Source organism: Pinus tabuliformis, chromosome Q (assembly GCF_031772625.1).
Source record: "Pinus tabuliformis cultivar Carrire ecotype Pingquan chromosome Q, CPIR1, whole genome shotgun sequence".
NCBI classification, from domain to species: Eukaryota; Viridiplantae; Streptophyta; class Pinopsida; order Pinales; family Pinaceae; genus Pinus; species Pinus tabuliformis.
In genome coordinates this window covers 637,732,217-637,804,305 of record NC_142296.1, presented here as the reverse complement: position 1 = coordinate 637,804,305, position 72,089 = coordinate 637,732,217, and the positions used below count along the sequence as shown (strand labels likewise).

General features: G+C 38.1%; 2 protein-coding genes across 2 annotated transcripts; both read right to left on the bottom strand.

Annotated features, from left to right (window-relative positions):
• Nucleotides 1-45,475: 45,475 nt before the first annotated feature.
• Nucleotides 45,476-46,327, bottom strand: LOC149221085 (uncharacterized). Its single transcript, XM_089387317.1, has one exon. The coding sequence runs from the start codon at nucleotides 46,325-46,327 to the stop codon at nucleotides 45,476-45,478; it is 852 nt and encodes a 283-aa protein (XP_089243443.1).
• A 15-nt stretch (nucleotides 46,328-46,342) lies between these two features.
• Nucleotides 46,343-46,849, bottom strand: LOC149221084 (uncharacterized). Its single transcript, XM_089387316.1, has one exon. It carries the CDS (start codon nucleotides 46,847-46,849, stop codon nucleotides 46,343-46,345), a length of 507 nt encoding a protein of 168 aa, XP_089243442.1.
• Between the last annotated feature and the right edge of the window lie 25,240 nt (nucleotides 46,850-72,089).

Sequence of the window (72,089 nt, the reverse complement as noted above, 5' to 3'; positions counted from 1 at the left end):
ATTCCCTCCATTCCTTTTCCTTTACTGCAAGATAAAATAACATTAGTTTCTTCATCACAAATTTGGAAATTAGGACATTACTTAATCTGCAAGTGTGAAATAGATAAATGATGCATGAATTCTTGAGTTGTGAGTTGGTAGAATAATATTATGTTTTCAAGTGAATTTGATAGCTAGATGGTTGATTGAAATTAGTGTAGTTTCCTTTTTGTAGGTAGCATAATTCTTGTGTTCTTTCATGGATTAATTTAGTAACATTTACAAGTTAGAGTTGAAAAGCATATAATTTTTTTGCACTAGGACTAGCTTTTGAATTATGCTTTCAATAGTTAATCTCCCTTAGTTTAGTAGAAGAATGGTCTTGGATCCCTAATGATCAAATGACCTAGTTGAGGGTGGCATGAGTAGAATTCCATCTACTATGTATATAACACTGTCACCTCGAAGTTTGTACGAACCCTGGGTTGATAAATAGAGTTGAGGAGCCTTTGGGAGTTGCAGCACTCTTGGTGCAATACCAGGGCTCACCATCCTCCTCTACAAATATACTCTCATTTTTGTAAATCCTCTATGTGAATCAACCACAACCTTTTTAATATAAATATTTCCATTTTGGGTTAAAATATAATATTATCACTCTCAACTTGATGTTCCTTGTCAATTTGGTGAAACTTCTAGCTATTTCAAACTTCGAATTCCTACACTCCAAAAACTCATGTTATATATACTCTTAAAGAAATTCATTTCTAATTTTTTTATTTAAAATATTTTATTTTTATTTTTTTCAATTAAAAAAAAGAATCATTTTTCTCCTTAGTTTTTTATATTTAGGCCTAGAAACCTATGGGACATAAACCAATCGATAACAAAGTGTTTTGTTAAGGTACTACTTGTGTGAAGGTCATGGCTCGAAACCCCATGCATAAAAAAATATCGCCATGTTACAAGATGGTGTAGCCCAAGTCGAGTGTGATGCTCAGGTGATTTTGATAGCTTAGATTCCCTTGGGTCATAGTTTCTTAGTCAAAGGTTAGTCCTTCAAGTCACAGAAAAACTAGCAAAAAAAAATTAAGCCCAAAACAAAATAAAATGTGTTATAGACAACACCGTGTTTTAATTTGATTATTGATTTTTATGTTTTGTTTCAAAGTGGCCTTGACTGTTAGGCCAATGTATCAATCTAGTTGTAATTTTAACTTCAAAATGAAAAGAGGGTTCTAGTAGCAACACCACTTTCCAATTTGGGGATCACTTTTAAGGTTTTTGTTCATAATGGTACTAGTTTCCAAGACCATTGTTTCAAATGATTTGTAATTTTAACCTCACCAAACGCCCAAAAACAGTGGGGGGTGCTACTGAGAGCACTCCTTTTTGTCTTGGGGCTCAATTTTAAGGTTTTGGTTTGCAACATTACATATCATGATTAAAAAAAAACAATTTTAGCCTTGAAAAGGGTGCTACTAGTAGCACCAATTTTGAAATGAGGGTGACAAATACCACTAATGCAACCTATAAAAAATGATAACTATGGAGAGTTATTATTAAGTTGGTAGCTATTTTTTTGGTATCAAAGCATGAATATTGGCTTTAGTGGGGATGCTACTGAGAGCACTCATTTTTGTCTTGGGGTTCAATTTTAGGGTTTCTGCTTGTAACATTAATATCAATTTTAACCTTGAAAAGGGTGCTACTAGTAGCACCACTTTTTAAATGAAGGAAAAAATAACAACTAATACAACCTATAAAAAAAAGTGAGAACTATGGAGAGTTTTCATTAAGTTGGTAGTTATTTCTTTGGTATAAAAGTGAGGTTATTGGATTTAGGGGGGATGCCATTTTTGGTAGTTTTAGCTCATTTTATTAATAACAAGGACATATAAGGCTTATGATAAACTTGACCTTAAGTGGAAACTTTATACAGTGAATCTTATGTAAAGAAAAAATGGCTAGTGGTTCAAGAATAGAAATAGAGAAGATTAACAACTAGAGTTTTTAGTTGTGGAAGCTAAATGTGGAGTATCTTCTTGTAGATAATTAATGATGGGTTGTTATGGATCAAGTTACAAAACCTATTGGTATGTCAAAAGAAGAACAAGAGAAGTTAGAAATAAAGGGGAGACGTACAATTCAACTATACCTCTCAAATTAAATATTGTTGAATATCTTCAGAGAAGACAACCCCAAAGAACCTACAGGATAGTTTAGGGAACTTGTATCAATCAAATTCCTTGGAAAACAAGTTGTTCCTTTGAAAGAATGTATATCATATCAGGATGGATGATGGTGACTCGATGAAGGAGCATGTAAATTCCTTTGATACTCAGGTATGTCAATTTTTCTACATTGATATCAAGAAGGAAGAGGAAGATAAGTGTATGTTTTTTACTTGATTCATGGGATAATCTTGTTGTAGTAATTTGTAGCATTAAAAATTCCACATTAAAGTTACAGGATATATTTTCATCCTTTTTTAGAGGAAATAAGAAAAAAATTGATGGAGGGTGTGGCCAAATATGTTTTATCTATAAGATCTCATCCCCAAGATAGAAAAAATAAGTGTTTAGGGGAAAGATCTAGATCTCGAGGTAGACATAAATCCTTAAGACAATCTATAAGGAAATGTTTGAAATGTGATAAAGTTGGGGATTATAAGAAATATTACAAATCTAAGCTTTTTCAACTCTACAAGCACAAATTCAAATCATGGTGATTATTTATACACTTGGGTCAATCATCTCATATGATTCCTTACAAGTAGTTTTTTTAATATGAAAAGCACAATGTAAGTGATGTTTTCCTAGGAGACAACTTGACAACCAAGACCACAGGATGTGCAAAGGGTAAAGTTATTACTCAAACATGGAAGAATCAAAACTCTCCCTAGGGTTTTGCAAAGTCCAAATCTACCCAAAAACCAATATTCATAAGTAAGATAAGGCATGCAAGCATGCATACTATATTTGAAAAAAAAACCTGCAAGATGGTTCCAGGATCAATGGTGTTGATGAAAGGAGTTCATAATGGAACTTTGTGCAAGCTATTGGGAAGCACTTTTAATGATAATCTTGACAATTTTGTTGTTCATGAGGGTAGAAATGAAGAGGATAGGACCTCTATAGTTCCTATAGGGAAGAAAATGTTTTGGCATCAAAAAGACTATAACATATTAGAGAGAAGGGCTTTGAGTATTACATGGTAGAAGTGGTTATGATTTTAACCTATTTGGTGGAGTGATCAGTTAGATGAGCAAGAGGTAGGTCATTGTTGCATTATCTACCATAAAAGTGAATCCGTGTGAGCTATTCTTGGAAATAAGGATGTTGTAATGTTGCAAAAATAGTGTTTTGGTATTGGTTTTGTTCACAAAGCAGTGAGGGTGGGTTGGATAACTCAAGAACCTTGCTTATCATTTTAGGATAAGACATATTGATGCATAATACCATTTTGTTAAAAACATCGTTGAACAAAACAAAGTATTATCGTAGAAGGTTAATATCTTGAATAATGTGACAAACTCATTAACAACATCTATTAGTACTGAAAAAATCGCTTGGTGTATAAATCAATGAGTATCACTACCCATAGTAGTTGATTATATGAATTCATTTCCCCTGCCCCGTTTTTAAAAATATTCAACATATTGGAGAATGTTCAATATGTGTTATATCCTTTACAAATAAACTTAGTCACATCAAAGCACAACTCCTAATTTATATTTTTTCCATTATGTATTATTTTAGCTAGTGATTGAAAATTACATAACACAACAAATTATAATTAACATCTTAACCACAAAAAAATTAACAAATTAAACTAAATATTTATTCATTTATATTCATTATTTTACTAAGCTCAAAAAACACACCACAAACTTAATATAATATTTGAAAAAAATGAAATTCTACTTCATTATAGTATCAACTAGTTATTATAAACAAGTGTAATATGGAGCATTGTTGCTTAGTACCTGACTATTATGCGTAATTGATAACAAAACTTATTGTAACTAGGATAAAAATAATACTACCACTATGCAAAAAGTTGTCTATATTTGTAGTGATTTTTTAACTTATTTTTTTTAAGTATATTTCTATTTTTTTACATCTAACATAAGGTGCTAACTGGGATTTTTAAATGACACTAACTTCCATGGTTGAGCATGGTTTGTGATATACTGGAGACAAATTTAAGATATAGCTTTTGGTGATCACAAAGATACATTGAACAAATCCTATCTTATATGATAACCAAAATACTATACTAATTGGGAGTTATAATGACACTAACTTCCATGAGGAAGCATGTTTTATGATATGTTTGAGATAAAAATCCAAGTTATAGTTCTAGTGACCATATGGGCACATATAAATAATCATTTCTTATAGTTATTTGAAAAGACAAAAATAATCCCTCGATCGGGGTGCAAGCTGGATGGCACTCTCATCAATTGAGATTTCATTCGAAGCACATCGAGGTACAAATTGATCACCCCCCACACACTCGAGGCGATAGGTGTGGTGGCTCCTTGCATGCGAGAGGTAAATACCCTCGCGGAAGGTGGCAGGGACAATGTTTTTGTGGCTTGGCTTGGTGTCAAGTGCTCTGCAAGTTTTGTTAATCGGTTTAGTGTTTCGTGGAAAGCAATGTGGAAGGGTGACGACAAGGGCAGAGACACGTAGCAGCTCCAGGAAAGGTGGTGGACTAATCTTCTCTAGGCGAGGGTAACCTGGTATGTTAACTATTTTTTCTCTCTCTCCTTCATGCATCTACTTGTCTAGTCATGGGATTTGGGTTTGCATGGGGTTGAATTGCCTGTATGTGGGAGAAATTAGGGTTGTTGGACGCCGCTAATGTTGGTATCCTTGTTGTAGTATGTTATCCTAACTGGTATGGTCTCGGTGTCGGTTCGTTTTGAAATTATTCTCTCCCAAATGGGGTTATATGGGATGTAGGTATTTGTTGCCTACCCTTGGAACCACCTCAGTCTAGTCTAGTTTGATAATCCTGGGGTTTGGGGTTGGGTTGTCTTCAACTCTGTCTCAAGGTTTCGTATTACTGTAATTCATGTGGTTGAGTGGAAATTTTTCCCTCTACATGACTATTGGTCCCAACACTGTAATGATTCTGATGTCTGTCTTGATAATCCCCATGCTCATGCCCTTTGTGGAAGCCCCCACGAGGTTACATTTGAAGGTCTGAATCAGTTTGTGTCTGGGGATTACTTTAATGTTGTTGGTCATGGTGGTCTGTTTGATTCTTCCTCTCATTATTATGAAAAGTGGGATTACTTTAATTTTGTTGGTCATGGTATTTTGTTCAATTCTTCTGGCTATCAGTCTATTGGTGTGGAAGTTGAGTTCTTATCTGGAATGGCTGGCAACATTGTGGTGTGTGGGATAAGACAGGTGGAGGTTCAATGTTTTTTATTATGGAAATTATTGTTTTGTTCTCCCGTGGTAGGTGTGCGGGGCGGTAGGTTCACATGGAAGTGAAAGGCTTCTGGGCTCAGGCTACCATCTGCTCAGGCAACTCGCCATACCCAAATTTTCACTAGGCACTATGAGCTTGTAACTATGGTGCGGGTTGCGAAAGTAGGGGTCATGGAAGGAGGCCTCAGGTGACTTTGCAAGAGGAACAACCCAGCTCCTTAAATGACAGAGTAAGGGGTTTAAACTGATAAGCAACACCATAAACAATGCGGCCAATGCTTATCGTGAAGGGACCAATGAGGAAATTAGGCATTTAATTGAGGAGTGGGAAGCTGATCTGAACCGCCAGGCAGGCTCGACGAATATTGAGATGGAGGATTAGTGAGCGATGGTGCCGGATCCTGGGAATACCCACGGGCGAGTGACCCAGTTCAAACAGACTTTATATTTATACTGGACCATGAAAAGTCTCTTGGGTAAGGCCCTGAAACATATTTCAGTGGGCATGGTGACAACGGTACAGGATTTCCCCAACTACAAGCAGAACTCCCAAAAACTTCAATTTCAACTGCAAAAATAGGATGGACGCCTACGCCGAATTGAAGATCACCTTCCTTGCCTTATTTCACAAACAATATTGTCGGGTTCCAATGTTAAGGACCCAACCCTGGTCGATTCTGAATCTGCTAAGGGAGATGAGTAGGCTCCTAGATGGTCCCTATTTTTATTAGTATATATGTGGGCAACTTTTAATTTCCATAATGATGTGGGCAACTTTTAATTTCCAGAATGATGTTTTATATGTTCATAGGCAAATAGTATGTGGACAAGGTAAAGATATACAAACTTATATAGCTTGGGTAGAAAGACTTATTATTTTTTGCTATTGGATGGCTTATCATGTTGTTAGGTGGCCAACAGACTTGGTTTCCCTTTAGGCAAGTTGAGGCCACCTAACTATTCATATGTGGATGTAACTTGCTTATATTTTAATGAAAATAGAAGGATCTACCAAGCTTACAAAAAAAGACAAAAATAATAAAATAAAATACAACTTAAATGCTAAAAGTAATTAATTAGAAAGACAAAAATAATAAAATACTTTTTATTAAAAATTATTTTACTTTTAATATAAACAATAAAATATTTTTATAAAAAAATATTATTATTAACATTACACTAATACTATAAGGATATGGTATTCTATTTAAATAAAAAAGAAAAATGACAAAAAATACACATTAATAAGTTATTCTAAATTTGATTCTTAATCTATTTAAATTTCCAATTTAAATATTAAAAAAAAAATAATAAGATATATATCTTTTCAATAAAATATTATGTTGTTATTAATATCACCACTAAATGTGCATTGTGAATAATTTCACACACACACACACATATACAGAATTTAAATTACACCCCATTAATTTTATTAATTAATGTATTAATAATAATAATTATAACCTAAAGTTTAATTATTATACAATAACTATATTTACTTTATTAATTAATATATTAACTTTCGAGTACAAATCCTTATAATATATCTTATTATCAATTTTATTAATTAATATATTAACTTTAGAGTACAAATCCTTTTTATAACAAGTATAATATGCGGCGTTGTTGCTTAGTACTTGCTTATTATGTAAAAAGTAATTGATAGTTACTTTAGATTAATTTAAATGGTTATAGAGTTAAAAAAACTCCAAAACCATCTACATATAAAATATGCTACATAGTAATTATAAACCTCAAATTAAAGTAGTCTTGGATTTATAGCTTTTCTTATAGTTAAATTGTTATACATTAATTGTACAAAATATGTTACAGGGTAATCATAAACCCTAATTTAAGGTATCTACATATAAAGTGAGTAGTCTTTAAGTGCGACTTTTTGGAGTTTCAAACGGATTTTTAGCTGGAATCTAGCGAAATATTTTGTGGCCAAATCTTGATTTGTGTTGTTTAAAGTGGTTTTTTTAACTACATATATGGATTCAACGCCCTCAAAAACCCCTAGGGAACTTCGATTATGAAGATTTCACCTGTCAAAATTGTGATTTCAATGAATCCATGTCAAATTCTAGATAGATTAGATCAGAAAATAAATGGGAAAACTTTCCAAAAAGTCGCACTTAAAAACTACTTGCATATAAAGCAGTGTTTTAAAAACCGGCCGGTTTGAACCGGTAACTGGTTAAACTGGCCGGTTAGCAAGCCCACTGATCCGAATTTAAACAGGAACACAAAAAATTACAGAGATAACCATAAACACAAAGATGCAGCGGAAATAATACTTCATTTCATTAATGTAAAATACTGAAATATGCTTACAAACAGCAATGGAAATAAACCAGCTAGGACAATGGTAGCTTATCTCTGAGAAGAGATGTGGCGGCTACATGCCTCTGAACTGTGTTACAATGAGGATCGAAGGCCTATTTATTGTTGATAAACAATGGAAATCCCTTAACGTCCCAAAACCTAACCCTAGAAGATGAAACGCCAAATTGTGGGCCTCGTTTTGGGTAAGTTGGTACATCAACTTCCTGGGGTCGTAATTTTGGCACCAGATCTTCATTTGACGCATACAATAGCTCGTTAGAAAGATATATCTAAGCACTACAACTTTGGGAAGAGAAACATCAGTTTATGGACCCATGTTGCTCCTAGATTTCCCAAAAAACGTCATTTAGGGCCTCAAAACGGCTCCAGAAGTTCAGGACCCAAAAACTGCTAAAAATAGTAAATTGTGCTACAGTTACGGAAACTGAAAAACTGAAAGAGATAGTTGTGGGGGTCCAAGTGGGATAGGTGGGTGGCCACCAACATCCACCTGGATAATTCTCCCCCCTTAGGAAGCAATGGTCCCCATTGCGTTGAGTTCCTCCATCTGCTGAACTCGGTCCCTATTGAGCTGTTCTACAATCTCGAATGTGTCCAGTAATGGTGGAAGCATGGTCGAGGGCGATACACATTGAACACTCAGTGCAATCGAAGGAATGGGGGAATGCTATGCTCCAAAGCATTGTTTCTCGTAGCCTTGTTGCTGGTGTAAGGACCATGTCAGAGTGGTTTGAGCTTCTGATGGGCTCTTGTAAGGCGTTCTTTCTGCAAATGCAACCAGAATTTGTTGTCCACCTGAGACTTGTGTGGTGCCCCTGTGGGTGAGGAGAAGTTTTTCTTGTGTTCTGTCATGACTGTATCCCTCTGTTGTTGCTACTACATGGAGGAACCGTTCGCGGGGGTCATGGATGTGGCAAATCTTCCCCTTACTTTAGGAGTGAACTAGACAGAAAATGAATTTCCTAGTCTGGGAGATGAGCTTGTTGCCTTTCTTAGCAGTGATCAAAAAGGTGGTGGTAGGTGGGGCCACCTCCGGTATCCTGTATAATGAATAACCCAAAGTAATAATAACAACGCAAGGCCTTGATTCATACACAGCATGTCACCTCCACAAGTATGGCTAGACTAATAATACATCACAAACATCCAGAGGTGTAACATCATACAATACCTTGTCTGTGAAGGGTTTGATGCTGTAAGGAAGGCGGCACTACTGGCGAACTTGGAGATCTCGTCCTTGATGAAGCCACCCGATCCTGTACAACTGCGGGTGTGGTGTAATCGGTAGGCCCAACTGCTTCACGACCTCTACTGAAATGAGGTTCTTTTGGCTACCACTATCGACAATGAATTTTAGTGGAGAACCCTTCACCCACATCTATGAGTGGAAAAGACACTCCCCCTCCTCTGGATCTTCGGGCTCATTATTATAGATCTTGGCGGTGGCAACAATGACACTGGGCTCCGCATCAATGATCTGCTTCCCTTTGCCATTCCCCTTGTCGGGTTTTGTTGGGTAGCGGAGGTCTCACGTAACGGTTTTGGGGCAGAGAGCCCAAGAAGTAGGATTAAAATATTGTAAAAACTCCAAAATATGCAGAGCGCGAAGTATAACAGATTGAGTCAAAGGGTAGTCCGCTCGAAAATAATAAAAAGTAATGTAAATAGAGTCATCTCGCACAGGGATCGCGGGCCAGGGAAGGGTATAAATAGAGCACAGCTTTATGAGGGAAAAGCAGTTCTTTTGGGAGATGAAATGAAATGGGTTCTTGAAGGAGAGAATCTGAAAGCGTCTATAAGTCGTTGAGGGATTGGGGTAGTAGGTAGAGGCTTTGCAGCTGTGTGCGCAGAGGCCTGGAAAGTCTGCAGCTGTGTGCACAGACCCCTGCAGCTGGGTGCGCAGGGTAGATCTGGATGTATTGGTGGAGAATAATAATAAAGATAAGTTTTCTTCTGTAATTCTGTGTTATCGCTCATCTGTCCTTATGGTTTACCTTTCTATATCTAGTTCATACAAATGTGATGAGTATATGCGAATCTGGGTTCATTTTGTGCGCGAATCAATTATCTTGATTAAATGTTTGCTTAAAGACCCTGTTGAATAGTTTTGAATCATAACCGCTTCCTTCAATTAGAATAGCGCATTAATAAGAAAGATATAATCACTCTGGATCTATGCAAGTACCAAGAAGCGTGGAGCTATAAACCAATGCGTGAAACCTCTAGACCACACCAAGACATCCCTAGGGTGCAGAAACCTGGTTCTAGCACCCTCCCTTACTACCTCAGGTGAGACCTCAGTCCGTGCTCCGCGGGCTGTTGCCGAAAGGGCTAGTAACTACGGGATTTGTTTGGCTAAATAACTCTTCCAAACCTAGGTTAGGCCCATATAAGCCAACAAATGGTTCCGTTGCTGGGACCGGGATCTGCATAAGGGGTGTCTGGTGTGAAGCACAGGGACTTGATAGAAAAGAACGTTGAAAAATCAAGAGAATCAGGGATGGGAGTAGAACAAGGGTAACTATGGCAACCACGATTTAGTTACCAATGTTCAAAGGAGCAGGAGGCGAAGACCCGGAACAATTTTGGTTTGTACTAACGTCAGTATGGAACACGCAGCAGGTCGTGGACGATAATATCAAGAAAGCCATCTTAGTCAGTGCACTACAGGATTGAGCACTAACATGGTACACGAAGTATTCAAGCATCAACCCAAGGGCGGGGATAGAGGACATCCATACTGAACTAACAAAGGAGTTTAGTCGGCCTAAGTCAGAGGCACAGTCGGTTGTTGTATTCAAAGAGATTACGATGATGCCTAGTGAGACTCCGTGGGATTTAGATCAAAGGTTGAAATGCACCATTCGTGAGGCCAACATGACCCTGACGGATGCACAGCACTGTGCTGGGTTTATCGCATCACTAACGCCATATTTGAAGTCGACCTTGTCACAACAGAAGATCTCAACCCAAGCAGAAGCACTGGAGGCAACAATATAGCTGCACGAAACCCCGGTACAGGATCCAAGGTTGGGAGTTCAGTAAATCCAAGCGCAGGTCGAAAATTTGTGTTTGGAAATACAGAAGTTAAAACAAGAACAAACACCGCGTCCAGAAGTCCCAGAGGAAGTATGGTGTATAAAGTGCAGGAGCCAGAGACACAATAAAGATCACTGTCCGGTCTCGGTGAATTTTGTGGTAACAGGGGTACCCACCCCATTGCGACCAGAGGTACAGGCAGGGCCAAGCATGACTGCCCCACTCTGGTGCGCAAACTGTCAAGTAGGAAAGAAGCACAACACTGACTACTTCCATCTATTGCGTAAATACAACTAGACCCCCCAGCAGCTCTTTTGCAACTTTTGTAGATCTGTGGATCACGAAGAAAGAGATTGCCGCAGCTATCGAATGTTGATGGACCAGACACCTGCCTATAGAATGCAGACTGAGGTGCGAGGTCAGGATCCAACAGCGGCATTTGCGCGCGGTGGGTTCCCGGGATGCGGTTGAGGATGGGGCAGAATGGGACCAAGAAGGGGTCGCGGGCAGCTAATCTGTTACAACTATAGAGGACTAGGACATTACGCGTGGGATTGTACCAACCCAACCCGAGTATCATGTCCTTATTGTGAGAAATTCAATCATGAGATGCTAGATTGCCCCATGTTGATAGCACAGATTCGCGAAAAGAAGGCAGCGCCTCCTACAACAACACAAAACGTGCAAATGATGAGATCTGAACCCCACGACGACGAACCCACAGTCAACATGATATTGCGACGCGGCGCAGCCACAGGAGAGGTCGATGGGAAGACTAATATGGAAGCTAGGGAAAGCTTCATGGGTGTCTCTACTCGAGGTAGTAGGGATCTGCCTGAGCCAACTAGGGATCCCTCGATGATGACTACCTTCTTAGAGACATGCATAAAACTGCTTCACGACAACCGGGCAATTAGAGGGTTACAGGAAGTGATTAATAGATGCGCAGGGTGGGGTGAACCTTGTGCAGTCCAGGAAATAGGAAGACACGCATCACGGACAGGTTGGGAAATGCGGCTAACGACGCAGATTGGCGACTACAAGATGGATCAGGTCATTCTGGACCTGGGTTCTGATGCAAACATATTACCTAAATAGACTTGGGAGCGCATGGGTAAGCCTACACTACAATGGTATCCTATCTAATTGCGGATGGTCAACCAGCAGAAGATCTTGCCCATGGGACGGCTACAAGGGATTACAGTAGACATTAATGGCATAAGTACTCAGATGGATTTCGAAGTTATTGAAATCATGGACGAAAATAGTCCGTACCCTGTGTTGCTAGGGATACACTGGGCCATTGATATGAATGGGGTTATTAACCTCAAACAGAGGAAGATGATATTTGAGAAGAAGTTTCTCTAGGTCATTGTTCTGCTGGATCCAACAGACAGACTGCGCTACACAAAACCAGCGCGTAGCGAAGAGAGGGGCGATGAATTGGATAGTATCTACAAAATTGCTGCAAAGGAGGAGCAGAGATTCTCGCAGGGCTATGCTAGTGATTCAGATGAGGAGGACGAGCGATGGTGCAACAGGGTGAACGAGGCAACCACATTGCACTGTAATATGATGACGAAATCCCTGTATTGCGTTAAAGTTCAGAACCACGAACTATCGATGTATGATGGGCTGACAGTAGTCGAGGACTTCCTGGTTAAATTCAAAAGCGTGGTACCAGAGTACCAACGGTTCGATGCACTAAAATGGGCATTGCGCGCGACACCGATGCGATGGTGGGATACCCATGAAGGAACCTTCAAAGATTGGCGAAGCTGCAGGTGTATGATGCAGATAAGATTTGGGAAGCCAGCGCTACGAATCACGGAGAAATATGATGGACGAGAGAATCCGTGCATACACCTGAGCAAATGGACCAAAGCTTATGGTACGGGGCCTCAACCAGAATGGTTGCACTTATTTTATCATACCTTGGATGTCATTCCAAGAAACTGGTATACGGAAACAGAGCTCCAGCATGGCACTGGCGAGTGGGATATCCTGTGCGAAGGGTTTTTGTCGACATTTCTCTTTGAAGACCAATGGATGGATACTGTGGATGACGCATTACAGCTAGTAAAGGCTGCCATATTCAGAACACCGCCAGAACTAGAAGAAGTCATGCCATCAGACTGGTCGCGACAGTTGAGCCAGGCCTTAGCATGTTACAATGTACAAGCAGAAGATGATGAGGATGACCTGCGTAACATCAATATAACAAAATTTGAAGGGAGTCATGAGGTGCGCGGCCCTGAGATAGAAGATCCAGATCTCACGGTGCCGCTGAAAACAAAGCAAGTGCATATCGGAACAGAGGAAGAGCCGAAGTATGCTACGCTTGGGGACTACTAAGACGACACCACGTTGAAAAAGGTTGTCGAGCTGCTTTGAGAATACCGTGATTTATTCCCTACAAAAATGATGAAGCTGAAAGGGATTCTAGGAGACCTAGGGATGATGAAGATAACTTTGAAGCCAGATGCGAAGAAAGTGAAGCAACGACCCTATCGATTGAATCCAAAATACAAAACAAAGGTCCACGAAGAATTGGATAAGATGTTGGCAGCAGGAATTATTGAACCGGTTGAGGAATCCGATTGGGTAAGCCTTATGGTCGTACAAGAGAAGAAATAGAAGGGGGAGATCCGCATCTGTGTGCATCTACGAAAGCTTAATGATGCTTATGTTAACGATCCATTTCTAACACCCTTTACAAATGAGGTACTAGAAAATGTGGGCGGCTAGGAAGCATACTCCTTCACAGAGGGGTTCTCCGGGTACCATCAAATCAATATCGCACCAGAGGATCGGAGCAAGACAATGTTCGCTATCGAATGGGGTTGTTTTCAGTATACGGTGATGCCCTTGGGACTAAAGAACGCACCTGCGATATTTTGGGCATACCGAATGACGTGAAAGAAGCTGACAGGCCAAACACCATTTCACTTAGTTTATGGCAAAGAGGTTGTTATGCCCATGGAGTATATTGTGCCTAGTCTGCAGATCATGGCAATCATAGGTATGGCAGACTGCGGGGCCCTAGAAGAGCAGCTTGCACAGCTAGAAGAATTGGAGGAGGAACGATTTTTGGCTGGATTCCATCAGCAGGTACAGAAACAGCGCGAGAAAGCGTGGCACGATCACCATATCAAGGTGTGCACCTTCAAAGAGAATGATCTAGTATTGCTTTATGACAGTAAGTTCGAAAAATTCCCGGGAAAACTCTGCATGCACTGGTTGGGACCCTATGTCGTCAAAGAAGTCACCGATGGGGGCGCGGTTCAGCTGGCTAAACTCAATGGAGACCCCTTCCCGAGAAGAGTGAATGGCAGTCGCCTCAAGCTCTACATGGGCGGGCCGACTGCCTGACTAGCCATTCAGAAGATAGTCTCACCACTCCACCCAGTTGCAAGAGAGCGGGGGATGATAAAGCAGCCTGGGGGACAGATGCGCGCGTACTACGGTATGTGTACATCTGACCACACGCAAGGGTCGCGGTCGCACGAGAAGGCTCATGCGGACGCGCTGATAAAAGGAATGATGACCGTTGATATCACTATTCATGACAAGATGTCTGCATCATGGAAAAAGGGAGTGGCCGACGGGAAATTAAGCGATACAGTACGAACCAGATATGGAACGAACGACCACAGATTCTACACGAGAAGGTTACACAAACAGGAATGAGTGGCAATCACTACATTTGAATTTCCCATGGCTTATAAATTACCGAGGGGAGTCCACTGGGTGGCCTACATTTCGGAAACACAGATGGAGTTGTTCATTATCTATGCACAAGGTATGCGCCCGAAGGTAGTAATCTGGCCGATGGAGAGGCAGGACTCTCTAAGGAGTATGCGGGTGACAGTTGCGGGCATCCCGCAGGCTGCAGCATCACCAGTAGGAGATGTACCGGAAAAGAGGGAACACGAAGCAGAATTGGTCCCAAGGCCGTCACCTCACCCAGGGGTAGGCCGGCGCACTACAATAGAACAACGAAAGGATGGAAAGATGGAAACCACGTGTAAATATGCAGTTAATAAGTCGTCTCTAATGTCCCTCGAAGATTGGGATCTTGTGGACAACAACCAAGGTCTTGCAAAATTGCAACACAAGCTGCAGCGGACAGTGCGAAGGGCAGATACGAAGGTCGGAAGTAGCTGTGGTGGTACCAGGAGGTCCCTTAGGCGGCTCCCCTACACACGCTAGAATCCTCAGAGGGGTTGTTCTGTGTTAACCAAGCAGAGCAGAATGAGCATCGTCAGTTGCAAGATGTGGTAGAAACACTGAAGCAGGAGACCGCTGAAGCGTTGTAGGAGATAAGGAAGGAGCAGCAGGACAACAAGCACCACTCAGAGGGAGGAAAACCGTGACACCAAGGCAGAGCATCTATCTGTGCCGATGAGTGACTCGGGACAAGTCACAATGATTGTGTTGGGGGACTGTTGGGTAGCAGAGGTCCCGCATAACAGTTTTAGGGCAGAGAGCCCAAGAAGTAGGATTAAAATATTATAAAAACTCCGAAATATGTGGAGCGTGAAGTATAATATATTGAGTCAAAGGGTAGTACACCCGAAAATAATAAAAAGTAATGTAAATAGAGTCGGCCTACACATGGATCGCGGGCCAGGGAAGGGTATAAATAAAGCACGGTTTATGAGGGAAAAGCAGTTCTTTTGGGAGATGAAATGAAATGGGTTCTTGAAGGAGAGAATCTGAAAGCGTCTGTAAGTCTGAGTCGAGGGATTGGGGTAGTAGGTAGAGGCTCTGTAGCTGTGTGCGCAGAGGCCTAGAAAGTCCGCAGCTGTGTGCGCAGACCCCTGCAGCTGGGTGCGCAAGGTAGATCTGGATGTATTGGTGGAGAATAATAATAAAGATAAGTTTGCTTCTGTAATTCTGTGTTATTTCTCATCTGTCCTTATGGTTTACCTTTCTATATCTGGTTAATGCAAATGTGATGAGTATATGCGAATCTGGGTTCATTTTGTGCGCGAATCAATTATGTTGGTTAAATGTTTGCTTAAAGACCCTATTGAATAGTTTTGAATCATAACCGCTTCCTTCAAGTAGAATAGTGCATTAATAAGAAAGATATAATCACTCTGGATCTGTGTGAGTACCAAGCAGCGCGGAGCTGTAAACCAGTGCGCAAAACCTCTAGACCACACCAAGACATCCCTAGGGTGCGGAAACCTGGTTCCAGCACCCTCCCCTGCTACCTCGGGTGAGACCTCAGTCCGCACTCCACGGGCTGTTGCCAAAAGGGCCGGTAACTGCGGGATTTGTTTGGCTAAATAACTCTTCCAAACCTAGGTCAGGCCCATATAAGCCAATAGGTTCTGACTCAGGGTCCGAACATGCATCTGATTCGGAAGCCTTCAACTCGGCCACCAGCGACTGCTTGGTCTGACACTCACTTGTGTTATGAGTGGGACTCTTGTGGAACTCACACCACTTTCCTGTGTCCTTCTTTGACTTTGTGGTGTTGTTCTTTTCCTATGGATTTGACAGGTTGTCTTGGGTCACCCTGCCTTGGCTTTGTCCTTTGGTCTTCGGATTTGCAGATCCAAAGTCTCACTTTTTTGTTTAAACTTGTGCTTGATTTTGACAGCGTATCAGTATGTCATGCTCAGCGAGGAGATGTTCACGAACTCCATCTCTTCCTAGATGTATCTGTGTAGGCAGCCGCAGTATTTGAGTACCAAATGTAGCTCAGAATCCTTGATACCCAACTCTGTGCGAAGGGTATGAAAAATGTTTGTGAACTCTGGCACATCTTGGTCTCATCCCTGCCGCAGCGTGGTCCACTTTATGTATTTTTCCTCATAGATTTTGATAGGGTAGTACTGCTCCTTGATGGCATCCTAGAAGGAATTCCAAGTGGGTGTGGCTTACAATAGTGAGCCTGTACTTTCATCCTTTGCAGTAGGTTTCCCACCAGTCCTTGACGTGGGGGGTTGCTTTGAGAAGAGAGAAAATAATCTTTTCCCGACTGGAAAAATCATGAACAAAAAAATAACCCTCTAGCAGATTTAACAATTTATCTACGACATCTGCATCTATTTGACCCTAAAATATGGGGATTTCAAAATTAACTTGTACCTTAAAGGGTGTGGCGTTTCCAGAGTAGCCGTTGGAAGCCAATGAGTCGCCTCTGGGTAGTTGCTGAAGGATTTGCGCAAAGTTGTCCATCATCGCGTTCCTTTGTCACTCGAGGGCTTCTTCGAGCAATATTTTGATAGGATCTCATGCCCCCTCATCTTTCTTTTCAACCGCCATGGGAGGCCATCGAGATTTGCGAGGCTGGTCTTGCAAAGGTTCGACCAGTTCAAGCCCTAACTCCTTATATCCCGACCTCGTTGGGGACATGCAGAGAAAAAGCAGACTGCTCTGATACCACTGATCCAGATTTAAACAGGAACACAACAAATTACAGAGATAACCATAAACACAAAGATGCAGCGGAAATAATACTTCATTTCATTAATGTAAAATACTGAAATATGCTTACAAACAACAATGGAAATAAACTAGCTACGACGATGGTAGCTTATCTCTGAGAAGAGATGTGGCGGCTACATGCCTTTGAACTGTGTTACAATGAGGTTCAAAGGCCTACTTATTGTTGAGAAACAATGGAAATACCTTAACATCCCAAAACCTTACCCTAGAAGATGAAATGCCAAATTGTGGGCCCCGTTTTGGGTAAGTTGGTACATCAACTTCTCGGGGTCGTAACTTTGGCACCAAATCTTTGTTTGACGCGTACAATAGCTCGTTAGAAAGATATATCTAAGCACTACAAATTTGGGAAGAGCAACATCGGTCCATGGTCAGATGTTGCACCCAAATTTCCCAAGAAACGTCGTTTAGGGCCTCAAAAACAGCTCCGGAAGTTCAGGACCCGAAAACTGCTAAAAATAGTAGATTTTGCTACAATTACAGAAACTGTAAAACTAAAAGAGACAGTTGTGGGGGTCCAAGTGGGATAGGTGGGTGGCCACCAACATCCACATAGATCACCCACCAGGTCAAACCGGCTTAAAAACCCGGTTTACCTCCTCATTTCGCCTTTTTTTTGCCCTAACCAGCCGGTTTGTGGTCAAACTGACCGGTTTTGTCCTAAACCGGCCAGTTTATTGCCAGGGAAATTATAACCCCCATAAAATGCATTTTTGTGAGTTTTGAAGCTGTTTTGAGGGAAATTTGGGGTTGTTTTTCTCCAAAAATAGTCCCTCCAAGAAAAACATGCCTACCCTCTCATTTTCGTGACACATATCAACACTAACAATGTTTGCAATTAATGGTAATGTTAAATTCTTAAAGTAAAAGTGACATTTCCTTTCATTTTCATTTTCATCATTTTACTTAAATTTTTAACATTACCATGAAATGACTCAGGATGTTTGAGAGTGGTTTCGACCTCATTGGATTTCATATGGAGAATCTAGAATTTTAGATTTCACTCAAAATTCAGCAGACTTGACGGTTTTCAAGATTTCATGGTTTGGGGGTTTGCAATGTTTCCATTTGATTCTATCATGCGTGATGGTATGAGATTGGCATTTGATCAAGAGCATGAAGCCCTTTAAGAACCTTGATCATGGTGGCATTGATTGTTGAACTTTGTTGATGTTGGTGGTATTGATTGTTGAACTCCTCTACCATGGCCTTAACAGGAATGCACCCTTCACTCAAAGGAAAACAACTGGTTAGGCATGCCAATCCTTTTCTACCACATTATAAGGTTGAGGAGATGAACCCTTCACTCAAACCAAAATCATTGGTTAGGCATTTTAAACCTTTTCAATTTCTATTATGTAATAAGGTTGAGCAATCCAAGTCTAAAGACTTTGAGCTAGATGATGTTTATGTATCTCTTGTTGAGGAGTTTATGTATTTCTAGTAGCATTGAATCAATGATGAGTTTCATGAGTGACCATGTTGATCAGTGATTTGTAGTTTTGATATCAATTTTTGCTACTACTACTAAAGTTGTAGAGGAGTTTTAGGAGTCCTCAAACTCGGAGGCATATTATTTATGTAGCTCATGTTGATGATCTCTTGTCTAGTACTAGTGATGAGTTTGATCATGACAAGGAGTGATCATGTTGTTGATTACTGATATGTAGACTTGTAGTAATTCAGTGACCCCATAGCTTAGAGCATTGTTTTCGGACTCAAGAGGTCATTTAGAGCCTCATTGATTATGTATTTTGTTGAAGATATGTATTGCACTCGATGTAATTTTGATATATTCACCTTTACATGGTATATAGATGAGAAAACCTTGCATATTTTGTTTCTATTGGCTTGGAATCATGGTTTTAAATCTTAAAAATAGTTTTTTCATTAAAAATTAATTATTAATGTATTTTTTTAAACCAATTCATTTAGACCTGACCAGTTCCAGTTCGAAACCTAGTTCATTAGGTGGACTGGTCCGGTCACCAGTTCTGGTTTTTAAAACATTGATATAAAGTATACTACATAGTAATAATAAACCCCAATTTAAGGTAGCTTTGGGATTTATAACTTTTCTTATGGTTAAATTATTATATATTAATTGATATTACATGGTAATCATAAACTCCCGTATAAAGTAGGCTTGGAATTTTTACTTTCCTAATTAATGTTGAATAAAATAAGAAATAAAGTTTTTGATTTATTAACTAAGACTTACATGAATTTAAATTATTATAAAGTTAAGGACCTCAATTCCTAATTAATGTTGAATAAAATAAGAATATGAAGTTTTTGATTTATTGACTAAGACTTAGATGAATTTAAATTGTTATAAAGTTAAAGACCTCCAAAACCATGTAAAAGTGGAAGCCTATTCACATTACCTTTGTATATGTTATGAAAAGTTTAGGTTGAATAATGTGATGTTTGGACTAGCTAAAGTACTATAAGGGTGAGATTGATGTCCTTAACGCATCATGGTACTTTCTTAACCTCTTCAAACCACAAGTAAAGATATGTAGATTTGTATGTTCATGTAAGTAATTTTATGCATTCTTTTCCTAGTGTTTACCTAAAAATATATTAATGATATTTTTCTTTAACATGGTAAATTATTTTATATGAATATTATATCCATTGTGAGAATAAATTGTTGTTAATATTTGGCTTAATAGTAACTTTAAAATTAAATTATTATTGTTATAAAATATAAAAATGTATTAAAAATTATAAATATATAAATATATAAATTTTGAAATAAAACATCAATCTTTTTTATATAAAAACATAAAAAAACTATTCAACAATATTTAAAAATATATATAAATAGTTTATCCAAATAAATTAATTTAAATGAATATTATAATAAAAGATATATTATTATTGGAACATTGATATAATAATTATTTTATTTCATAGTTATTGGAGGGCTCCAAAAATGGAGTGACGGCGGGCGAGGGGTATCGAACCATGGTCTAGTGTTTTCTTGAGTTTTGGCGATGGCGGCCTGCCCATCGACCATGACAATCATGGTTAACTGTGGGACACCACAACCACGGGCTACCTCCTCGCTTTCCGACTGACCTTTCTCCATTTGGAAGACCATCCGGCTTGTTACACGGCTACTGATTTGTGCACTTCACTGACCCGGCATTTATCAGCTGGGGTTCTCCTCAGGATGGTTATATACCTGCTGTCAGTTAACATGGAGGGAAACATTGTCGATTACTCCGAGGATTTGTTCGCATTGGACCCCCACTAGACTGTTTTTCCTCTGCATCTGCCAGTTTCCTCCTCAAATTTCTCGTTGGACATCCTCATGACCCTAGCTGAGGCACCTAGGGTTTTCTCGGTACCAGAATATCCTGCTTTCACCATCTCTTCTTAGCACAATCACCCTTTAGCAGGACCGTCTTCATCTTCATTACCGTTTCCTCCTTTCCCTGAAGCGACAGACTACCCACCAGACTCTGACCTCCCCCCGCTATCCCCGACCTCATTACAGTTTATCTCCTCCTGCCTAAACCCACCTGCTCCCCTGCACCCTTTGAACCCCCATCCATCCCACCACCCGGAATATTCCCTCATTCCTCTTCCTCTAGCTTCGCATACACATCTGACCCCTCCACTGGAACCTACGGTCCCCTTTCCCCCTCCCCCCATCCCCGACCCTCCTACCTCCGACTGTTTTGCAGACTCATCTCCTCCCCATCAGCATTTGTCCAAGAACCCTAGCTCAGAGGCCGCAGTAAACCCATCTTTCTCGCAATAGAATAGAGCGCCCCCTAATCAGCTGAGGGTGTACTGCTAAGCGCTTCAAAGGAGTGAAGGTAGGAAATAAGAATTTATCCCTCACTTTTGGTGTCGACATTCAGATGGGTGAAGTACTGGACACCTCCAACCAGGTTCTGGTTGGTCGTGTTCGGAGTATGGCACACTCAGCCGCGCAACTGAAGCAGTGGGTACTGGAGATATGGGAACAGATTCTCACTAATTTTTCGTCCGTTGTTACCCTATCTCGTAGATGGTTCGCACTGCGATCTCATAGGGTTGAGTTCATTCCCTAGGTTCTATCAAGACACTGGCATATTGAATTGGTATCGGTCTTCCTGAAGCGATGGAGCCCTTTATTTGATCCTAAACATGACCACCTTGGGGATAAACCCGTCTGGGTCAGATTTCCTGGACTCCCACTACATTTCTGGTTAGAGGATATATTCAAGCAGATTTGGAATGCTCTCGGCAGATACATGGATTATGACAAATCATACATGTTGACTGGGAATATGTCCATGGCTCGCATTCTCGTTTTTCTTGATACCAAGGAAGGTCTGGAGGAAAGCATGCAACTGCATTGGAGGGACACATGCAGGATACAAATTTTGGATTATGAAGGAGTACCATACCATTGCAGGAGATGCCACAAAATTGGACATCTTTATAAGGATTGTCCCCTTCTTGCATCTAGCTCTGCCTCGATTGCTTGGCTTGGACCTGCCTCCACTTCTACCCCGGTACTTGATCGTCATGGGAAGGCACATGTTGGCTTCGAGGATGAACCACCATTGGCCACTCAGGCAGCTTGAGGTTCATACACTCGCAAGGAGCAGTTTCGTCCCCCATCCCCACGTATCACCAGATCGCGTGCGACTACCTCTAATGTGGGTACCATCTCTCACCCTCCATCTATCCAATTGTTTTCTTATTACTCTCCTTTCATTTCAAATTGTAATGTTGGTACTGTGCATTGTCCCTATGTTTCTTGTTCATTTAATTCAATTGCACCTATTTTCTCCCCCACTCCTCCTACCATCACAGGGATGTCGAAATCCCTCTCCCCTGCGGAGCCATCTTGCGAATCAATTTTGGGACACTGTTATAACCTTTGGTAATTATCTCGTCTGACCACGGGCGATGGTAGTGCCATTGGCATTACTCCCCACCATCCACAAACTAATTTTGCCCGTGGACAATAATCATTCATCTCTAAATCCATCCTCCATGCTGGATTGGATGTGGAAAAAGGGCGAAAACAACCCATTGATAAGTTTATTAGAGAATTGACCTCCCCTCGGTTCTCCACAAAGTGGCTTTCCTACAATTGTATGGGTTTGGCTATCCCTGCAAAGAAATTAGCCTTCCGTCGTTTGATGCAATTGGAAAATGTGGAAATTGTTTTCTTACAGGAGACCCTTGCGTCTGGCCCTCAAATTACACCTGTTCTTGAGGCTATATTACCTGGATGGCACTTCATTGCACTGGATGCCCATGGGTGATCTGGTGCCTTGTTATTGGGTATTAATCCCAGATCCATTAGACTACTTAACACCTGGGGGGGATGGGTTTCATTGGGGCTGACATTTACTCAACAAAGCTTGGTAAGGAACTAAGGATTATAAATCTCTATGGACCTTGTAACAATAGGCTCACATTCTGGCAACAATTGCTTGAATTTGAATATTTTCAGGCTGAGAACATTATTATTGGGGGGGATCTCAATTTCTCTTTGGAACATGCTGAATCCTGGGGCATGAATGCTCAAGTGGACTTGCTATCGGATGGGATCTTTCCCCTCCTGGAGGATCACCAGCTGATTGATATTCCCATGCCCTGTTTAAAGCCCACCTAGAGGAATCGTCGGACCGGGGATGCAGCACTAGCTAGATGATTGGATCGTTTTCTAGTTAAGGAGACCTTAATGGATCATTTTCCCCTTTATCAACAATGGGTTGGACATGGGGGGTTATCGAATCACCATCGCATATATATGGAGATTGCGGACGGTGTTAGAAAACCCAATACACCCTTCAAGTTCAATTCAACCTGGCTAAAAGATGAAAGCTATCTGCAGATTATCACTCAGAAATGGAAAAAAACATCTGCACAGCAGGATCTAATTGCCACTGAGATTTTTGCTAATAAAATGACAATCCTAAAACAAAAAACTATTATATGGGCAAAGAGTAAGAGGATCAATGATGAGCAAAGCTTGAGAAATACTAAATTGGAAATTGAACAATTGAGTGGAGCAGAAAGTCATGGGTTCATCTCTGCTAATGCAAAAGAAAATTTAATCCGACATGAGATCGAGCGGAATAGGATCCTGAAAGATAGGGAGGAAACTTGGCGACTTCGAAGCAGGGCCATCTGGTTAAAGGAGGGGAATGAGAACACCAAAATCTATCATCGTGTTCCAAACAAGTGCAGAGCCATTAATATCATTTGGCAACTTGCAGATGAGCAAGGAACACCGGCAAAGACCTTCCATGAACTGGCCAATCTTGGTATATCGCATTTTGGGCAATTATTCAAAGCTCCCCAAAAGAAAATCTTGCTGAGATCATTAGGGTTGTTGGTCTCTTCCCCATATATGTGGACCTAGAAACAGGTGAAGCACTACTCTCCCCAATAATGATGGGGGAATTAGAGGCTACTATAAAGTGGTTTGAGAAGGATAAGAGCCCTGGACCAGATGGATGGTTGATCAAATTTTACATTGCATTTTTTGACATGATTGGTCAGGAACTACTTCAGATCATAGAAGAATGTTGGACAAGTGGGCGTATGTATGATGCTTTCAAATCTACATTTATCACTCTCATTCCTAAATCTTATGACCCACAGAGTTTTGAAGAATATAGGCCCACATCCCTCTGTAATTGCATATATAAGATAATTGCCAAGATCATTGCAAATCGCCTCAAGCCCATATTATCTGAGCATATATCTTTGGAGCAATTTGCATTCCTTGACCATAGACAAATTCACGAAGCTGTGGGCATGGCACAAGAAGCTCTTCACTCCACCAAATCAAAGAATCTTAAAGGTATGATACTAAAGATTGATTTGGCAAAAGCTATTGATCGCACCTACTGGCTATACATTCGAATGTTATTAACCCATCCTGGATTTCCACTACCATTCATTCAATGGATTATGTGTTTCATATCAAATGTATCATACAATGTTTTGATCAATGGATCAACATCCTCCTTTTTCCATGCAGAAAGAGGACTAAGACAAGGGTGTCCACTCTCCCCACTACTGTTTCTAATGATCATGGAAGGAATGAGTAGACTCATCTCGGCGGACCGATCACAGGGTAGACAGAGGGGTATCAAGATCACAAACAACTGCATTCTCACACATCTTCTATTTGTGGATGACATTCTCATATTTATGAATGGATCATTAGGGGATACCACAACATTTGCAGCAACATTCTGATTATTTTGCTTCACTACTAGAATGCAATGCAACAATCACAAATCCACCCTATCAGCCTATGGGTGCAACCAAAATGAAATTCATTCAGCACTTCAACATTTCCCTTTCATCACTCTACAGATTGAGGAGGGACTCAAATATTTGGGATTCAGGTTAAAACCATCAAATTATCGGATTGTTGATTGGGTATGGTTGGTTGCGAAAATCGAAAGAAGATTAAATATCTAGCATCATAGGTGGTTGTCTCGTGCAGGGAGACTGATTCTCATCAAAACTGTCTTGGAGGCCACCTCGGTATACTGGATGTCATTAGCATGGATTCCAAAGGGCATCATTAAAAGAATACAACAATTATGCTGCAGATTTCTTTGGAGGGGGAAACAAGCAGGTCACACTTTTTCCTGGGTTCGGTGGGAAAAAATCACACTACCAAAGAAATGGGGGGATGGGGTATTAAGAACTTGGATTATTTTGCTCATGCACTGGCTGCAAAAATGGGTTGGAATCTCCTATCATCCAAGAACCTTTAGATAGAGGTTATATATCAGAAGTACATCTCCCCTTTACATTTGCATGATTGGATCAAGCTACCTACATGGGACAACAACAACATTTCCACAGTCTGGCGGGAAGTACTCAACACATTGAACCATGTACGAGATGGATTGACTTGGAGAATTAGTAATTGTCACTCTGTTTAGATTGGTAGGAACCCCTCGATTGGGTGTGGGAATGCTCACATACTACCACCTAGGCTAATATAACATCTATCGATCTCGGGACACACCAATTTGGCACAAATTGCAAATTTAGAGCACATAGATATGTTCCAACGGGCTTGGAAAAACACCATTACACTAAATATCCCACCGTGTTAGCGGGAACATTGGTAAAATTATAAAACAATAGCATTAGAATCGCATGTCCGGATAACAGAGTGGGAGGATGAATTAAATTGGATCCACTCCCCAAATGGGAAATACTCCCCCAAACAGGGATACTTGCTTATTAATGTCGAACACCAACCCATTGCATTAGAGTGGTGGTGGGTTGTCCTTTGGAAGATGAAGGCTACCCCAGGGCCAAACTATTCATGTGGTGTATCCTTTGGAACAAGGTCCCTACGGCAGACAACCTCCTTAAATGCACATTTCATGGCCCGAACTAGTGTGTATTGTGCTAGAAGGAAATGGAAATATGTGATCATTTATTCCTTAGTTGCAAAACCATTACATCTATCTGGTCCGAGGTTACAACACTATTACAGATTCAAAATAATTGGATTAGACTGGATACATGGCAGGCATGGCATCGATGGTGGAAAACTACTCATTCACAAAAGAGACGGAGTTTACCTGTAATGGTTTGCTGGTTCATCTGGCTTCAATAGAACAAGATTATTTTTATTGATATTGTTCCATGTTGGGCCAATATCATAGCTACACTCACCACTGATTATCTTAGTTTACCAGAGGATGCCCTAGACCCTCTTGCCCACAACATCACAGCTGAAATCATTGACTATGATATGCCATGGGCATACTTTGATGGATCGGCCCAACAACATGGATGTGGGGGAGGCATACACCTTCATATTAATCATACACACTCCTATAGAATACAAATGGGATTGGGGGGAGGGATAAACAATTTTGTTGAACTTACATCTCTTCGACATTTAGTATACTTTGCGCTTGTTAAAGGATGTCGAAACTTGCAGATTTTTGGTGGCTCACAGATCATTATAAAATGGTTTAATCTACAAACTGTTTGTCACACACACACTCTTCGACACATACTAGATGATGCATTGAGGCTAAGAACACATTTTGACTATCTTCTTATCATCATATTTACAGGGAACGAAACATTATTTCTGATCTCTTGTCCAAGGAAGCCTCATCCCTGCCAAGGGGCATCTGGTTTATACAAGAGCTACAGGACATGGAAGCTTACAACTACTACCATCGCCCATTTATGGATGGGCAATTTTGATGGGGGCGAGGGCCCTGTTTTTTTGAGTTTTTTATGACAAATTTTGTTGTATATATTTGAATTATAACATATTTATGTCTATATATTACTGAACACTCATATGTAATTATTCATAACAGTCTCCCTTCAATGGGATTGACATTTATTTTTGAGACAACAGTACAAATAGTTGCCAGGCCATTGATTACTCATATGCTACATAGCATATTCACCATGTAATTTTCTTTATTATAATGAAAATTATGATTTTTCCATTTGAAAAAATATATATATTATTACTTATTTTGTATTAAATTAATTGTCGTGATTATTAATTTAAAAAATTAAAAACAATCTAAATTTGTAATTATCATATACATTTCCTAATATAATATATATGAAAAATAATATAATATAATATTAAAATAAAAATATTATAAATTATATATTAACCTAAATAATTTTATTTGTAATTACATAAGGCTTTGGTTCCACATTACACATATATCTAACCTTATGGAATTATGTGTCTCTAGATTTATATCACATATCTATTATGTTAATAGTAAAACGCGTATGTCTCTATTAATACAGTTACATAGACTAAGTTGGTAGGAAAAACGAGTGTGCTAAGATGAAACACGCTTACCAAAATTAAAACTTGACATCCGTGCGGGTATCACATCACTTTGAATAATTATATGTTGATAATTCTAATTAAAATTATATAAAAAATAGTCACTTCATAATATTTAATAGGACATATATCATTTTTATATTTTATAAAAAAAACTCTGACAATTCCAAAATAAACCTTATAAAAATTATCTTTTTAATAGTTTAGACCAATGGAAAAATTGAATTTTTGAATTTTAAAAATTTAAAATTCATTTTAATATGATAATTTCGGTTAAATTTTACAAAACTTTGTTAATTACAATATACTTTACTTACCGACAGGTATAATAAGTATTATTGGTAAAATATAAATAAAAATTCATCTAAAAACATATACGTAAAAAGTATTTTTGCACTTTAATTTTATATCTATATAATATAAATAACCATTTAAACAAAAAAATGATTTATATGACATTAATCATGCCACACTCAACTTTAATGTTAATAAAACATATTATAAAATAATATTAAATAAAAAGATACACGAAGAAAAATATTTTTTAAAGAATAGATACTACACCATAATAACTATAGTATATATGTCATGCTATTATAGTACAGATTGATATAATAAAGGCTGTACAGATTGTATTTTTTTACATATTTTTTTCAAATTATTATTTTTTAATTTTTTTTTAACAATTCAAAAATAAAACCCATAAAAATGGTCTATTCAATAATTTAGACCAATCAGAAAATAGAAATTTTGAATTTAAAAAATTCTAAAAATAATTTTAATTTTGGGAAAAATCAATTTAATATAATAATTTTTTAGAAACTTTATAAACTTTTAGAAAGAAAAATTATAAAACAAAAAAATAATGCATTTTTAACTATAAAGTGATTACAATATAACCTGTCATAAACCAGTATGATAATATATCTTAAATTATAAAAATGATGAAATTATTTGTCATTGGTTTTCTCCCACTATTATACCTGCATATTACTCATTCTTATTTTCTTTTGATTGCGTATTAATTTGCCTTTGACCAAAAAAAATTGTCTATTATCCATAATTTAACATTGGGAATTTAATTTTTGTTATTTTTTATTATTATTTAAATTTATTTATTTGTAAAGTGATTGACTGGCGTCTTATTATGGGCTCTTTAGTAACTTCCATTTAGTTATGATTTTTTGTTTTTTGTTTTTTGTTTTATTTCTCTTTATTTAACTTTTTTATTTTGATTTTTTTCCTTTTTCTATTATTTCCATCTTCATAAATTATAGATTTTTTCCACTTTTTTATTTAAAATTACTTATTATTATATTAAATGCGCACACATATATATATATATATATATATTAAAGTGTATATATGTTAATATAAACAAAATTAGTTAATCACATTTCTTAATTTTTGGTGATGACATTCAACAATACAATATTTTATTAATTGTTTTATTTTTGTGATGAAATCTTTGTATTTATTATTTTTTAGTTTAATTAAGCTATATTTAAGCTAAGCGACATTTACTAACTAGTATGTAACCCTTGTTTAAAATATTAGACATACAACAAAAGAAAACTTGTCTTTTATGAAGTATCCAAAAACAATTTTATAATTAATTCGGTGCCTAGATTCCGAACAAACAGTATTCAATAGGACCACGATTACGGAAAAACGTTAATTTAATTTTTTTATTTTGTAATTAATAGTTCAAAAAGACAAAAGGACTATTAAATATATATTTAATTTTTTATTATACTAAATTATTTAAATAATTAAACATTTATGATACTAATAAATCTCATTTCAATTTTGGGTCTGAGTATATCTTAAAACTGTTTTTGTTTTGTTAAGAGTTCATCTTCCTCAGACGTAAGAAAAAAGTCAACAGTCCAAGGCTCAAAAATATCTGGCAGGAGTGAAAGCCTTCTCTCTTACGGACCACCATTCTAGGTGTGGTGGTTTTCCTTGAATAAAAATAATAAATCAGCATGCATTCGCGAATAACAACTAAAAATAGCTATTCTCATATTAATTTGACAACTAAATTATAATAAATTTTCTCAACTTTAAAAAAAATCTCATTTCAATTTTACAATTAGATATATATAACTCCATCGACTTGGCGTATGCCATATAAATACACATGGGGAGCGATAAAAACCTTAGTAGATACCAATTATTGTAACCATTTATATATTCTATGCCAACTGTCCTTGGTCGGTGAAGTTGATATTTTAATTCATTTAGATGGTTAGTATTTACATCAAATTTAAGCATCGAAGAAGTTGGGTCCCAAACAAGCATCATCAATAATGAGTTTCGAGAATGAGAGAGATGTTTTGTAATATTCAATTATATTTAATTTAATTTAATAGCATCATCAATAATGAGTTTGAGATATTGGGTAATATTTAATTTAATATTAAAAGTAATGAAAGATTTTAAAATATAAGTGAAGTATTTTTTAATTTAGTAGGAAGGTTAAATTGTTATTAGATTTTTTTAAATGAGATTTTAATAATGGATGTGTATGTTGATTACTATTAATTTTATTTATAGTATTTAATTTTGAATTTTTTTTAATATTATTGAAAATTTTATTTTTCAAATATTTAATTGGATTATAACTTGAAAGTTTTATTAGAGCTTTTGCAAAATACAATGCCACATGGATAATTTTTTTTTCCACAGGAAAAAAGCGGTAACCTTTTATTTAAAAAATGAAAAGTTACACAAGCAGATGCATTGAAGCATTTCCATAAGTTGCCCATTGGGCTCGAGTGCTTTCGCACCCCATGCAACGTTGCAAAACTAACGTGCATTTAGAAATAAAAGAAAGAAAAAGAAAGAAGAAAGGAGAAAAAGGCAGAAAAACTGGTTTCCGGTAGTGAGTAGAGGACTCACACCTCATGTTTTTCTCCCCTTTTTCTTTTCGACCTTGCGCCACTCTCCTTGAGTGGGCTCGATCGAAGCTATGACTAACTGTGTTTCTGCTTTCTGTGAGGTTGTTTCCTTGTCTGAGTCTGAAGTATCTGAGTGGTGATGCCGTTTGATCCCTCCCATACTCAGATCCTCGCTTGCCTTCTCTGCCTGATTTGAATGGAACTGTGAAGCCTTGTTGTCTGATGTGGTTTCCTTCTGAGTCTCCTTTTCTTGGGAAATCTCAGCATTCTCTGCGGGGGTATCTTCCTCTTCTGCTTCTGATTCTTCGTCCTCTGAGTCAGGGGGGGGGAATTGCCATCCTTTCCTCTGCTTCCCTTTCTGCTTCTTTTTACTGTTTGCTTTCTTGGCTTCTGGACATGTACTTTGCAAGTGTCCTGTCAGCCTACAGAGCCTACATCTGAAAGCAGTGTTTTCGTAGTCTAGTCCTTGCAGCCAATTTTGTTGTTTGTAGATCAGCCTTATATTGTCCAGCAGTCCTTTACTTAGATCTACTTCCACACAAATGCGTGCAAAGGTGTAGACCCTTTCATCAATCCTTTCCAGGTCTGTTTTGATATATTTCCCTACGCTGTTCCCAATTCCTTCCAAAACTCGTTCACTCCAAAAGTGAAGGGGAAGGTTATATAGGCAGACCCAGACCGGCACTTTGGAGACAGTCATTTTGTTTGGATCAAAATCTGGAAACCATGGGGTCATAAACAGACCCGATGTTCCCCAAAACCAAGGCCCAACACTGATGATTGTATCTCTGACTTCCGTGGATGCAAATCTAACTATAAAAAACCCCTTGGAGCATAAATGTATATCACATTCCATGGTCCAATTGGTGAAGATCCAGTGAAATAGATCCATTGGCTTTGGCCAAAAACTGTTAAAACGGCAAATTAGGGCCTGTGTTTCATAGGACTTAACGAAATCATCAAGCCCTGTAGAATCAAAGTTAAGGGCTGGGGTTTGCCCTAGCTGATCTACTATGTATGGCCTAGGTGTATATCCACCTTGATCTGGAGAGGACCCTGGATCTCTGTTACCCTGTAAAATGTTTTTGTAGGAGGAGCCTCCCTTGGGTTGATGCTGAGATGCTGTCTTTTTCCCCTTGTCTCCTCCTGAGGAGCTTGGCTGTCCCTGAGGCAGAGCCCCTCCTCTCAGCCTAAGGTTTAAAACAATGGTTGTTTCTGGACTAATATCATAGTTTTTCAGGGTTCTGCTATCCTGGAGGGACCACCTACCACTGACCAAATGTTGGATCTGAACAGGGTATCCCGTCAATGCCCATATTTGTTGTTTCAACTGCATGATGGTGCTTTCTGCATGTACCCACACTAAACTGGTTTTCCCCACAGGGGTTTTAATAAAAATCTGAAAACGAGTTGTTGTTACCTGTAGCCTGGGTTTTGACTGAGTTCCTGATCCGCCTAATCTGGTGTCGCGGCTAATTTCCGTGTGCTCTGGCTGTAAGCGATCTTCCGGATCTGACCTCATATAGGGTCGTTCTTCCATTTGCAGGTCTAGATCTACAAACCCGATGCTCGATCTATGCTCATTGCCACAGATCTGTGGGTATATCGCCCGATCGGGGCTCAATGAAGGATGTTTGAGCCTATGGGTGTCAAGAAACACAGCAATATAATACAGATCTGCAAAAAACAAGATTATTCCTTCATACCTGTGGCAGGATCGACTGTTTTCCGTCCTGAGGGCTCCGTGTTTGCTACAGACTGCGATTTCATAGAGCGTGATCTCGGTGCCTTTGACAGAGGTCTTCTGCGCCTCATGCAACACTGTGTTCAACAGATCTGGCAGATCTGATTTTGTATCAATGCTCTCCTTCACCGGATCTGAAGCCGATGCGATTGCAGACCCTTTTTGTTCATTTCTGGCTGTAAAAGTGTTGACCCCAGTATCGTTATCCACGACACACTCTGCAATGCGGATTTGGCGAACCTGGGAGCCATTAGGTCGTGCTCTTTGCATCACCAGATTCGAACTCACTACCTTCACGACTAGCGTATGCCCCGTGGTCCCGCGCTGTAGCTCGTTCACCTTCACGAGCACAGGCTTCTTCAGACTCGCCTTCGCCATAGCCATCACTCCGATCGAATTCCCACTCATGCCACATGGATAATTGCCTTGAATTTTTTTACCATAATTTTTGGATGCAATTTCAATATTATGCCATGATTCTTATGTATGTGTGTCTTGGTTTTTCATTTTTAAGTTTCATAGTAAAACCACCCAAAATTAAAATCATTGAAAATAGCTCATAGGCACGTAAATAGCATATTTATCATCAACCCACCATAATTTAAACATGTATTTGCATAAAAGATGGCTAGGAACAAGATGTAAATAAATATACTTATTTGAAATTACTACTCACCATTATTTATGTGTTCATCAACACTTTAATAAGTAGGAGTAAAAATATAATTGTGCATACTTACTAGTGGTTACTATCCACTAAAATTTATGCAAGTCATTGCTCCATGGTAAGCAAGTAATTTTCCACTTTATAAATTAATTTGCTTTTTTTTGAAAACATAATTTCCACTGAAGTAGTAGGGACTAAATTGATTAGCATTTATGTCAAATTTAAACATGGAAATAGATGAGTCCCAAATAAGCATCATCAATAATGAATTTCAAAAATAAATAAAATATTTTGTAATAAATCATAAAGTATACTCTCTATATATATTTATGTTAAATTTGGATCAATTATTTTTAAGTGTAATATATTTATAATTTGTAAAAAATTTAATAAACGATATGAAATTAAATAATAAAAAAATTACACTTAAAATTTTATTCCCCTTCGTTTATTAACTCACATTAAATAGATCAATAACTACATTCAAATATATAGGTGAAATTAATATAAAAATAAATAATAAAAAAATTACACTAGAAATTCTGATTCCTCTCCATTTACTAATTCAGATTAAATAGATAAATAACTCCATTTGTTAGGTGGATTTAAAAAACTCGCAACAACTTATATAATACTTCCAATTATTTATTATTTTTATAATTTCATCCAAAAACTCCTTCATCAACCCACTTCTAATTGTTTATTACTTTTATAGTTTCAACCATAACTCTTTCATCAATCCACTCGGACGATAATTTCTTTCTTCGTTAGCTTTCTATTCAAAACCCATATGGGTTCAATGTGATTTATTAAAAATCCGTAGAATAAGATATTTATAGTCTGAGAAAAGAAGGAAATATCTTTTTGTTAGGAAATTTTAATGTTATAGTTGTAAACAATGAAGTTATTATGTTAATATGTTAAGTAATGATTTTAATTCTAATGCAGTGTGGCTAGATGAGGCTCTCATTTTAATTTAATATCAAACTAAATATTCCTATAAAAGCTGAAGTTTTTTTATGGAGGACATAGAATTTGCAGTTAAGCAACTTGCAAATGAGAAAGCTAAAGACATCGAAGGATATCAAGTTAAGAATTTTAAACTTAGAGGACTTATCCTCATCCCTCATATACAAAAGCTCTTTAATTTAGCAATCAAGATGGGCTTCCCCAAACCTTGGGTCCAAAGTCTCATTATGCCTATTTTTAAAAGCAAGGATAAAAACAATCCATCTAATTATCGAACTATTACGATTAGCCCCATTTTAGGGAAGCTTTACATAGTTATTTTGGAAAGGAAGATTAGGCTATGATTGGAAAGGCATGAAAAAGGTGCTAAAGGCTAGGCCAGTTTAGGAGGTATCATTCAACCATGGACCACCTTGTTATAGTTAGAATCATTGTGCAAGCGTGTTGCAATAATAAAACTAATCTCCTGTGTTGTTTCATTAACATGAGAAAAGCTTTTCACATTGTACTCAGGTCCAACCTTTGGAATGGGATGGAATAAATTAATGTTCCTCTCGAGTTGAGGGCTACTAGAGCAAGATTGTATGACATCGTTATTGCAAATTTTAGGAAAATCAAGGGCTAGTGAAAAGAAATTAACTCCTTTATTGAAGTCAAGTAAGGTTTTCTCTTCTCTCTTATCCTTTTTGGCGTACACATTGACATGTTAGAAGAGTGTTTTGAAGAAGAGGGTTGCATCAGCCCTACTCTTATTTGTATAGCCACCATTATTCTTCTTTATTAATGATATTTCTCTTATGGAAAGTAACCCCTATGATCTTTGTAAGAAATAAGAGTCCTCAATGATTTCTACTCAAATATGGGTATGATTGTTAATATTAACCAGACAAAAGTCATGATAAATAAAGTCAATGAGATCAGTAATGTGTAAATTGTCGTGGATATTCCACTAGACAATTCGTCACAACAAATTTGATGAAAATGTATTGAAATCTGAAAATCTATAGTGTGAGGGTCAACTTTCCTTAGATTTCTAATATGATCATTTATGTATGAACTAGGTATTTTCATTCTTGGTGGGTTCATTTCTGTTTACTTTCCCTATGATTTTAGAAATATTATTTGAGAAGTAGTTTGGTTGTGGACAGTGTTTTGGATGTCTTTAGAGGTTTTTGAAGATTGAACCTTTGAGATTGTTTTGGGAAAGCCTTTGCCTCATCAAAATCTATTTTAGTCCTTTGAGATAGGCCTAAATGCTTAGTGGAAGTTTCTTGTTTTGGAAATTTGAGGATTGGATGTCATGTCTTTAGCACATGGTCATATGAATTAGTGGGGGCTATGACTATGGTGATCGACCTCCAAATTAGGTACAAATTAAGGCCCATATAACCTTTCCTAGGCACATTAAACCTCTCCTTCTACACTTAATAATGTATTTTTTAGCTTTAATATGTTCTTAGGAAGGTTTAGGTATGATTAGCATATCATGTATGTCTAAAGTGTTTATTGTGCATAATATTGAAAATATTTGGTATAGGTCACGTGCAATCCAATCAAGAGAAAAATATGGGACTTGTCTCATGTTGAAGGATAATAAAAATTCGATTGGCTTAGAGTAATTACTACCCCTCCCTGTAATTGCGAGGTCATAGGGAACCATATCCTATTTTGGATTTTTAGAGGGAATCAGTCATATCTTCAAGGAGGTTGCCCCTTAGTTATTTTTCTATAAATAAGAGGCTTGAATATCCCATTAGGAGGATAACTTTTTGGAGGTTAGAATTGTAGAAATTCGCACTATAGATCAACAGATTATGCAATAGACTAAAGCAAAATACAAGATCTACTTCTACAACACTTTGCGGAAGCTTAATCGAATTGAGCAAGATCAAGAGAACACATATAACTGAGAATGAGAAATCAATCACACATAACACAGAAGAAATAACCCAGGGAAATCCTTAGCATAAAACCCCAATCTTTGTATTATCATACAAGTGGAAATCTTGTTCAAGTTACAAAAAGAATCATCTCTCAAGCTATCCTGCTCTCTCTGCAATCAAACAATACAGCTCACAGACTGAATAGACATAGTATATGTCCTCCTCAAGCCCTCTAAGCCTCCTATTTCATTGCACAGTTTTTCTTGGGGTCCAGTGAAGCCACATGTGTGAATTGGCCTCATCACACTCACAAAACCTGAAGAAGTAACTGTGCAATCCTCAAGGAAAGAATTCCTTCTGCATGCAAGGGATATTCAAAATGGAATATTCTAGCAACTGATAGTACACTGTCCCTCCATCTGATCTCAACTGGGTCTATGTCTGAACTGACATGCATGAGTTATTTATGAGAGAATATTCAGTTATCTGAAGTGTAGCAGTTACATGCATGCATGCATTAACTAACTGAACTTACATTAATTCAACAACTTGTTTGAATTAATCTAACTGGGCTTGACTCCGTTAACTAAGCCAACTAATTACAACTCAATATTACAACTCATCCTTATCTCTTTAACTGATGGATAAATTCCTCAATTAATGGAGAAATTGTTGCATGTCCCCACATAGACTTCATGTTTGATTTTCCTTAACTAATTAACTCATGGTGAATTAATTAATTATTTTACAAATAGCTGCTAAGATCAAATTCAAATTTTACTTCACTATTTTAGTTTTAGGGACTGACTAAAATAGGAAGGTATCTCGAAATGCTATTTATAGCAGTACTAAATTTAGCACTTCTATATTTAGCATTTATTGTTGCTATTTTCAACACTCCCTCTCAACAAGAAAGGGATTATCAATAACCCCATCCTGTCTCTGTGGAACTCGAACTTGCATTTTGAAAATGCCTTAGTCAAAATATCTACATCCTGTTCCTCGGTCGAAACATACAGCAACAACATGATCCTCTTGACCACACAGTCTCGAAGATGGTGATACCAGATATCAATGTGCTTGGACCTATCATGAAAAACTGGATTCTCAGAGAGTTTGATACAACTCTGGTTATCACAGTAGATCACTGTAGGATCCATCCTCTGACCAAACAATCCCACTAGAATCTTCCACATCCAAATGGCCTCACATGCAGCCTGACTAGCAGCCATGTATTTAGCCTCTGCCAAGCTAAGTGCAACTGATCTCTGTTTCCTACTGTACCAGGAAACTGCAGCTGAACCAAGGTTGGAGGTTCCTCCAAAAGTGCTCTTCCAGTCTGATGAAATCCTTGCCCAATCCGCATCTGTGAAGCCCTGAAGCTTCACTGCCTCTATCCGTCTATACCATAATCCGAACTGAGATGTGCCTCTGAGGTATCTCAGCACATGCTTCGCTGCCTTCCAAAACAGCTTTGTAGGCTGAACCATAGCTTGACTCAGCTGGTTCACCGCAAAGCATAAGTCAGGTCGTGTGTTCACCAGATACATAAGTGAACCCACCAGCTGTTGATAAACAGTAGTAGCTACTACCTCACTTAAAGTAGCATCCTCCTTCCTCCATTTCCTAGCTAGAGGAGTCTATATGGGCTTGAACTTCTCCATGTGAAAGCACCTGAGTATCTCATTGGCATACTTGCCTTGAGACACAAATACTTCACCATCTTTCTGCCACACCTCCATGCCTAGAAAGTAGTGCATAAGGCCCATGTCCTTCATCTCGAACTCTCTTGCAAGGTCCTCCTTACAAGACCATATCAACTGATCATCACCTGTCAAAATCAGATCATCGACATAAAGAACAATGATCAATGGTTTACCTTCTACCATGATGTGGTAAAGGTTCGCATCTGCTTCACTCTTGGCGAAGCCCAACCTGGTGAAATAGATGTCGATCTTGGTGTACCAAGCATGGGGTGCTTGCTTCAGCCCATACAAAGCCCTCTTGAGTCGGCACACATGCGACTCACGATCAAAGGTCTCGAAACCCTCTAGTTGCTCAATGTACACCTCCTCCTCAATCTTCCCATTGAGGAATGTTGTCTTCACGTCCATCTGGTGGATCTTCCACCCCATCTGAGCTGATAGTGCCAACATCAATCTAATTGATGAGTACCTTGCTACGGGAGCAAAAGTCTCATCATAGTCGATCCCCTCAACCTGTGAGAAACCTCGGGCAACAAACCTTGCCTTATGTTTCTCAACACTGCCATCAACTGCCTGCTTTACCTTGTAAAGCCATCTGGAACTCACCATTGACTTGCCCTGAGGCCTTGGGACAACATCCCACACACTACTTTGAATGATAGAGTCGTACTCCTCTACCATTGCATCAACCCAGACTGGTTGATGCATTGCCTCCTCGAATGAAGAAGGTTCAATATCTACACACTCCACAACCAGGGCCATGTACCCAGTGTACCGCTGGGGTGACCTCCTCTGTCTGCGCTAAGAAGATGGTTATCCCACATTCTCTCGCGCATCCAGCATCAACTTGTTAGCTTCCCTTGAGCGTTTCCGCCAATCTCTGGAAGAATCAGCCTGAGTGGATGTCTCCACTCCTGGATCCTCTACATGCGGCTGCTCCGCATCAATCTGAGGCTCCTCCTCCTTAGGAACTGAAAGTTCCTCCATTGCATGCAACTTGAGCTCCCTCTCAAGTGATAAGCGCATGGCTTTCTGCTCGTCGAACTTCAGATCTCTGCATACCATTGTCCTCTGAGTGGAAGGCAGGTACACCCGATAGTTGTGGGGTGTATCCGTGTACCCCACAAGGTCCCAACTCAGCTGTTGGGTCTAACTTCTTCCTGGCATCTTTGGTCACATGATAGTAAACTGATGATCCAAAGATTTGGAAGTGACTTATATCAGGTCACTTCCCGGAAAAGGCCTCCATAGGTGTCTTCAGCCCCAGTGTACGATGCGAGCTTCTGTTCTGCAAGTATACTGTTGTATTACATGCCTCAGCCCATAAATGCAGTGGTAAGCTTTGGTCATGCAACATCACTTGAGCTACTCCCACAATCGATCTGTTCTTCCATTCGGTCACCCCATTCTACTGTGGGTTATGGGGTGTCGTCAATTCCCATTTAATTCCTTCTGCAATGCAGAAGTATTTAAACTATTGGGAGACATACTCTCCACTATTGTCGCTACGCAATGCTTTTATTTTCTTTCCAAATTATTTCTCTGCCTAGGCTTTAAACTCACAAAACCTCAAGAAGGTCTGATCCTTCTTTTGCATAAAGTAGATCCAGCATCTACGAGAAAAATCATCAATAAAAATAACGTAGTACCTTTGTTTAGCGGTGGAGGCTGTAGAGAAAGGTCCACAAACATCTGAGTGAACTCGCTCCAGGATTGCTCCAGCTCTACTATCTCGATCCAAAAAGGAATATTTGGCATACTTACCCAAGGTACAACCTTTGCATGTATTCGTTTACGTAAGTTTTCCCTTGGGTAATCCGGTAGAAATCTGTTGCATGATCTTGAGGGCTCCATGGTGCAAGTGGCCCAGTCTTCTATGTCATAGCTCGCCAAAATCTTGGCTCTGCACCATCTCAGCTTTGGAACTCAATGCAGCACAGTTGTCTACCTCTAGCTTGTAGAGATTCTTTACTCGAATCCCAATTCACTTCGTCTATCCAATACCGATATGCCTCAGGAATACCTTTCCTTTACTAAAGACTACATCATAGCCTTTATCTTCTAGCATAGTGACAGACACAAGATTCTTCTTCAGACCTGGTACATAATTTACATCAGTTAGGGTGAGGGGAGCTCCATGCTCCCTCTAAAACACAACCATACCTTCACCTGAAACACAGTACTTTCCATCATCGCCATCTCGATCCACATCAAGAGATCCTTCTCCTCCAAGGTACTGAAAAGATTCTTGTCACCTGACATGTGGAATGAATCTCCACTGTCCAGGTACCACACACATCCCACCATGGATGAAACCATGCATGCGATAAGTGAGAAATCTAGCTCAAACTATGAGGCTAGTGCCTCACCATTAGATCCCTTTGGGAACCCTTCTTGGATTCCTTTTGTGGACAATTTGTAGCATAATAGCCCACTTCATGAAAATGAAGGCATCGCACTTTCGATATGTCAATCTTCTTCCCACCATGGGAAGAACTGGATTTGGGATGGGATGCCTTCCCTTTCCCTTTCCTTGCCTTACTCGCTAAGGCAATATTTTCCTCATCATCTCGCTTCGATGAGGATCCATCTCTGGTGCTTCTTCTTATTTCCTCCTGCATCAGATCCGACCAAAGTCATTCCCAATCTGCAGTTTTTCTCTTCCATTAACCGAGTCTTAGTAGCTATTCCAGCTCTTAGGAAGACCGAGGAGTGAAAGACTCACCATATCATCATCAATGGTCATGATCCCTACACTTCCAAGCTCATCCCTGCAGGTGGTGAGCTTGTTCAGATATGTAGAGATATTGTTGCCCTTTTCACACTTGATCTTACGAATCTTGTCTCTCAGCGCCAGCTTCCTCTGATCGTTGATATTCTGATATAGATCTTTCAATGTTTTCCACATCGAAAACGATGTCTCCTTTCCATGGAGGCTCGAGACAATGTGGTCTCGAACTCCCTCTAGGAGGATTCTCCTTGCTCTAGCCACACATTTCTTCCATTCCGCCAGTTGAGTAGTATTAGTCGGCTTGGGGACTTCTTGATCAATGAAGTCCTTTAGATGGTTATCCTCTAATACTGCCTCCATGTGATCCTTCCAGACTATATAATTCGAGCCACCACCAAGGGCATACTCGAGTCTTAAACCATTGAATGCCATTGGTTAAATTGAGATGTGATAAGAATTTGATTTCTATATTCAGGAACCACAAACTTCGAACTTCTCCTTCTTGTACAGTGTTCTTCGCCTTAATCACCTTTGCTCCAATACCATGTAGAAATTCACACTGTAGATCAACAGATTATGCAATAGACTAAAGCAAAATAAAAGATCTACTTCTACAACACTTTGCGGAAGCTTAATTGAATTGAGGAAGATCAAGAGAACACATATAACTGAGAATGAGAAATCAATCACACACAACATAGAAGAAATAACCCAGGAAAGCCTCAGCTTAAAACCCTAATATTTATATTATCATACAAGTGGAAATCTTGTTCAAGTTACAAAAAGAATCAGCTCTCAAGCTATCTTGCTCTCTCTGCAGTCAAACAATATAGCTCACAAACTAAATATAAATAGTATATGTCCTCCTCAAGCCCTCCAAGCCTCCTATTTCCTTGTGCAATTTTTCTTGAGGTCCAGTGAAGCCACATGTGTGAATTGGACTCACCACACTCACAAAACTTGAAGAAGTAATTGTGCAATCCTCAAGGAAAGAATTCCTTTTGCATGCAAGGGATATTCACAATGGAATATTCTAGCAACTAATAGTACATTGTCCCTCCATATGATCTCAACTGGGTCTCTGTCTGAACTGACATGCATGAGTTATTTATGATAGAATATTCAGTTATCTAAAGTGCAGCAGTTAAATGCATGCATGCATTAACTAACTGAACTTACATTAATTCAACAACATGTTTGAATTAATCTAACTGGACTTGACTCAGTTAACTGAGCCAACTAATTACAACTCATCCTTATCTCTTTAACTGATGGATAAATTCTTCAATTAATGGAGAAACTGTTGCATGTCCCCACATAGACTTCATGTTTGATTTTCATTAACTAATTAACTCATGATGAATTAATTAATTATTTTACAAATAGCTGTTAAGAAAAAATTCGAATTTTACTTCACTATTTTAGTTTTAGGGACTGACTAAAATAGGAAGGTATCCCAAAATGCTATTTATAGCAGTACTAAATTTAGCACATCTATATTTAGCATTTCTTGTTGCTATTTTCAACAAGAATAAGGAGTATTTAAGTGAAGGCTTTTCTCTGACATTTTATTTTTGTAATCTTTCGTGCAGGAGTAGATTTGTTTATCAATGAGAAGCATTTTTGGTTCCTAGATTATTCTTTCTTTGGGGACCCGAGTCTCTTTGGATTAGGGCCCAACCCATTTGCTCAAGACCCCCTCTTTTTACTTTTACTTTTCATGCATTAGATCAACTATACATTTCTACAATTTCATTCCTTAATATTGTTTTCTGCGAGATTTATAAATTAGTTGTTTGTGAGTTTTTTTTGCATCTTGTCTTATTGAAATCAACCATAGTTATTTTATGAAATTTAGTGCCATTTTTCACGCACTAACCTATTTAGATTGTTGTTATTTAGTTGTTGTTCACATATTTTTGCATTTTGTGTTACATAAATTCCTATTTTGCAGACCTACAGGAACCTCCATATTTATTTTTTTGAGGAATAGATTGATTCATCATAGGCATAACGACTTGGAAAGGCCTTCTTGACCTCTCCTTAGCCCTCCTTCACCTTATTCATCTCTCAAACTAGAAGTAGAATGCATAAAACTACTTTTGGCTTTTTCTTGCAGCAATCCACAAATTGCATCAAAACACCTCTAGAATTGCACTCAAAGCATGTTCATCCTTCCTTAGAATATTACAATGCACACCATACATTGAGGATGGAATTTGGAAGTCCAGTGACCCCCTAGAATCCTTAACCTTGCAGATGTAGCAAAACTTCTTTATTTTTTGCAAATTATTGTTTAATGTTCGAATGCTCTCTTTCATTTGTCAGTTTGTTTACCATGCATAATAGGATAGATTTGATTTTTTTCCATCTTTCATGAAATGGTTTTCTTCCCCTTTATGCAATAAGAGTAGGTTTACTTGTTTTTTTTTTCTTTCTTGCAATTAGAGTAGGTTTACTTGTTGTTCTTTGCTTTCCTGCTATTAGAGTAGGTTTACTTGTTGTTCTTTACATTGATGCAAATTTCTAAGTATTTGATCTAGCCTAGATAGCATAAGTGGTCTTTGTACAACCTATGTTCTCTTAACTTACATAATATAAACAAAGGAAGAACACATTACATGTTGCACACATAGTGTCAACCCCTCTTAAGTTTGTAAAAACCCTGAGTTGATAATTAAGTTGAGACCCTCATGAGCTTCAACATTCTTGTTGTAATACTGAGGGCCATCACATGGGCCCAGTTGAAAGGGGATAAAGGGGGAGGAAATTCAAAAAGATCAAATGATCTAGACTTTGTAAAATGCAAAAGTTTGATAATCAAGATCTATTAAGTGTTGAAATCTAGATATTGAAATCCATTAAGTGTTAAAGTTCAAGCATTCAAGATATGTTAAGTATTGAATATAGGCATTTAAATTATATCAAGTGTATCAAATGGGCACTTGGATCCATCAAGTGATGTAACTTGGTGGTAGGATATATAGATTGGAATTCAATATGTTTGATGAGTTACTAGCGAGGAAGCAGAGATGTTCTATATATATGGAGATCCATATATCTAGACATCCAGAAAAACTTATAAATGGACTTTTCCATAAACTTGAATGTCAAATTGCCTAAACAGAGAAATCCACAAGTGATGGAAATTTATATAAGGAACCTTGATGTCAAGGTTGTAGGAGATCCGAAAATCCATAAAAGATGATAATAACACCATTTTGGAAAAACCTAGATCCTAATGTGGCTGGGTAACAATCGTGTCTATCTTGTGGAGGTGACAATATGGTGGAGACACATGAGTTCCTGAACACCATGTGTTGGCCACATTAATGATAAGCGCCAATATTGTAGCAAGGATGTTGCAACTCCTAGGCTACCAGCTTTACTTTATCAACCCGGGGTTCGTACAAACTTGGAGGTGACAGTGTTGTAGACACAAGTAAAAGTGATGGTTCTATCTATTGTCACAGTTCAGCTGGCAAGAGACCACTGGGGTTTTCAAGCCAAACTTCTATGGAGTCAAAAGAAGCTTGATTTATTTATGTAAGAAAGGTAAATTTACTCTAAGAGAGAGCTACGCTACTGCAATAATGGAGAAGACCGAAATTCAATGCTAAATCACACCATTTCCTAAGTAACTGCTAAGAAACTATGCTTTGCAAAAATGCTAAATTAACATGAACCAAATGCTACTATCTAAGTATATAAGTAAGAAGCATCAAACATCACTAATGTGCAAGTAAAGAGACTGAAATAAATCTTCTTTTTGTCTTTTTGTCTTTTCATGCAAAATCATGTATGCAAACTAATTTCTTTTGGTGATGTGGCAACTGAATTAAGGATGTTTGAGGATGGTTGGAAGGGTTAGGAGATGGTTGGATGGTGTGGGAAACCCTTGGGAGGATTTTGGTGACTTATTAGAGGTTTTCCCTCAATTCGGCCTCAAAACAGGCCATTTCAGGAAAACCTATAGGATGTGCTAGAAACCTATAGGATTCCCTGTAAACCTACAGGGTACAACCAAGAGAAAAATGTGAGGCGTTGGAGGTGATGGAAGGCTTAGGAAATGTGGTTGATGGGTGGAATGGAGTGGGAGAAGGTCTAGGATCACTCATAAGTCAACAACAAATATAGGAGATGGTTGGATTCGCTCAATGTGCTTGGAAGAATTTCTATGAAAAATGATGAAAACTAGTGAAGGTGATGGTGAAAACAAGGGATGGCTATGGTGAATGGAGTGGAAGGTGGTTGCTGGCTATGAAGTCTTTGTCTCCTCCTGAAGCACCTACTCTGCATAAAACATGTATATTTTCTAAAAATCTATGTAAACAAGAAACATTCTCATAAACTAGAAAAGCAGAATTAATGAACTAACTGCCTACATTATGCACGAGGAAAGTTGCTGAAAGGAATGAAAGCATGGATGAGATATACTGCAAAAATGAAGATGGAAAAGATCACAATGGATTCCTACTTTTCAAAACTGACCAAATACTAATTTAAAGACAACAAAATCCAAATATTACAAAATAAATGGAAATCTGTGTTTTTGGGGCTGCATAAGGGTCCCTTCCTCAAGTCATGATCCCAGAGGGAGGAAGTGAGGCTGAGACACCTGCTGACAACCTTTTGGTGCTATTTTTATCCCTGCTAACCTGCTACTGAAGTAAGGCATAAATGGAAGCAAACTAATAAACAACCAATCCAATCTACACTACTTGCAATGGAAATGCATCTAAAAGCAAATTAACAATGAAGCTATGAAACTAAACTAAACATACATATACAAGAAAGAGGAGCCTTGGCTGCTAGGGTTGGGCCCTAACCCAAGAGCTTCAACCCTTTGAGTTAACTCAGTGCTGGCTCAAAACAAAACTCATTCTTATTACCAAAACAAAAAATTACATCAATAAAAATTTCACAAGTCTGGAGCTCAAAAATAGCTTAGAGTTTTACAACAAAAATTCAAATCCTAATGAGGCTCTAGGCCTCTCTACTTATACAACTGAAGTCCCCAACGAATTCCTTAAAATCAGGGAGGCTCGACTCCTGAACTCGAGATAAACTAGCTCTTTTTCTCTCACTTTCTCGGCTGCCTTCTAATCCTCATGGCTTGGCTGCTTGCACTCCGAGCTGGTGTGATGGATGGAGGAATATTCGAATGGGGGATAAGTAAATGAGGAGGATTTACCTCCTACAATCCCTCTCCCTTGTCCCATTCGAGTTTTAACCTTAGTATTTGCAAAAATTCCTTGATTTTCTCCTTCAATCCTGCATTCAATGCATATTAGTCCACTAGGCATAATATCCAACTCTAACTCATCTCATAAACAAAATATAATCAAAAACATGTAATAAGTTGTGAGAAAAGTTGGTTTGACTAAGATAGGAGGCAAATTAAGGCCCATATAATTACCCAATGATGAGGCTCATCAATTACTTGGTGATATGGCGTATTATGTTGGTCACATTGCAAGACTTCCATGTGTTAGCTATACAAATGTTTTTTTTTTAACAAGAACGGTTATGGAATATATTATTGGAACAGTCTGAATGCCAATTTTCTGATTACAATAGGCTCGATCCAGTTGGATTCGTCCTTCTGAGATACTGAGAAGCTTGAGTTCCACTTCCAGTTCCTTTTGGAATTATCTAGAGAATTTATTTCTGCTATTTGCCCAAGTTTAAATATACAAACAAACAGATTCAAAATCAAACAAAAGAACATATTTACTGTAGAGGTTTAAGGGATTGGAACCCAGGTTTCTTCCCCGTCACTTTTCATTGCCCCAGCCGTGAGTTGTGCTGCTTTGTTGGCTTCAAGATCTGCTTCTTTGTTGTTGCCTCTCAGCACGTGAAAGTATTTCAGATTTTGAAATTGCTTCGTCATGCTTCTGATTCTTTGGATCAACCTTGCTAATCTTAGGTCCCGTGGAATAGAATTGGTCACCATGGTTTTTATGATCACTTCAGAGTCCCCAAAAATTATTGCCTCCTTGATTTCCAGCTTCAAGAGCAGGTTAAGTCCTTGGAAGAGGGCTAATGCCTCAGCTTGGATACTGGAATTGATTCCCAAACCCCAGGCAAACTGAAGGATCGATACTCCATCGGTGTTTTTGATAACTCCTCCTGCTCCAGCATTACCCGGATTTCCTTTTGCTGCCCCGTCAAAGAATAGGGAGTGTGCCTTTTGATTGGGAGCCCAGTTCTGAAAATCCTCACTGTCTTTTCCCCTGATTTGCCATTCCTCAGGGAGGTCCATGCTTCTGATTTTTTGTCGAAATTGCAGGTCCAGGGAGAACCCCAAATCTATGTCTATCTGGCTGAGGTTCGAGTCATCCTTTTGCTCTCCCAAACATTCTTTTATTTGGCTCTTTACCTTGGCTGCAACTGTCTTGGCATTATGCTGCATACCTCTGAAAATTCTACCATTTCGCTCTAACCATATTTGCCAACAGCAAATTTTGAGTAGTGATGACCAGGCTGCTTTGATCAATTTGTTTTTAGGAGAGGGTCCAGGATAGCTATTTTTCCAAGTGGCAAATAGTCCTGTTATAGTGGTAGGGATCTCGAATCTGGGGTTCCAGTCGTCCATCAATTCTCTCCAGACCTACATGGAGAAATTGCAATTGAGGACAAGGTGCGTGGCATTTTCCTCTGAATCTTGGCACAAGGAGCATCGGGAAGGGCCATAGTAACCGCGCCTCTGAAGTTTGTCCTCTGTTAAGATTTTTCTGTGGCATAAAAGCCAACAGAAGAAATCGATTTTGGGCAGCGATGTGATTTCCCAGATGGCCTTCCACGGGGCCGGATCGGGTGGCACGTTTGGAGTTGAGTCTAGCTGCGCGTAGGCTTGGGCGACAGAATAACCAGCAGACCGATCGCCCCAGCCTCGCCTATCTTTCTTGCGACTGTGCATGGGTGCAATTCCGTTCAACAGGCCGCAGAGATGGTTGGCTTCCTGCTGGAGGTCTGACGACAGGTCCAACAGTTTCCAGCCCGCCCATTGCGCTCCATTCCAAGCTGTAATGTCCCACAGTTTGCTTTTCCCTGTAGCCATCATCCAGTTTTTTAATGCTGTCACGCTTGGGCAGTCTCCAATTGGGTCTCTGTCCATAATTCAGTCTGTCCATAAACTTATTTTTTTCCATTCCCGGGAATCCAATAGGCTCTGGATCGAATTAGCGAGGCTGCTTTGGAACAGAGACTGATGAAAGGCGTGGTTCCTTGCGGAGGTGGCCCATCTAAGCATCTCGAACGCATGCCTTTGAAGTATTTCTTCCAGATTGCTAACTGTGCCCAGCCAGGGTTGGGCGCTATTAGTCTCCAGAGAAGCTTACCACTCATTGCTATATTCTGCAGTTGGAGTTTCTTGATATTGAGCCCTCCCTCCAACAGAGGTTTGAGGACCATCTCCCATTTTACCAGCGGAAATCTCCTTTCATTGTGTTTGCCCCCTTTCCAAAAGAAATATCTGATGTGCTTTTCCATTTTCTGAAGAATACCATTGGGCGCAAGAAGCACTGAGAACTGATATAGAGGGAGGCTGCTAAGAACAGCTTTTATGAGAGTTGTCCTTCCAGCCATGTTTAACCAGTTAATCCCCCATACCTGAAGCTTGTTTTTAAATTTCTCTACCTGTGGCAGCCAATCCCTGCTGTAGGGGCGTTTGAGAAAAATTGGCAATCCCAGGTACTTAAACGATGTCCAATCTGAAGTGGCGACAAATCCAAGGCATCTAGAGAGGGAAATAATCAGAGAGGGGGGGGTGTTCCAGCAGTAAGTGTGACACTTACCCTTGTTGAGGCTGCTTCCAGACTCGATACAGTACTCATCAAGAGCCTCTTTGAATTTTCTGGCTGAGAGGATCGAAGCTGCTCCAAGAAGCAGAGTATCATCTGCAAATAGGGCGTGGTTTATATTTTGAACTCCCCTTGCTATGGAGATCCCCGGGATCTCTTGCTCTTGCATTTTTTTGTTTAGATGAAAGCTGAGGACTGACGCTTGAATAACAAACAACAGAGGGGACAAAGGGCAGCCCTGCCTTAGTCCTCTTGTAGCTTTGAAGAAACCTGCAGATCTACCATTAACTAAAGGAGCGATCCATGGATCCGATATACAGGCCCAGATCCAATTGATAAATCTTACTCCAAAACCAAATTTTTCCAAAACATTTACAAGAAAACGATGGTTAACTCGGTCAAAGGCGTTCATTGTTAGCTATACAAATGTTGATGGGATGTAAACTGTAAAATCTTCCGAGGGCCATAAATTTTTTCCTAGAGCTTATAATGAAGTAAAATGTATATCATTGGAAATATCTTGAAGAGATGAAGATGAAGGTGATATTATAAAATAAGTTTGAACAAAGAATTTTCATAACTTCATGATTCTCCTTAGGGTAGATTAAAGGTTTGGGACTTATACAAAACAATGAGACCATAGCAAAGAAATTATGTATCAAGGTCTGTATATTTTCATTCCTTATCTTAAATTTAGCTATATTTATAAATTTTAATTTCTAATAATTGTGTTGTGTTACTCATTGGTATCGGAGCTATGGTTCAAACACTAGGCCTGGAGGTCTAGAAATACACCACAAAGATGATTTTGGAGCAAGATAAAGAACATGTTGGTTATGTTTGGTAATATTAGTACTGAATGAATTTAACTTTGGATAAATGGATATGTTGCATGGAATGGAACAACTATGTGTGAAACAAGGCTTCCTTGGAAAGGAGAGTCATTTTTTGGAAATTCTACCTTGAGGAAGGCAATGTAAAAGGGTGTGACTTATGTGATTAGTGTAGATAATCAAATCAGAAAGGAAGAATAAAAGGATGAAAATTGAGGATTACACTTGCATATATGAATATGGGTGTATGCAATGTAACGACCCCAGGTTAAAAGTTCATGTAATAAATTTAATAAAGGAAAAATAATACCAAGGTCATGGGACACATATTTGAAGTTGAATGTTGGGAAAAACATCCTAGTGGGCATCACTTGTTGTTTTTTATGGCTAAGGAAATTGGAAAAGGCAATTATTGGCATTTATTTATGAGAATAAAGGAAAATATGAGAAAAGGGAGATGAAAGATCACAGTTTGCATGAGGAGGAAATTGAAGGAAAATAGAGGGAAAATGAAGAAATTAGAGGCCTCAATAATAAAATATGTTCTGAGGATTAGTTCACATCTTTTTTTTAGTTGAGCCTCTTGTCAATTTAGTTTTGGAATTGGTTTTCAGAGAGGAGAAGAGCACTAAGAGCAGGAAGAAATCAAGCAATCAAAGGAAAGCAAGGACAAGAAAATGAAGGACAAAGAAAGCAAAGGAAAGCAAGGATCAAGCAAGGAAGAGTTGGATCAAACAACTATAGTGGTATTACTTGCAGGTATCGAGTTGCATATAATATTTCCTCGCTAGTTTTTGCATGCATGGTACATGCATGTGTGTACTTGGTTCATTTGTTGCCACTGGCATGGATTTTACTTGGTTTGATAGTGGTTTCAACCTTTTCTTTCCATTTATGGATAGCCATGGTGTGATGGGATTCATTCTTGGCTGAGCTTTTGATTGCTGGAAGGTTTTGGATCTGGGTGAGGTGGTCTCAGGAAAATCCCAAGGGTTGGGAGTGCATACAATTTTCTCCTAGAAGCCCTCAACAGGTGGGTGAAGATAGGAAAATTACTCAAGGGATGGTGAAGGAATTCTAAGGCATCCAAGCTTGGTTTGGCTTTGTGATCTTGGGACCAGTTTAGGTGAGATCACAGTAGTTTGAGGGTGGAGGTGGTTTAACCTATGGATTCCCTTAGTTTTTTATGCATTGGTTTATCCCATGAGATCCCACATTCATGCTTAGAATATGGTTCGGGGGTGATTGGTTGAAAGAAAGAATTGGTTGAGCCCAATATATGGTCGGGTGGTACGCGGAATTCCCTGACTTGGTTCAATTTTGCATATGTTAATAAGAGTTATTGTCCTCTTATATTTTATGAGAAAATATGCTTGCTATGATGTGCCTTTTATGGTTGTTCTATCATTGTTACTAATATGGTTATATGTTGGTTATAAGCATGGCTTTATCACAGATTCCATTTGTAACTCTTATCATGTTTTGATTGGAAAATGAGTGGTTATCGAATGCATGACCTAATAGATGTTATTGAAGATATTAATATAGGGCATCAGACCTTCTTAATGATTCTAAGATAAGTATCAAACACCTATGTCCATTCATGACCTGTAGATTTCATGTTCACTATGTGTTTGATGGAATTTTTTTCATGCTTAGGCCTGGTTAGGTCAAGTTCTTGACTAAGTTTTACATTAATGGCTTTTTCCTTGTGTCATTATGTTGGGTGTGTGTTATATTCTTTCCATGAGTGGTGGCACAAGTTGTATGTTGTGTCGGGTGCAACAGGGGGGTCACAGGGGGGAGTGGTAGCCCCCCTGTTGAGAAGTTTGCAGGGGGGCGGTAAGAAAAAAAATTGCGCGGACCCAAATATTGGTGGAAAACCCAAAGATGGCTAGTAGACCTACCCATGGTTTTGTGCATGGATTTTGCACATGGTTTTGGGCATGATGGTTTTCTTCCCATGGTATTTTATAAATCCATTCAAGGGAACTATAGTTATGTTTTAATCTAGGGTTAATAGATTTGGGTTTATGAATGCTTCATAATGTATATATATGTATTGTAACATTGAAAGGAATATAATGAAAAATCAATCTGGTAGCCTCGGTTTTGCGATCTAGGGGAAAATATTTGTGTATATTTGTTTTATGTCTTCACCATTGTTTATTTTTTTGTGTGAAGAATTTGTTTGCAGGTAATTTCTATACAAGGTTAAAACCTACACATTCATCATTATGGAAAGTTCTATCAAGTTCTAGGCAGAGGTCTAGATACTAGCCCTGAAAAAGTGGTTCAAATTTTGGGGTCGCATGCTCAAAACTGGGAAAACTAGACTGCAATTGTTGGGAGGCAAGGTTATCCATGTGACTGGAGGGTCATAGTTGCTGGCTTTCCTTGTTATGTAAGTGACTAGGAGTCCAAATCACTAAAAAGGAAAGTTAACTAAGGTTTATGGCACCTGGAGTGGTTGTTTGGCTCTTGGGGATCCTGTAGCTCCTAAGGAAGGTCAGTAAATTTTAGGTTTGTCAATTCCACTTCCTTAACTATACTAAGAAGGTTGAGTCATGTCATAATAACCCTCATCTCATGTTTTAACCTAGAAAACTGGTGAAAGTGGGTAAATGTGGGAGGGATGGTTATAGATTGGTATTAGAGCGGGTTCCATTTCTCTTTGGGTGATATCTGATACCAAATTGGTATCAGAGCATGGTTCAAACACTTGAACTGGATGGGATAGATGCATGTTATTATGCACGCATTATTATGGTCATGTTTTTTCATGCATGAGGTCATGGTACCTAGTTGGTATTGTCATGCAGGATGTCAATATATTGATATGATTGTGATTATACATGTATCGTGCTAATTTGGACTAATTTTGCAAATGAGATAGCCTCCCTTGACTACCATTGAGGTATGTTTATGATTATGGTATCTATTTGATTTAGCTAACATGGTATGCTTGTAGGAAGAAGAGAATTAGAGATGACGAGAAAAATGGTGGACTACAACTCACGTGACAGTCCTTACATATAAGTTGAGAAAAAAAGGATATGAGTATTCTCTTGACATAGTAGATACACCGAGGAGTTTAAAGGTAGAGATCATAAGTTTCAAGGCAGAAAATCACAGGTTGGTTGAGGCTCAAGAAAGACATGAAAGGGATAAGGAAAAGAAGGCATAGGTCAATGCAATTAAACTTCAGAGCTAGTCATATATGCAGAGAAATGGACAACTGAGGATTAGTCAAGAACAGGAAGAGAAGACTAGTGGAGCATATGGTAGCATCTCTCGGTTAGAATAAAGGTTACAAGTTAGGTAGAGGGGACACAGTAAGAGGTGGTAGATCATTGGGTACACCTAACAGGAGGAATTGTATGTATGGGTTTCATTCTATTTCCTTGTCCGGGAGACATCATCACCATCATCACCGCTATCATCCTTATAGGAGGAGTGAGTACTTTCCAAAGGAGTTCAATAAAGTCAAGCCTCCTACATTTGATGGAGATATGAAGAAGTCAAAATATGCAGAGGCATGGCTACTTGGGATGAAGAAAATCTTCAGATTTCATAACTATTAAGAGAACATGAAAGCCAAAATAATACCTTCAGTCTTAAAGGAAAAGAATATATATGGTGGGAAGATGTGAAGAATGTTAGAGGCATTCGAGAGAAGAGTTGATTTGGGATGAGTTCAAGAGACTCTTCAAGAAGAAGCACCTATCTGAAAGGTATTATGATGACAGATCTAAGGAGTTTTATGAGCTAGAGATGGGTTCAATGGCAAACGATGATTATACTAGAAAGTTCCTAGAGTTGTTGAGGTATGTGTGTTACCTCAAGGATGAGAAATAAAATATTCAAAGATTCATCAGTGGGTCGCCAACAACATATAGAGACCGAGTTGAGTTTGATGAGCCTCGGCCATTGGAGTAAGACATCAGGAAACTAAAGCATTGTTATGAGAAAACAAAGCATAAAGATGAGCCTAAGCGTGATTTGAAAGGGAATGAGAAATCTAAAGGGAAGTGGCCATTGAAGCGGGGAAGACCTCAGGATGCAGGTGAGAAAGAAAATTATGATCTTTATAAGAATCATGATGCAACTAAGAAGGGGCAAAGACCTTATCCTAGAGAGCACCATAATAGAGGTGATGGTAGGGGGCTGTTGCAATGTTGGATTTGCGGCAAAGATCATCGCAAGAAGGATTTCCCATTGTACCAGGGTGGTAGGCCTCAGATCTATAGTGGTCAGGAGGCGCAGATAGTTGGGGATGTTCACCATAAAATTCCTTGGATTTACATAGTTGTGGACAACAAGTAGGCAGATCACCAGGAATCAGGGAAAATTTTAAGAACCACCATAAATTTATATGTATAATAAATGGGCGAATCCCCATGATACATAGGAAAAATGGGAGGCGATTTTATCACTAATATAATATGTATATATATATATTTTGGCGAATCTCTCACCAGATTATATTGTCCTGTAAATTCATGGCGAATCTTTCACTGAATTATAAAATCTTGTAAGATCTTGGAAAATATTTCACTGAATAATAAAACATTGTGAAGTCTTGGCGAATGTTTTGTTAAAGTATGAAACCATATATGATAATAATAAAACATATTCATTAAATTGTAATATACTAACATACATGTTTGGAAAAAAGAAACATAATTTTCACTTCCTACAAACAATGTTGCAAGTTTTAGTGGCCATGTTTGTCATGGTAAGAGAGATGAATGTTTTCTCTACCACTTTTGTCAAGCTACCACTTTTGCCAAGCTATCAAATTTCTTTCTTATTTCATAGACTCCAACTGCGAGATAAAAAAAAAAAAACACATCAAGTTTGTTTACCCCAACACGCCAACAAGTAGCAAGCCCCAACTATATAATATAATGAAGTAGTAGGTATCCCAAAGGCCTGAAGGGGATCTAATGGAAAGAAGTGACCGTTGTCAGAAGCCTTCCAATCAATATATAAATATATAAATGTAGATTTATTATTATTTTAATTGGAAATCTTCAATTAAATAATAAAATTTAATTACGTCTCTCCCAATCTAAATTTCTTATTAGCATAATTCACTACCTTCATACCATTTTTAACAGCATTGTAACATGTGGATTAATTTCCTTTTTGGTGCACAATCTCCGCCTTTTAGGACAATATGGTGCAGTGACCCAACCCTTATATATCATTACGACAAACTAAGAATAGCAGAGAAGATGAAAGGTTGTACAAACCAGCATATTTTTCAAACAACTAATCCAAGATCAGTACCTTAACTTTTTCATGAAGATATCATATTGAGAATGTTTGAAAAATGGTGGGAAATCTGGGCAGCGACTATCTCTCTTCTGCGAGGGTGATGCGGAAAGAGTTAAGATTTCATTGTTTTGAATTTTTTTTGTTAAATCAGAAAAACCAATATTAATGGAGATATCAGTATTTTTTACTAAATTTTGTGAAGTGACTAAATGTAGCTTTAACCATTCACCTTAAGATTTTTTTTTACAATATAATTTCCTAAGTCTATTTAATATCTTCATTATCATAAAAACCAACCTATATCCATCTTAACTCCACATCTACCACTCTTAGAGGGATGAAATCTAGACCCGGAATTAAGATGGATCTAAGCTCATAGAATTTCCCCTTTAAATAGTCCATGCTCACATGAATACCATGGTATTACCATGGGTTATCATAAACCTGGACCTTAAAAACTACTATTAGTAATTTATAAAAATTAATAAAATTAATAAAATTAATAATTGATTTTTATTTTATTTTTTATTTTAATCAAGTTAAAAATTTTAAGTGACATTAAATTACAAGATCCATTTTTACTCTTGATCTACCAATCCCCGAGAGGGATCAAATATTTTTCACTCTATGTTAGTTTAATAATGTTTTTTTCCATGGTATTAATAATAATTTGGCCCATAGGCTTCACCTAAATATAACACATTTTTTGAGTGTTCGTAAATATAAGGTGGGTTATGGAGTAAATATAAAAAAATGTTTTATTTATTTACCATACCTCTTGTTTATTTATATTTTTATTAATTTACAATACCTCTTTTATAAATACGGTATTTGGCCCATAGGATTCAATTAAATAAAATCTCTTTTTTGAGCTAGAAAGAGGGTTATGGACTAAATATAGAAAGAGGTTTTATTTATTTACCACACCTATAGTTTATTTATATTTTTATTTATTTACCATACCTTTGAAGTATAAAAAGAGATTTTATTTATTTACCATACCTTTAAAGTATAAAAAGAGATTTCATTTATTTAACATACCTCCACTTTATTCATATTTTTATTTATTTACACGCTTGAGTGTTCATAAATATAAGGTGATATATGGAGTAAATATAAAAAAATGTTTTATTTATTTACCATACTTCTTGTTTATTTATATTTTTATTAATTTACCATACCTCTTTTATAAATATGGTATTTGGCCCATAGGATTCACTTAAATGAAACCCCGTTTTTGAGCCTTCTTAAATAGAAAGAGGGTTATGGACTAAATATAAAAAGAGGTTTTATTTATTTACCATACCTCTAGTTTATTTTTATTTTTATTTATTTACCATACCTTTGGAGTAAGTATAAAAAGAGCTTTTATTTACTTACCATACCTTATATTTTTATTTATAACTATCATAAATACATTTTCTTGAAAATGAGGACGAATGGAAGATCGTAACTCCCAATTTCAAGGGCTGAATTTACTTTTTTTACTCTCTCTCTTAAAATAAGGTGGGCTAACCTCCATACCTCATTTTTTTATAAAATAAATTTGAGGCGATTTGTAACAATGTACTATGATACAAAATATTTTCCCAATAAAAATATAAAACCCCTTAATTTAGCCCAAGGGGGAAATTCGCCCCTAAAATTTTCCATGCCAGGAATCCATTATTGAGATGGAAGGTAATATTTGTGATCAAGTTGTTTCTATTTTGATTGACTTTGGATCGAGTTACAGTTATGTTAATCCTGAACTAGTGGATAAGTGTGGTTTGAGAAAATAAGTGCATGCAAAGTCTTAGTTGGTGCAGTTGGCTACAGGTACTAAGAATATAGTTCATCATTGGGTAAGAGCTTGTGCATTTGAGTTGTTTGGCATGCCTACACAATGTTCTTCCATTGGGATCATATAGTATGCTTTTGGGTATGTATTGGTTGTATCTTCACAGGACTGAGGTGGATTTTTATGACAAGGCTATTGAGTGCCTAGATGATAATGGGTAAAATAGAATTTTGCAAGGAAAGAAGAAGCCTACATCAGTGAGGATGGTCACAACTATGCAGACAAAGCCCAGTCACAGGAAAGGGTGTGTATTATTTGCAGTGCATATTTCCAATGATAAATGTAAGGATGTTGAGGATGCAGAAATATTCAAGAAGTACCCATTCTTGCAACAGTTTCAGGATGTATTTCCAATAGAGATTTTAGAGTTTCCTCCCCACATGGAAGTGGAAATTTCTATTAAGTTGGTACCAAGAGCAACACCAACATCAAAGGAACCTTACAGGATGAGAACTCCAAAGTTAGTGGAATTGAAATTGTAGTTGAAGGAAATGCATGAAAAGGGATACATTAGACCAAGTTTATCTCCATGGAGTGCACCAGTGTTGTTTGTGAAGAAGAAGGATGGTACTCTTAGATTATGCATTGATTATAGGTAGTTGAACAAGGTGACGATAAAGAACATGTAACCATTTCCAAGAATCGATGACTTGTTTGATCAATTGAAGGGAGTAGTTGTGTTCTCAAAGATTGATTTGATATTAGGACATCATCAGGTATGCATTAAGGAAGAGGATATGTAGAATACTGCTTTTCAGACTAGGTATGGGCATTATGAGTTTGTTGTGGTTCCTTTTGGTTTGACTAATGCTCCAACGAATTTCATGTGCTTAATGAATAGTTTGTTGTATCCTTATCTGTAAAAGTTTGTGATTATATTCATTGATGATATATTCATATATTCCAAGAATGAGGAAGAGCATGTAGAACACTTGGAAGTAGTGTTGAGATTTCTAAGAGAGCATCAGTTGAATTCCAAACTTAGTAAATTCACTTCTTTCAAATAGAGGTACATTACTTAGGACATGTTGTTTCCAAGGAAGGTATAACATTGGACCCAAAAAGTATTAGATATATCATGGAATGGGTAGCTCCTAGAAATATGGATGAGGTCAGATCATTCATGGGGTTATAAGGTTACTATAGGAGTTTCACCAAGAACTTATCATATTTCTATCCTATTACATCACTGCATAGGAAAGGAAAGAAATTTGAATGGAAATAGAAATGTGCAACAAGTTTTGAGCAATTGAAGAAGTTTCTTGCAAATGCTCCAATTTTAAATATTGCAGATCTACATAAACAATTCGTGGTGTGTACTTATTCTTGCAAGAGAGGACTTGGTATAGTCCTAATGTAGAAGGGATAGGTAGTGTGCTATGAGTCAAGAAAACTAAATGAGCACGAACAAAACTATGTGACTCATGATCTTGAGTTGGCATCTATTATTCATGCATTGAAGACGTGGAGGCACTATCATCTTGGCAGGAGGTTCATTCTGATGAGTGATCATAGTGGGTTGAGGTATCTATTTGACCAACCTAATCTGAATTCCAGGCAATCTATATGGTTGGATATGCTTAGTGAGTTTGTCTTCTAGATCAGGTACATTAAAAGAAAGTAGAACAAGGTTACAGATGCTCTCAGTAGGAGAGTGTAGGTAAACCATGTTGTAGTTGTGAACTCTTATGGGGCAGATTTATAGGATCAAATCTTACAGGCAGGACAACAGGATGTCAGGTATAGAGAGCTTAAGCACAGGTTATAGCAGCAATGTACAATTGAATAGGATGTGAATTATCATCTCACGACATATGGCTTGGCGAGATTTAGGGATAGGATCTATGTGTTGGATGATAATGAGCTCAAGAACCTCATCTTGAGGGAGTTTCATGTCAAGACGTAGTCAGGTCACTCGGAATATCATAAGACGTTGAAAGTTATGAAGAAGTTCTACTATTGACCGAATTTGGAAAAGGAAGTGGCATAGTTTTTTGTTAGATGTATGTACTATCAGCAAGTGAAAGCTGAGCATAAGCATCCAACTAGTTTGTTACATCATATTCTGATTCTAGAGTGGAAATGAGAGGACAATTCCATGGATTTCATTACAGTTTTTTCGAGGACATCAAAGCAACATGATTCCATCATGGTTGTGGTTGATAGGTTGAGTAAGGTAGGTCACTTCATTCCAGTGAAGGCTACTAATTCGATCAGCGAGGTAGCTCAAATATTCATCAGGGAGATAGTGAGATTGCATGGTATTCCTACTAATATCATATCAGATAGAGATTCCAAGTCCACTTCTAGTTTTTGGAAGGAGTTGTTTGTAGGTTTGGGTATAAATTTGGCCTTCAGTATAGCTTATCATCTACAGGCACATGGATAGGCAGAGAGGGTAAATAGGATACTCGAGGATATGTTGAGGATGTATGTCATGCCCATCAGAGGAGGTGGGAGGAGTATTTTCCACTGGTATAGTTTGCTTACAATAATGGTTATCAGGAGTCACTGAGGATGAGTCTATTTAAGGCACTCTATGGGCGGAGTTTTAATGCTCCCATCAGCTGATGTGATCCAGTGAATAAGGTACTTATAGGACCGGATATGTTGGAAGAGATGGAACGGGAAATGTAGGTTATCAAGAAGAATCTAAAGGCGACACATGATAGACAAAAGAGTTATACAGATTAACACATGGAATTTAAGGAGTTTCGGGTTGGGGAGCATGTGTATTTGCACATCAAGCCCAAGAAGAGCTCCTTGAGGATTGGATCATGTGCCAAGTTGGCACCTCGGTATTATGGGCATTTCAAGATCCTTGAGAAGATTAGACTAGTGGCCTAAAAACTTGCACTACCTCCAACAGTGAAAGCCCATGATGTTTTCCAGGTTTTATTACTTAAAATAAATGTGAAAGATGTTGATCATGTTATTGATTGGTCTGTACTGCAGGTGGAGCCAGAAGGAGAATTATAGCCGAAACCTCAGTGCATATTGCAACGGAAACAACTCATGCTCTGAAACTAAACAATCGAGTAAGTTAAAGTGCAATGGAAGCACTTTGGGCCTAATGAAACTACGTGGGAGATGGTTGAATGGATGTGGGTTATTTATCCTTCATTATATTTTTGTGGAGGAAAATGAGTTTTTGATATATGTATATATTTATGTATGCTTTTTATTTGTAGATATCACAATGAGTTGTGTTATAAATCTCCAATAAGCGGTATGGTTGTCATGTTAACATGGTTGTCATGTTGGTTTGCTTTTCATCTAGTTGACCATTGTAAATATTTCATCAAGCTAAGTTATAAAGCTCCATGGGAAACATGTTTTCGTTTTTAGCAGTTTTGCTAGTCATAGGTGTCATAGAAGACCAAGGACGGTGTTACCCTAAGGGGGAGGGGTTTGTAACAACCATGGGTTAAAATTTCATGAAATAAAGTTAATAAAGGAAAAATAAGACCAAGGTCATGGGACATGTATTCCAAGTTAAATGTTGGGAAAAACATCCTAGTGGGCATCACTTGTTGTTTGTTATGGCAAAGGAATTGGCAAAGACTTTGGTAAGGAAAAGTGGCAATTATTGGCATTTATTTATGAAAATAAAGGAAAATAGGAGAAAAGGGAGATGAAAAGTCACAAGTTTGCATGAAGAGGAAATTGAAGGAAAATAGAGGGAAAATGAAGAAATTAGAGGCCTCAATAATAAAAAGGCTTTTGGATCAGTTCACATTTTTTTTTTTAATTTATATATCTATATATATATATATATATATATATATAGTTCAATTGAGCCTCTTGTCAGTTTAGTTTTGGAATTGGTTTTTAGAGAGGATAAGACCACCAAGAGGAGGAAGCAAGCAAGCAAAGGAAGGACAAATAAAGCAAAGGAAATCAAGGATCAAGCTAGGAAGACTTGGATCAAGCAGTTACAACAAGATTACTTGCAGGTATCAAGTTGCATGTATGATTTCCTCGCTAGTTTTGGCATGCATGGTACATGCATGTATGTACTTGGTTCATTTTCTATCATTGACATGTGTTTTTCCTAGTTTGATAGTGGTTTCAACCTTGCCTTGCCATTTCCAGATAGCCATGGTATGATGGGATTCATTCTTGGTTGACATTTGGATTACTATAAGGTTTTGGATCCAGGTGAGGTGGTCTTAGGAAAATCCCAAGGGTTGGGGGTGGAGATGGTTTTCTTCAGGAAGCCCTCAATAGGTGGGTGGAAACAGAAAAATTATTCAAGGGATGGTGAAGGAATTATGAGGAATCCAAGTTTGGTTTTGTGATCTCAGGACCGATTTAGGTGAGATCACGGTAGTGTGAGCGTGGAGGTGGTTTAAACTCTAGATTCCCTTGGTTTATCCCATGAGATCCCACATTCATGCTTGGAATATGGCATGAGGGTGATTGACTGAAAGAAAATTTTGGTTCAACCCAATCTATTGCTGGGTGGTATGTGGAAGTCCCTGACATGGTTGGATTTTGAATATGCTAATAAGATTTATTGTACTATTGCATTTTATGAGAAAATGTACTTGTTATGATGTGGATTTGATGGTTGTTCTATTATTTTTATTAATCTAGTTATAAGCATGGTTTTATGACAAATTCCAGTTATGACTCTTACCATGTTTTGATTGGTAAAAGAATGATTATTGAATGCATGACCTAATAAATGTTATTGTAACTATTAAGAGAGGGCATAAAACCTTCTTGATGATTCTCAGATAAGTATCAGACCCCTACGTTTAGATATGCATTCATGACCTATAGATTTCACGTGCACTATGTGTTTGACAGAATGTTTGTCATGGTTAGGCCTAGTTAGGTCAAGTTCTTGACTAAGTTTTGCATTAATGGTGTTTTCCTTGTGTCATTCATCATTCTTGGAAAGTTCTATCAAGTTATGGGAAGAGTTCTGGATATTAGCCTTGAAAAAGTGGCTCAGATTTCGGGGTTGCATGCTTAGAACTGGGAAATCTAGACTGCAGTCATTGGGAGGCAGGGTTATCCATGTGACTGAAGGGTCACAACCACTAGCTTTCCTTGCTATGCAAGCGAATGGGAGTCCAGATCACTAAAAATTCAAGTTAAATTAGGGTTATGGCATCTAGAGTGGTTATTTGGCTCCTGGGATCCTGTAGCTCCTAAGGAAGGTCAGTAAATTTTTGGTTTGTCGATTCCACTTCCTTAACTATACTTAGGAGGTTGAGTCATGTTATATTAGCCCTCAACTCATGTTTTACCCTAGCATGCCAGTGGAAGTGGGTAAATGTGGGAGGGGTGGTTACAAAGAATTAGGATGTTATTGAAAGCAATGTTGGAAGTACATTACTAGAAGGTGTATTTCTATGATTTGAAGCAATGATTCAAATAGTCATGAAATGCATTGCTGAGATATACTTGTGCATGAGTGGATCCCATTTTGGATGTTTTAGTTGAAGGAGAAAGTGTTGAAATATGTAACTATGCTCGGTATTCATAATGGCATATGTAATTGTGATTTTATGTATTTAATGAAAAGAGAAAAATAAATTTATTATTTGTGTTCTTGAGGCATGGGTTTCATGCTCAAGGGAAAATTATTTTTAGGTCAAGAACCCATTGAGTGCTTCTAGGTTTGTCATAAATTCAATTGATTCATTGCCATGTATTGAACACCCATTTGGACATGTTACATATCGTAAAGAAAAAGTTATTGATTCAAAAGTGTTGGGAAACATACTTGGGGGGAGGGGGTGGGGGGTGTGAATCAGTATTTACAAACATTTCATTTCATATTATGATTTATGTACATGACTTTACTGAAAGGAACCCGTGTGTGCACGTGATTGTTCTTAAGACAACTAGCGTATATCCAGTAAACTTATGTTTTAGTTAATTCATCATTTGTTTATCTTCAGCCAGTGCATTAGTACTTTATTAAACATTAGATAGATAGTAACCATGTGTAGTAAAAACAAAATAAACCATCACACATAAGAAACACACATGAACACCGGGATTTTAGGTGGAAACCCAATGCGGGAAAAAACCACCTCCTGTTGTCACCTCTATCTTCTTTTAATATAAAGAAAATATTTTTACAATCTTGTACTGGGGCAGACTCATACCAGTACGCAGGAACCCACTTGAAAAAGGCTACAATCTTCTCTCATTCTCCAGCTCCTACTATAATGGAACTTCAACCCCCTGGCTCCTGTACTGGCATAAACGTGTACCAGTATGCAAGCACCAACCTGATGAAGGCTACAACCTTCACCTGTTCTCCAACTGCTACTAGAAGGGAATTCCTACCCCCTGATCTGATTTACCAACTACTACTAGAAGGAATCTCCAACTCCCTCAACTTCGGGGACCACATTTCATAAATTTTCATACTAGATCCACTTGCTACAACATATCATAAATTGTAGGCCATGTTTCATCAAAATTTCAGACTAGATCCACTACCAACATTTAAGCTCAATATCAATCATCAAATTGTAACTCATCACTGTAATTCAATCATCAAACTCTAACACAATTTAATCAACCAATCACTGAAACCCAATCAACTGAAACTCAATCAAAAGTCAACCAAAAAGTTAGATCACTATAATCAAAATATCAGACATCATACTGCACATCACAGAAACTAGATCCTGTTACTGTAAACCCTTATCAACCATTTGTCAAAATGTCTATGCTACTTTACAGTAGCAAACCCGCATGTGTATGCACCTTTCATGAAACATACCTGCGTACAGATCTTAAACCTCTGAAAATTGAAAACTGAAAAACTACCATTCTGAAACAAACATTGAATCATACTCAGATCTACTGCAACATTCTGAACCAATCACATAACTTTCTCTGATCTTCAATTTCAATCAACAAGTAACTTCAACATTGTTCAATTAATAAATTCACAATCAGACCATCACTGTTTAAGCACAGATCATTAATAAAACTTCATTGACAGACAACAAAAACAAATCAAAAATTGATTAACTGATCACACATTATTTTTCATCAAAATGTTGGAAATACTAAGGGGGGGTGAATCAGTGTTTCTTTTTCACCTATTATTTTACCAGTTAAAACATTTATATTTAGAACACAAGATGAATAACAAGTATCAATGCTTATTAATATAATCTTTGCAATAAAATAGATACAATATATAAATGGTTGCAATCAGTTGCCAAGCACCAACTTGGACTTTTGTGAGGCTCTAACCTCCAGAGCTCCAACTCTGTTTCGCCAAGGCAACAATCTTGGACTTAGGAGCACCAAATCCCAAGGACTTCAATCCTTCCAATTCCTGAGACACCAATCCCAAGGACACCAATCCTTCCTACTTCTGAGGCACCAATCCCAAGGACTCCAATCCTTCTTACTTCTGAGGCATCAACCCCAAGGACTCCAATCCTTCTTAATTCTGAGGCACCAACCCCAAGGGTTCTGACCAAATCTTGTCAAGGCATGTTTGATAGTAATGTTCTGCTCTCAGAACTCTTCTTTACTGAGTTTTGTCTATTTACAACTTCACTGTAGTCTCCATGCTACAACATCAATGACAACCAGTCTTCTTATGAAGGAGTCTTTACAACTCTTCATACTGTCCACACAGAGTCTCCAATAGCCTTCATGACCTCTGATAATGTCTCCACACAGCTTTAGTGAGTCTACTATTAGCTGCACTAAGCTCTGCATAAGAACCAACTTTCTGTTCAAGCATCTGTTCTTACTGTCACAGTAAATGCTTCAGCATGATTGCTTCTCTGCTAACTACTTCTCCCTTCAAACAATGTTAGATAAACTTTATTTATTACATCCCAGAATTGTTCTACAGACTGCATTATGTACCTGATTAATTCTTTCACAGGGTAACACGATTAGCAGAGAAGCTCACCCTTCGAATGCCTCCTATCCTGTTGGTCCTTCGACCCTTTTCTGTTATACTGGACCCTATAGCTGCCTCTGTTTCCTCCAGCTTTTTCAACAACAACTTCAACTTTCCTTGTTCTCTGTTTTTGTATCTTCCTGATGCCTCTGACCATCGATTTCCTCTTTCCGCTGGCTCTTTGGCTTCCTCCTCAGTCGCTGTAGTTTCCTCTGCCTCGCTTGATCCTTCGACTTCCCTCCTTGGTCGCTGTAGTTTCCTCTGCCTATTCAGATTAGCCAATGCTTCACGGACACGTTAATACAGAAGAGAAGGAAAAATTACAAAGGAAATGGACACGTTAATATAGAAGAGAAGGCAAAATTACAAAGGAAATGATGTTTATTAAACCATATCAGAGAGAGGTCCCTTTTTTTCTTTAATAACGTTCATACACAGGGCTTTAATGTTAACAGAGAGACTGTACCAATCAGGAGGCCCCACCTGCCATGTCACCATCACAATCACAATCGCCATCGTTTAGGCCTGCTGAACTATCGGAACCGTTATTTATGCATTTTGGCCTTCAAACCCCGCGCAATACAATTATTTGAAATACACAGGAATATATGGAAAAATCGACTGAAACGCTTAAGGGTGGACTTCAAAAAATTATTACACCCGCATCTATAACTGCATTGGGTCCGCTGTGTAATCGCAATCGGCAGTCCCAGCTTCCGAAAGTCCTAAATAAGATGAGCTCATGACATCTCTGATGGCCGATAGCCGATTCTCCTGCAGATGCAATGTGATATTAAGCAAGCTTGTAATGTTGCATTGTGTCCACAACATACATCGCAATTGGCGCTTGCAGGGGTGACACCCCTCTGGATATTGCGATATGCGAGTTTCGATGGGCGGATGCGATATAATATTAAACCATTGCATAATGTTGCAGCAGGTCCGCAACATATCGCAGTTATATATATATATATATATATATATATATATATATATATATATATATCTATATATATATATATATATATATATATATATATATATATATATATATATATATATTGCAAATTTGCATGTTTTAACGTGGCAAGACTTAAAGCCCGAATATATGAAATACACTTAAAAACCATGCTTCAACACACTTAGCGGACTTCACCTATTTATACACCCGAATAGATATGTCTCGTCGGGTCCGCACATATATATCGTTGTCGGGGGTTTCGAGTAGTGGCTCATTGTAGAACCCGCCGATTATGATATCGCCGATATATACATATACTCTGCCTCTATGCTCCGATATATGTATATTTGCTGCCTCCGATAGTGTATTCTGATATATACACTATTTTCTGCCTCCGATAGTGTATATTGCATATGTATATTATATGTTGCTCTGCCTCTGCCTTTAGCCTTTATGTCTTCCACATATATATGTATTCCACTCTTCTTTGGCTCTTTGTCATATATTACTCCCGATATGGCTCCTTGGCATATATTACTCCCAATATGGCTTTGGTAGCTCTGATAGCTCTATTTTTCTCCTCCGATAGCTCTCTGATAGCTCTGTTTTTCTCCTCCGATAGCTCTTCTTTGCTCCTCCAATATGCTAACTCCTCTCAGTTCTTCTTGGGCATGTATTACATGCGATGCTCCTCCGATGTGGCTCCTCTTGCTCCAATGTCTTCCTTTGGCTTTGCAATGTCTTTCAATGACCTCCTTTGATATGCCTCCTTTGTTAACTCCTCTGTTAACAGACTCTTGCTTATGGCTTGGCTATCCTGATGGCCTTGCTCCTATCTCTTCATGGATCTGCTCTGCTTCCCCTTGATGGATCATGTAGTATATAGAATATTGCCATATTGACATCAATGACAACCTAGGTCAACAATCTTCCCCTTTCTTATTGATGGTAATATTCTTCTTCTCTCCCCCTTTGACATCAATGGCAAAGGAGTGCTCTGGGACTCCCCCTATCAAACTGCTTCTGTTCTTCATGAATGGTATATCTTCATGGGTCTGTGACTCCCCCTGTCATAGTGCTTTTCTTTTTACTCAAGATAGAAGGATTGATGCTTTATCATCAAGTAGCATATTATTCCCTCTTCATGTCTTAGAACTACTTTACCATGGCTTCAACAATGCTTAAAGATGCTCTACTTCAGTGCTTTCAATCAGTATTGCAAATATCCATACACCAAGTGTCCAAGTCCAAGTTTTTATGCTTCAATCCATATTGTTGTCTCCACAGTCAGAATTGAGAGGCCTTCATAGTCTGAATCAAGAGAAAATGCCACTAAAATTTTATTTCTTGTTATCTTTCTTCAGATCCGAGTTCCTTTGTGTTTTTGTGCTTCTCCTTAAGTCACTGCCATCCAGTGTTCAACATCATTTCATTTGGATGAAATGGTGAGAGGTTGTGCCTCACTGTTGCTATATTTTCTAAGTGACCAGTATCAACATAAGTTATATTTGACTGCACAACATTCTCCTTTCTATGAGCCATCTTTTCCTTGTGTTTTTGTACATATCTCTGCAAGTTATTTCTGCTAGCAGATTTAGATATCCAATCTGTGACTGTCTTTTAAATTCATTTTGTTGATTTTCATCTTCTTGCAATGCTCCAGTTTTGTTATATGTTTCCAGCTACTCTTAATTCAAACTCCATTCTAGATGTATCTGTTTGATTGAATATTACCTCTATTAGTGTCCATAATTTATCTGTTCTCACATTAAATCCCTGAGTCAAGACATTTAGCATCTGTAATATCAACACCATAGTTATTTGCCCTATTTCTCTAGCATTAGATGACTTTCTCTGTTGCTCCAAATACTACTTAGTGATTAAGTGGAAAGCATCTTTAACAACAGTCCAAAGAATGGTTATAGGATCATGTTCTTCAATGGAGTACTCCTGAGAAATGATCTTTATCAAAGAATGATTGTTAATATAGCTCAACAAGGATTTCATAAGGACCCTTTCACTAATAGCTTCTGCAATAAAGATCAAGAATCACAGGCTCCCCCTAATTGTATGCATCATCTCTTTTGGCAGAGTCTTCCCATCAAATGCTTAGATTGTCAAAATTCAGGCCAATGACATGTGTTGTTGGCTAGAGAGTTCAAGGGACTTTCGGATTGTATTTGCTTCCTTCTCCATACTTGTGCAACTTTCTTCTTTTGCATGGTTCTAGCTTGTGTAAGAGCCCAAGTTAAGTTACAATCACGTGCCATATGACCAATGTTATGACACTTGAAGCATTCTACATTGTTCATGAATAAGAATTCATGATTTCTTCCTACAAAATTGTTTCTTGGAGATTGTTGGGGACCATAATATCTATCTTTATGTGGTTGGGGACCATAACATCTATCTTTGTGATATGATTTACAATCTTTTGACATGTGACCAAAGTTTGTACAAGACTAACAATAACCAAAAAATGAACTTTGGTACCTGGGAGATGGAGATTTCCTTGATGTACTTCTGAAGCCTTTCTGCCTTGGGATCCTTTGATGATAACCATTTCCTCTCGCATCTTTGACATCATCTACATTTCTTCTTGGAGCATGATTTCTTCCATTATAGCCTTGATGTTTCTCCTTTCCTTTGCTAGAATTGGGAGCATCACCATTTCTTTCTGGCTTATTCACATCCCTTTTGTTTGAAGCATATCATTTTTGTTTGAGGATTCACCTGCATACCCGAGACCTGATTTATCAAATGGACATCTGTGATAGCTAAGCATGTCATCCAAGACCTGAGAGATCTTCAAGATTTTGTTCATCCCTTCAACCTTTTTTCTGAGGAAGACAATCTCTTCTTCCAATCTTTCACACTCATTATTCTTCTTAGCAAGTTGTTTCTCAGTTTCTTCCTTGATACGAGTAGCTTCATCTGCTTCTATTTTAAGGGAGATGATATCTGACTTCATTTTGAAGATTTCTTCATCCTTTGCTTTTAGTTGACATATCATGGTGTTTCTTTCCTTTCCTACTTCATCAACCTGTCCTTCTATGACTTCCAATGCTTCCATTGTCTTCTCAGCTCCTTGTGCTTGTTTCCTTGCTTCTTGTAGTTGAGATATGAGAGAGGAGACCTCTACCTTGTACTGACCAATCTCTTCTTCAAGTTTGTTCAAGCTCTTGTGCCTTTTTTCAAGTTGACTTGACAAGGTATCTTCCATTTTCTTTGCTTTATCCAATTGATTTGTCATGGATATGACTTCTTCATGATGCTTTCTTTTGCTTTGATGAAATTCCTTCTTAAGCTTGGCAAGCTCTTCATCCGTTTCTTGTACTTGATGCTTGACAAGGTCAACTTTCTCCCTTGTTTGATCTTGGTCACCAGCTAGTGTTATCTTCTTAAGTTCCTCATTTTCCTTTTTCAAATTGTTAATATCTTCCATGGCAGCCATAAGTTGAGCGAGGAGATATTCTACAAAGTCTTTTTCATTCTCTTCATCTTCTAGGTCTATTTTAGCCTTGATGTCATCATTCTCATTTTCAACTTCTATGATGGGTTCTGGATTTCCTTCTTGATTTCCATCATCTTCTTGACTGATGATCATGGTCAATGCTCCTTTTGAGTAAAGGTCATGAAGTTTGTCCCATATACCCTTTTTTGATGAATATTTTCCTAGATTGTTCTTTATAGAATCAGGTAGCCCATTCAAGATTTCCTTCATTGCTTTTGCATTGTGCTCCTTGGATTCTCCATCTATCCTGCTATCACCAATCACTGATTTCCAGATTTCAATGCCTTGAGTCTGTAAGAAATTCCTCATTCTTGCTTCCCATATATTAAAGTTCCCATTGAACCATGGAGTCTCCTCAAATTGATTGTCTTCTATTTTAGTAGTAGAGGGAGACACATCCTTAGGAGGATTGGAGACTTTCTTCCTTGACTTCGCCATTTGTGTTCTAAGGATCAACCTTCAAGTTGTTAGGCTTTGAATGAAGGTACTTGCTCTGATACCAATTGTTGGAAATACTGAGAGGAGGGGTGAATCAGTATTTCTTTTTCAACTATTATTTTACTAGTTAAAACATTTATATTCAGAACACAAGATGAACAACAAGTATCAATGCTTATTAATATAATCTTTACAATAAAATAGATATAATATATACATGGTTGCAATCACTTGCCAAGCACCAACTTGGACTTTTGTAAGGCTCCAACCTCCAGAGCTCCACCTCTGTTTCGCCAAGGCAACAATCTTGGACTTAGGAGCACCAACTCCCAAGGACTTCAATCCTTCCAGTTCCTGAGACACCAGTCCCAAGGACACCAATCCTTCCTACTTCTGAGGCACCAATCCCAAGGACTCCAATGTTCTTGGAAATTGCCAAGAACATTTTTGTCGAAAACATTCAAAACAAAATGGATGATTTTTTTCAAAAACCTAAACACAATGCCAACCCTTCCTCTCAACAACATCAACACAACGACACTGTAATCCATTCTCACAACTAGTCAGGCCATACTACTATGGTAACTGAGATTGATTTGAAAAAAAATACTCTTTTCCACTATCTGACCCGTATTTCAGAAGAGCACTGCTAGTCAGACCATGAGTAGTCTGAGAAGGAACAATCCAAAGAAGAAAAATCTGAAAAAGAGCAAGTTGAGAAATATTAAATCGACAAGGAGTAGTCTGAGAAAAATCAGTCAAAACAGGACCAGCCGAGGAAAATCAATCAGAAAATACTTAGTCGAAAAAAACCCAGTCAAATCTGAACCAGTTAGATGAAAATCGGTCAGATCTAAATCAAACAGACATTGACAAGAATTCAAAGGTTAATTCAAAAGATAATTCATCTAAACGAACTCATTCTGATGAAACTATAAAAAATTATAATCGTCAGAAAACAAGTGTCTCGATTGAGCACCAATAAAAAAAATGACTGAGGTGCTTGTTACCAATATAACATTTGTTAATAATCCACCAAGTACCGAGCCTATTCTGACTTCAAACATGACTGTAGAGCCAACTACAATGACCACTCTAGGATCCAAGGAAAAAAACAATCCTATCGACATTACTGCCAAGTACGCCGACATCAAACTCGCCAGTGACAAAAAACTTTTTCATGTTATAGAGCAATTTATTAAAGCTGCCAAGAAAAGTTTATGAAAAAGGAAGAATGGTAGAAGTGCACTCTAGCAACAACAAGAACAAGAAAGGGAGACTTGGCTAGCATTTCAAAGCCATGAAACAAAAAAAAATACATATTCCAACACTAGCCAAGATTAAGGATCATCTTGTTGTTGTCTAACAACTGGTAGAACATTTGACTGATCAGAATGTCCAGCTCCATGCACAAGTGACAAAAATGAAAACCCAACCTACAGTTGTTGTTTAACCCTAATTTTACATAGGCCTTGCAGAAGGCCCATAATGAGTTTTTAACAATGAAGCAAACTCTAGAAGCCACACTTGACAGAGGATCTTCCATCACCGCTACTTTGAATAATTGGCCCACCTACTTGGCTTCTATTCATTAAAAAATAAGTTCTCAAGGGCTTCTCATCAGAGATTTATTAGTGAGACAAACTTTAGATTCCAAAGTGCAACAAGCTCTTAATACTCAGTTGGAATAGGATACGGAAAATTATTCGTAGCTACTACAACAACACCGCCAGTGGTTAAGAGAAGGAAATAAAACTTAGAACGAAGGTTCCAACGCATCTAAATTTCTATAGGGAATTCTTAATCAAGTTGTCAGCATTTAAGAAACCATGCCCTTTCCTCAGATGATAACAGAGACCACATCTATGGAAGAAAATGTGCAATACTTATTCGATCTCATATAATCTAGTGTTAAAGCTAGAATGGTAGTAAGCGAATGGTCGATCTTCAATGAACACCTTCAAATTTTTTCCCTAGTGATTTATCATACTGCTTTTCCGAGCACGACTTTGCCACCACTATCATGTTAAATGTCACCACACCCACCATCCCCTACCAACATCCAATGTTTCAGCATATGTTGTAACTTCAGAACAACAATATCATGAAGTAAAGGTTGACCAAGTAGTGAACCAATAGACACAACCAACTTCAGAGGTTCTAATCGCTGCAGCAAAAGCATAAGGAAATGACCCGTTAGTTGTTTTATCTTAGTCTTCTTTTATTGCAATGGTTGTACTCACTATTTTACTTTAGAGAACCACCAAAATTAATGTAAGAACTTTTTATTTCTTTTGTTACACTCCAACTCTTCCCTTCTTCTAGACAAAGAAGTCTTTGAGGGTGGGGGAGATATTGGAGGAGCTAGTCGGCTGAGTCAAGACGATAAGTCTGTAATGTAATGATAGGTTAACTAATGATAGACTAAGCATCATGTTTGGTTGGACAATTATAATAGCATTATTATCTCGACAATCTATATATATGTATGTTTGCATAGCAATGTAATAGTTCTGGTTCAACATATAGTAAAGAATATATTTGTGTGCTTATGTCGGTTCTCCATTACTATCTCTTTTTATCTTTAACTATCCTTTTTGTGTAATCTCTTGATGCCTATCTACTGGTAAAAATGCATGCTTTTCGCTAGATTACAAAACGAACCCACAGTCATGCTTCTCCAAGGCTCTCAGTACTCTGGAGGCTAACTACCCAGGTACTCCCCCCACAATCATGCTGGATAAGGCCACTCGTGACTATGGGCACTACCAATCTAGGTAGTCACTACCAAACCAGGTAGTGTTTTGTTGACAAAAATATTGTGAACCCAGAGGCTATCCTCCCTCCACCCTGAAACAATACATAGTACATGGTCCGAGATAAGTTACAAACATGTATACATATACGCATGGTGCCATACCATATGCACATAACATGATGCCACGTACACATATCGCAAACACGCATATGAAACGATACAATGTATACCCATTTACACATGCATGAAACATTCACATATAGACAAGAATAAGGGCATCCACAGGGTTATACCTCCACACTCAAATCAATAAGGAATCTAGAACTCTATTTGAGTTCCACCTTACATACAAGAGGAGTCCAGAGAACTTGCTCCACCTATGTGTATTTTCCTCGTAGTACTGTGTGCATTCATCATTATTCCATAAGGATGAATCCTGACAAAACTTATCAGTCAAATGACATCTTCATATCCACATAATCATGTATACAATATATAAGTACATGTGCAAATAAAATTAGGGTTAAGAGAACTCCCTTTCTCCATTTTGTTGTCCATCATCTCTATGGACTCAACCAACTTACTTGGATATCATATCACATTCCACTTACCCTTTTTCTTTTGCATATGCTTGTTACCATGTTCATGCCAAGTTGCCTCATGGTGTTCCATGTTACCTTTTCCTCATAAATATTTGGCTCTCTTTCCACCTAGCCCTCTTTCCCAAGGCCCTCAACTATATAAATCAAGGAATAGTTATAAAATTAACAAGCAATGCAATAGGAAAAATCAAAGGCAACATCACAAAAGAAAAACTAGAATCCACAATCGTAATCATATAAGAAAACTGCGCACAAAAACAACATGGCCTTGCATGTCCATAAATCAAATCACACAAATAAAGTTCAATATCATATCATATCAATCATCAAGTAAAAGAGTCCCAAAATTAGACTCAGTGTTCTAACTCTGACTTTCACAACACTCTCCGCCATCATGCCATACACACGTGTAACAACATTAGC

Coding starts and splice junctions, on each gene's coding strand:
- LOC149221085 (XM_089387317.1), bottom strand. CDS start 46,327: ATGGACGACTGGAACCCCAGATTCGAGATCCCTACCACTATAACAGGA.
- LOC149221084 (XM_089387316.1), bottom strand. CDS start 46,849: ATGGACAGAGACCCAATTGGAGACTGCCCAAGCGTGACAGCATTAAAA.